Raw genomic sequence first — 62,168 nt, 5'->3', positions numbered from 1 at the left:
CTTGGAAAACGTTGTGTTTGGTTGTGGGCATAAGAATATTGGGACTTCTAATGAGAATGAGATGGGTATAATTGGGCTTGGAGAAGGGTCTGCGTCACTTGTTTCTCAACTGGGTTCTATGCTTGGAGGCAGGAAATTGACCGAAATTCTCCTACGGTTTGGTTCCATTTCATACTGATCCTAGAGTTGAAAGCAAGATGAATTTGGCAATGGTAGTGAGGTTAAGGGTGAAGGTGTGGTTTCAACTTCCTTGGTGTTCAAAGAAGGCAAGACCCCATGTTTTGTAACAATGGGAGGAATTAGTGTTGAGATAAGTTTGTGGCTTTTAGCTCTTCAGGGAAAGTTTCAAAGGGCAACATGTTTGTGAACTCAGGAACGCCGGAAATGCTTCTGCCGCAAGATTTCTATGACAGATTGGTAGCTGCAGGGAGGGAGCAGATTCCAATGGCACCCATTGAAGATGACCCAACTTTGGAAACTCAGCTTTGCTACAAAAGCAATGCTAATCTTGGAGGGCCAATATTGATAGTACATTTTAAATGTTGAGAGACTATTCAGTGCACCGACTTGTATTTGCACAACAGGAATGGACGACTGGATAACATTTTTTGTTACTTAAAAAAATATTGTCTATAATTATCAACAGCTGAAATCTGCTAGATTTGTTGATTCACTTGCACCGCCGATGTATAAAAGAATTTTCCGGTAATGTGCAGTTAACACCAATACAAACCTTCATTACACCAAAGGATGGGATTTTCTGCTTTGCAATGCACAGTGTCCTTGGGAAGGTGGTATTTATGGGAACTTTGCTCAATCAAACTTCTTGGTTGGTTATGACCTTGAAGAAATGGTCGTCTCCTTTAAGCCAGTATTGCACAAAATAAAATAAAGGTAAAATACAACAGTAATAATAATGAAAAGCTCTGTTTTGACTATTCAAATTTGGTATTTTGAAGTTATTCATTTACTCGAATGTTTTGGGTAGTATAGTGAAAGCATAGATTTCAAATTTCCATGCTCGGCGTGAAGTATGCCAGTCTAGAAGTAAGGATGCGAGATTGTGAAGTCCTTCAACAAAGGACTGGATTCCGGAGCAGATACGCACTGTAGTTGTTTCTTTGGTTCAAGTTTCCCTCTGTTGAAAATGTTGCAGAAATTATAATTTCATTCTCTTACAAGTAACCAAACTAACCATTATTTCAATTGCAGAACTTGTAGTTGTTTCTTTTTATGAATCAAGAGACTTTAAAATGAGGATTGGATGAAGATCGTCATTAGAACCTCACCCATGAATCAATTCGTTGAACTCACTTCAGTCTTTTATGAAACTTAATCCCGCCACTACAAATTGCAACAAAATGTAACTTTTCAGCAATGCAAGATGAAATGGAGATTTTCTTTCAAAGGAGGAGAGCAGTGTATGACAACACATTAATCCATCTCTTAATATAATTTGATACTTAAATACTATAACCATGTCTCATCTCATTCTCTAGCACACAGCTCTTCCTGAATGACATGCATAATGCAATGATCACTTCCAGGCAGGAAGATATATGATCCCATCCCATTTATATGCAGAACTATTAATCAATGAGCAAAAAACTGACACAGCTAACTCTTGAATGGCATTAATATAAGACTGCTAATTCTAAACCAACCTGCCAACTGTCAGCTTTTAACGAAATAAAAAGGGTAGATGATTACGAAAGAGGGTGAACTAAAATGAAAACACATATAACAAGAGAAATATGACAACACAACCATCTATGTCTCCCATGGTTTAACTTCTTCCCGACCACCTTCAAATTTGTAGTTGTTCCAAGGCTTGCACTGTCTTGGATTCCTGCAAATCGTTTGCAGATGCGCTTCCAGTTTTTTCCACTACTTGAGCTATTGATTTATTCGGAAGGGGAGAGGCAATAACAGCAGGAGAAGCTTCTTTCAGGATGATTGGAGGATCTTCTTTTCGACTGGTTGGAAGATCATCCTTTTTTGGATCATCTCTTCTCACCGGTGGAGCAGCAAATACAGGCACAGCTTGCCTCATAGTGACCGGTGGAGCCACTCGTACGGGTGGTACACACATTCCCTGGCGGTGCAATCCAGGAGGTGGTGGAAGGGGTGGTGCAGAGAACACGGGCACTGATGTCCTTATAGTCACTGGTGGTGCCATCCTATGGCAAGGAGTCCTCATCTGTCGGATGGGGACATAAGGAGCTGCTCCTGCAGCAGGGAATCTCTGTGGACGCGTCCATCGACTTTCCACTGGAGAAGAATGTGAGGTTGGTACAAGACTTTCAATTGTAGCATTCGATTGGAATCTGCTACGAGGTGCTTGCTTTTGACAAATTAGGGGGAGTATTTTTGAGGTCATAGCAGATGGAGGCTGTGGACTCGTAGGTCTGGGGTTCTGAGCTGGAAACTTCTTTGGAAACAGTATAGGAGCAGTGGGGTTCGCCATTGACATTTTCTCCTTCAACCGATAATTGAGCAAGGCCCGTGCTATTGTGATCTGTTCCAGCTCATCGTTATTCTCATGTTCAGATGAAGAACTTGCCGTTTCTTTTGCCACTGCCAAAAACAAAACAAGTTATACTCTGCCCAAGACACACAAGCAATGCAAAATATATCAACATGCTTAAAAACTTAAAAGGTTTTAAGATGCCACACAGAAGTAAAACTGCTCTTTCACAAATTTATTCGAGGAGATGAACTACTTCAAATATGCCCCAAATGTCGTACAAAAGTAAGGAAAGAAAGCCACAAACTCTTTTATGTGGCAATAAATGAAGACATTAAATCACAGCCTACAACTCCAAAACGTTGCTTAATGCAACAAAATGATTCACCTGACTTGATCGGATGGGACAAACAGTAAGGATTAACTTTCTTTTATCTCAGTTGTAATTCTGGTAGGATTACTATAAGTTGGTCATCTACACCCATATTGAGGGACTCACATTGTTTCAGAGATGACCAAGCTGCCATTGCAGCATTCTTCTCTGCTTGTTTTTTGTTCTTGGCTGGGTCGCCTGTGAATGTGATTCCAGCCAATTCAACTGTCCCGGTAAAAACAGGTAGGTGCCCAAGGCCAGACCTGAATGTTGTGTACTGCGGCAATGGAGCTCCAACTCTTTGAGCAATTTCCTGCAAGAGGTTCTTGTAAACCCCCGTCTCATCCTGTGAAGTGAGGCCACATCAGTATCGAGAATATATTATTATATAACTTTTTAAAAGTGCAACCCATTGTGTGTGAAAATATGAAAGCGCGTCATGCAAATTGGAAACGAAATGGGAAAATCAAACTGCCTGTGAGTTTGACCAATATTTTTGAGCAAACGGTGACTTTCTACTTCAATGAAGGGAACTTCTGGATATTACTCCTGGTACAATATAACCTATCAATCATTGAAAGGGGATGCAAATACTACTCAAACTTGGCAGAAACTGGAAATCATATTTTGGCGCATGCTTATGAACATTTTGTCACAGCATAAATCTTGGTACATGGAGCGCAAAAGCCATACAGATCACAACTGTCATTGACAAACGATTTTAATTTCAGCTACAAAATAACCAATGGTTCCAAACTTCTATTGGCAAGGACCACAGCTTAGGAGGTGTTCTATCAACTTATAAATTGCAACCAACCCAAAAAAGAAGCATGGAAACACAGTTTAATCGGCATTTTAATCTACCTTGAAACCCTATCAATTCTACCAAACTGCACTCCTCCTCAACTTTAACAAAAAAAAAAACAACATTTTCCAATTCCATGAGTCAAGTTATGGATTAAAAATTGCTTCGCCATTCCCGGCAACGAATCCGGCGGTCAATGAATTGGATTCCATTAAAGTTTGACTGACAGCCCACATTTTTATGACCCAAAATACCCCTCTCCTTCAACCGTCTAATTTATGGCATTTCCATTTCCCAGTCGTCAGCTTACTCAGAATTCAAAGAATCTCACTGCCTGCTACTCCCAAAGAATGAGGACACTTTCGACATTTCACCCAACTCTAGCCGGCCGGTGATCTAGAGCCTAGACCTCCGATCACTTACAATTTAAAGAAGAAGAAGAAGAAATTAATTTTAATTTCAAGAAACAAAATTTTTAATTATTTTCAGCGCCAAAGCTTATCATCATGTTCATACACTAATTGATCAGTGAGGAAAAAACCAAGCAATTAACCAAAAAGCCACTGCGGCGACTGAGGGCCACGCGCCCAAAACCCTAACGGAGCCCCTAACGGCGTGAATAGGGAGGGAGAGAGAGAGAGAGAGGGGGGGGGGGGGGGAACTGACCAGTATCCTAGCGGCGAGGGAGTGAGAGGGGCCGCGGTTGGAGAGGTAGTTGAGGGCGACCTCGGCGGCGGAGTGCTCGGCCTGACGGAGAGTGTTGCAGTAGTGAGGGCTCTCGAAGATCTCGCCGTTAAAGTTGACGGTGGCCTTGAAGCGTGGCGCGTGGTCGGGACCTTCCCGAATGCACGTGTAGGAAGGCAAATTGAAGCAGCTCCTTTGGGCCAGCTCTTGCAGCTGGTTCTTGTACATTTCGCCCTCTACTCTGGAAAATCAACTCTTCTGGGAGGCCTATAAACTCAGCTAAGCCTGAGGCGAAGCCGAGACACTCGGGACTCGCCGGACCCAGATCGGATCGGCGGCGTTTCGGCCCGGGACGAAAAGGGTCGGACCGCGGCGCTCCGGGCGGAAATGGGTCCGGCTCGGATCAGAGGTTTTTAGGGTTTTTAGGGTTTTTTTTTTTTTTTTTTCTGTTGGGGGCTGGGGATTTGAAATTGTGAATGGAGAAGAGAGAAACAGAGAGAGAGAGAGAGAGAGAGAGAGACTTTGGGGATGTGAAGCTGAGAAAAGCAGAGAGAGAGAAAAGAGGGGGGTAATTTTGTGAGAGAGAGAGAGAGAGTGGGGTTTTTGCTTTTTGTATTGTAATGATAAAAAATAAATGATAAAATAATTGGGTGAGTTTTATTTAAATAATGGGGTTTATTGATGGGAGTCAACTGAACGTTAGGCCTGCATGGTTCATGGATGTGATCCTTTTTGGCTAGATTTTCTCTCTTCTTTAATTTCATGTTCTTGTTTTTATCCTTTTTTCAAGAACCTTCATGTTCAAGCTCATATCTGAATTTGGTTTCCTTTTTTCAATTTTTCATTGATTTAACTCACATGAGTTTGAGTGCAATGCTTAGAATGGTGGCTCACATCTCGCGCAAACGTTAGTGATTTTGGGCGTTAAAATGTTTATATTTGTCGATAAATTATAGTTGATTTAATTAGAAGCATTATTCTACCTCATTCTACGATTCAATCCACCTTAAAGAAAACTCAAATAATTTCATATATATATAGCCATTTAGGGGTTCCATGCTTGATAAAAAAAATGTAATCATATTTTTGATTTACAATTCCGAGGTAATTTTGTACGTTCACAGTGGATATAATAAATATATATATATATATATATTGTAAAATAAACATGTATGTACGATTTAAAATCACACTTACGAGTCACGTATGCTCGGCAGGTTGTTTCTGTCTACATCTGATCTATTTGGAGTTTTGCAGTGCATGTAACGTTTCACTTTAAAACCAACGCACGATTACCAAGTTACGGTTAAAAATCAGCCACTCACGCATCAAAAATGTGATTTCACTGTGTCATTTCTTCATGATGTGGAGTACAACTGTGAAAAAGGAAATAAAGTGATATCTTATTAGTGTTCCAAAACATTTTTATTTATATTTGAACCAAAGTTTGAGTTAAATAAATGCAACGGGTGAGTGCTATAATGTAAGTGAGATATTGACGTTACTAACCAAAAAGAAGGATTTAGCTACCTATTGACGTCTAATCAATGTGCTCTTCTCTCTATGCCTGGCATGTGAAGATACATAAACCCATATAAATCAATCTTCAGCTGCATTGATTGGAAAAGCATAGCTACCTGCGCCCTGCCCTTCCTCATTAGTACTTAAGTTTGTGTCACATTCAAAATTCAATAATGCTACATTACTAGAGCTTTTAAGTTTTGTGTAAAATGTATGTGACATTGTGCGATCTGCACTCTCGCGTTTTTTTTTTTTTTAGAGGTTTTACATATTTCGTTGATGTTGATTGGAGTTAAATCTCAATCTATTTTTAGTGGTCAGGGGGAAAAAACATTTTGACATGACCCCCCTGCACGGATTAGTCTAAGAGGTTAAAAAGCCTTTAAAGATACCGTGCGATCTGGATTTTAAAAAAAAAATGAAGCTTCCAAAATCATTGCTTTTTTTTTTGTTTAAATGAGGCTTATTCTCTCCTACTTTAGTAGTCTTAAATTCTTTAGCCAATTTCGGTTTTATATTTTTTTTCTTGGAAATAAGCAATATCATTAGTATTGAATATGGTCAAGTATTATAGTGACAAATAAAGCAAAACGAGCCAAAAATACGTTAAATAATAGTACCAAAATGCAATTGTAGAAGAGTTTTGGTGCAATCTATGATGATGGATAGTGTAATCACTAAAATGATCTTATAGGGTAGTAAGGGCTTCAACATAATCAATCAAGAGAATTATTTATATATATATATATATATATACAAGAATCAAGAGAATTTCAATGCTGTTTATTTTGTTAATTTAGTGTGCAATTAGCATATAAGAGATTCCCCTCCAACTGTAAAAATAAAAAATAAAATTAATTTTATAGACAAATTTGGTCAAGGCTCTGTTTTATTTGCGAAAATTAATTACTCAATTTATCGTGGGGATAAAATTAGATACCCAAGGGGGTTAACTAATTTCAACTCTCTCTTTCGTAAACATATTTTTCTTATGTGGTCCCTTTTTTTCACTCTAATACTAAGTATAGGAAATGATAAGGTGTGACCTAAACGGAGATCTCTAAGGGTAAAACATTAATGAAATTGATAAGGAGCACAAGTAGATACTAAAAAGCAATTCTCTTCATTGTGGATAAGTCGTCAAGTTAAGGCACAGAGAATGACCTTCTTGGATGTGATCATGTGTGCGTGCATGAAGTAACATGAAATTCACCAAAAAAAGAAAAAACAAATTGGCTAAATTGAAAACAAAGTATAGAGCATAAACTTGACACACATAATAAAGTAAACTTTGGCTAAAGATGATAAAAAGAGGGGACCAAAAAGATAATTAATCACCTCGATCTCTTTCTAAGGGCATGGTAGATAATTGAAAAATGATAAGTCATGGCCAAAAAAGAAAAGATAAATGTTGAGGTGGCATAATTACACAGTCAATGACCTTATGGTCAAATGATATACAGGTCTTTGTGCATCAAAAGATGTATGACACCATCTTTCTTATGCTTAAAGAATAAAGAGTAGAGACTTTTAAGAGGAACAAATGCAATTTAGTGCTTTTTGAGTATATTATCACAACTTTCAATGCAATCTGAATAATCTTCAACAAGATTTGAACCCTATTATAGACGGACAATTCTTAGGTTCACTCTTATGGTGAACTAGCATATTCACATCCCATTGTCGATTAACATACTTTTACTTAATAAATTTATAATCGAACCATTCATGTTGTATAACGTAATACAAAGATTAGCTCTGTAAAAAATCAATCAAATTGAAGACCTTTTAATTATTTATTTCTATGAAATACATGGACGATTCATCATAATAGTAGTAAATGTTGTTAGAACCGTCTATTTATTTGGTTCAATTAGATAATTAAACGATTTCCGATTCGATTGATTTTTTACAGAGATAATCTTTAAATGCTAATTTAAGATATGGACCGTTGGATTATAAATTTATTATGAGACCGTCAACAATATAATGTACTAAAATCAACCCCTTAAAAAAAATCAATTATATAATGATTAAGGGATTAAGATGGGTGACCAATGCGTTGGCGTTCAAAGCTGTTAATTTTGTGTAGGATATGGACCAATCCATTTGGTCCCTATGACCAATTATTGAGTTTGGGCCATATACCCTTTAAGACATAATAAATATAGAGTGAGTATTGTCCTACTAAATAATTCACTTATCAATCCACGTAGAGTACTCTTCTCTTAAACTATTGACACGAGACACTTTACATATATGAGTAAGATGGCCGAAAAAAGGCTAAAGTGCTAATTACATGTGAATCTGGCAAATTATGTCATTTTTCGGACACAACTTATATCCTAAGTTCAAGCGTGGTATCATGGTTACTCTATTGTGGCTGTCCCATATCATTTAATGAAATTTTTTAATATCAATGACCGCTTGTTTTGTGGATTACCAAAGTTGTTGTGTTAAGGCGAATAGAAATGTTCCTCAAACCATCAGCGCCAACATTAGATGGTAACCTCCTCTCCTTAATTTAGTTAAACTAAAAATTTTGATGGATCTGTTGCACAAAACAAGTCTGCTGTTCTTGGTTTCATTATTTGAGATTGCTGTGGAAATCTGATCGTTGCGGGATGGAGAAGAGGTATTCAAGTAAGTGTACCTACTGTTGAAGCGCATTAGCAGTTGAACAAAGCCAAACAAAAGGGTGTTACGAAGATCATGATTAAAGGGGACTCGAAGCTAATCATTAATTGTGTCAAGGGAGTTCATGGAATTCCATGGAGATTAAAAGCTATCATTCAAGACATTCGTTCGATTGCACGAGATTTTAAAATTTTCTTAATCATGCATGAACTCAGTTAAGCAAACTTTGCGGCGGATGCATTAGTTAATCTTGGACATTCAAAACCAAATGAGGAAACTTGAGAGAACTATGGTCCTCCTTAATTAGAACTATTATTTTATTCGACCAATTAGGGTCAGGGTGTAGTAGACGTTTTTGTATTTAAAGTATTTTTTCTATTAAAAAAAAAAAGAGATGCAGATGATACTCAAAAGAGTGGTTCACATAACATTATTCTTTAGGGTTTTTGGTTCTTCTAGGTTGCATGCAATTGACTAAGAAACATGCTTTAATTTTGGTAATGTGAGATTTGTAGTTGTTAATGCAGCTTTTGCTCGCTCTAATTTCACTCACTCATTTACAATGACAATGAAAATGTTACGTGGGAATGACAATGGAAACAATACAACAGCCATGTCTCACAATAATTAGAGCTAATGACAATGTGTTACAATGACAATATGACATAAATGGTATTCATGAGTGAAAGGTGGCAAATTATGTGGAAAATTTACTGGGCGATCAACGTTCAAATAGATTTGAGGAAATTATGTGTACTCCTTCCCGATCATGGTTTAGCTGTAACAAATGTAGAGAGAGAGGCTAGGAGTGGTTGCCTCAAGGATACCACGGTTGCCAGCAACGAAATTGTAGAGGCCACCGAAGAATGTCGTTGGAGATTGGTGTGCACTGTGCCGTGTGGGAGGCTGGTAGATAATGCTGAAGTGGGACTGTACGAGTAATCGTGGCGAAAAGGAAGTAACAAACCCACTAGTTTCTCCTCCCGGAAACAAACGTCGTGGTCAAATCCGAATGGAAAAATGTCTCTTGGTCTTAAAAATCTATATATATGACTCTTTTTAATGAAATGACAACAGTTAAATCATAGCCCTGAACTTAATCTTTTATTTTGTATGATTCTACTGCTCTTACATTTTCTGTAATGCGTTTATTTAAAAAATACTAGCATTTCTCCACACATGCTTTGCATGTGATTTTTTTTTTTTTTTTTTCAGAAAATAAAAAAGAAAAGATATTGAAAGAATGAGAGAAGGTAGTGGGAGAGAAAATTGGGTTGTGAGACTTACTTTGTTTATTTTTGTTAATAAAAATATAATTTGTAATTGTCATAATAGCCCTTGTGATTTAATTAATTTTCAAAGTATTTTAATCTTTAGGGTTATTTCTGTCAAATTTTTTAATTTTAGCTAACAAAACTTGTTCTCTTAATAATAGTATATAGATATAAAATAATTTAAATTGTAATTCTTTGTATCACAATCAAAATGACCGTATCATCATTTATAACTTTACTTCATAATATACTTTTCTTTTTTTTTAAATATGGAAACATACCAGTAGTATGCCCCGGTTCATAGATTAAGAATAGTACAGAAAACTACTCCAATAATACATTTATGCTTAGAGTAGTCTATGCCAAATAACAATATCTCGCCTTGCAGGCAATCTATTCTACCTAACCTTAAACGCCGAGCACGCAATTGTGGTACACTAAAGCCAAACACTTCTACAAGACTCATAGAGACATTCCTACTAGCATAGACAATCAAAACTAGGATCACCTACTAAACCACTGTAGGTTCCTTCCCCTTAGACGGGTTAGAACCATGCATTAACAACCTCAACCAAAGTGATTTCCGGCAAACCATTCACCAGCTTTTCCTCCTTTCTTGAAAGCTTACTCTTCTTCAATGGAGATTTTTTCACCGGAGACTCTTTCATCGGAGAAGCTTGAACCACCTTGACCTCCTTAGGTTTATTTGTTGCACCTTTTGGCCTACCTTGCTTCTTGTAAACCTTTTTGAGTTGGTTCACGTTACACAGACCCATAGTCATAGCATCCAGGTTAGTTCTTCCAACGGCTAAACTCAACCTCATCCTCTTTGGAGATAAACCCTCTTCATCTACTCGCTTACATCACATTCCACACTTAAGAGAATTCACTGCATGGACCGATGCATGCATAGTTGACACATCTGCTCCATCTACCTCCTTTCCCGAGCCATCAGATTTTGGCTCACTGTCACCATCCAACTCCTCCACAGTTGAGTCTGTCTGCACCCCAAAACTACCTTCTCCACTTCCACCAGATGATTTCCTGCGAACTGCTCTCTTCATCTTAGGTTTAACAGTCGGCATAAACTCTCTAAACCAACCTGGGGAGTCTTCTGTTCCCTAAAGACCAACACCGGCCCTGCATGCAGTGTGACATCCACTTGATTCAAAGCACGTTTCAGGTTTCAACGCGCGGAGGGAGCATCAACTTGCAGCTCTTATGGCAACAGGGTTCCCAAACACGGTAGACCAACATGAGTTACCAGACCACAATCCCTGCATCTGCCATACAAGTTCTCAAAAAAGAAGTCCAGATCCACCACAATACCATCCTCCACGGTGAAACTTCGCTGAAAGATGATAGGTTGCATCAAATCCAAATAACCCTAATCCGAATTCTTCCTACATCAAATTATGTGGTATCCTTCTGAACAAATCGACCCATGGCGCTGCCAATCCTGCGAAGGCAGCGATCAGTGTGAAAAGCCGGCGGCAGACCCCGCACTTTGATCCAGAAATTGAGGTTGGTGAGCGGCACATCTTTAATTGCTCCAACTCCATCATATGGTGCCAACACCACCGGAGCCCTATCAAACCCCCATATACTGCCCCGGAGGATCTGGTTACGATCAGTAGGGTCCGACAAAGTAAACAGAAAGCGATCATCGTGCTCTTGGACTGTGTAGCAGCCATTCAACCTCCATGCTCGCCGAAACATCCCCATAAAATATCTCTTGTTAAAAGCTCTGGCTGTCAGAAGTTTCCCAACCAGATACGTCTGAGTTCGACGCAGTCCTTCTCCACGAGGAGGTCACAGATCCACCGGACTGCATGCATCCACCAACCCTAGAGAGGCAGCCAGGCTCACAGCCATCTCGTCGACGTCCTCCATGCAAACAGAATCAGATATTTGTGAGCTAGGGTTTTTTTCCTCTCTCTCGCATGTGTGCGGTTAGGTTTTTTATTAATAACAATAACAATAAAGCTAATTCTAAATGTACTAACGCTCCTAGCACTGTTCACAAAATGAAGTGACGGTTTTACCCCTGTCTTTTGACTCAAATTACAATTCTGTCATAATTTTTTTTTTCTTTCTTTTTTTTTATAATTTTGCCTTTTTTTTCTTTTTTCTTTTTTTTTTTAAGGGAGAACAATTCTGTTTTGTATTTTGTAGCAATCATGGAAAAAGTTTGTTGTTTTTGTTGTATCCCATTTATTGTTAATCTATTATTAATAACAAAACAAATCATATTTTAAATAGCGCCTATATTTTTTAGATTGCGAGTATTTATCAATTACATATGAAGCTTGAAAAAAAAAAAACAAACCCACAGTATCGCGCGGGTCAATTTACTAGTGTTTTGCTATATGTGCTACTTCAAAATATACTATCGTTACTACTTAAAAGTTAAATAAATAGAAAAACTGTGATATGAGATTTCAATGCCATAGTGCATGACACCACATTTATATTATAAGATTTTTTTTTTCTCAAGTATAGAATAAGATAATTTAAATATATTTCCCAAGTCAGAGGACCATGGATCTCCAACATCTAAGGCATCCAATTACCAATTTAACCCCAAGTCGATCGTGCAAGATTATGAATGTTCCAATTACAAAGGGGGTGTTGTGGTCATAAAAAATTGTAATAAACTAGCAAAGTGCTCCATTTCACAGTTGATTCACGGAGAAGATGAGTGGGGAACAAAACAAGACCAAAAAATTAATGAGTTTGTTTAATTAATCTCCGAAATTGATAATGTTTGACTGACTGAATTTACGAGAATGCCACTAATGAGTTAATAATAGCACTTTCGACGAAAATGGGTGCGACGCGGTTACCAAGTCCACAAAAGAAAAGAGAGATGGGAAAAAGAGTAAATGAACAAGTTTGAAATGCTTTCCCCCACTCGGATTAATTGCTCACTTTAATCTCTCTTGTTGTTGAGGATGATCATGATGGAAATTGATTAGCATTAAATGAACCATAACATCATGTTCGATGTGAATTGATTAAATTAGACTCTAGTTGCATCTTGTGGAGGATGAGAGACTTGGATGAGTTTGATCCCCAAAGTCAACCAAGCTTAATTTATCTTATTTTCAACAAAAAAAATGAAAAATTAAAACAAGAGAAGTAACATAAAATTAAATAAAAAATATGAATGGAACATTCAAATCTTCTGATTTATTTGGATAAAAATATTACACTTCATTAAGTTGATGATTGAAATCGTCTCACATTTTCTTGTTAAAATGTTGAATGATACTCATCAATTTTTTAGAGAAATCGCAATCATCATTGACGACGTCAGTTATTTGTGTTATTTATGTTTGAGTTTTTTTTTTTTTCCATCATGTTGAAACTTCCAACTAATTTGGTGGGAGAGTACTTTGCTATGTTACGTCAATTCCTTTTCCTAGTCAAGCTTAAGCTTTTATTGTATTTTGACGACACTTTTTGTTCAAGATCCCTGGGATCTGGTTTGGAAAAAGCTGAAAAATAAAAAAATGTGGTGGCAAAACCCTCTTTATGTTTACACGACATCCATTCTCCTAAGGTGAGTTGTGTGAGATGCTGGCGTTTCCTCTATAATGCCCGAGACAGAGCATGTTAGAGATCTCTGGCGATAACGGGTTACAATTATGTGAGATGTTGGCTTTTCTTCCATTATGCTCGAAGGTGATTTATGATACAAATGATAAGAATCGAGCTCTCTTCAAAGTCTTAAGAGGTTTAGACCTGATGGTTTTCCTTGAGAGCTATGGTCAATAACATGGAAGATCGAAATTAACTGTACTATCACTACTGAGTTACTAACTAGTAATTACTACACAGTTCATCCTAAAGCTTTAAAGATCCCAAATAAATGCTGGTTTCAGAACACATCTTCTCAACAATGGTGGTCAACTCTCCCCTGTAAAGACCTCAACCAACTTCATTACTAAGCAGTGAAAAATATAAAAGAAAGGCTACAAGGCTATAACTCCCCAGTTCACAGAGTGACCATTCCTCCATTAATACACCTTTCTATTCATCAACTTCACTGTTTCCCTGTGGGACGTTTAACTCGGTAATCACAGAAAAGAAACGAAAAGAAGAAGGCCCCTTTTCCGGCAACACCATTAATACACCCTCTACCTCGAAGGAGAAGACTGAATCCAAATGATATCCATATGATTAATGAGTCACCGCTGGACAGTCTTAATCATTCGAGAAGCAGATCGATTTAGTGAGCCCTAATGTCCAAGGCACACGCCACACAGTTGAGTGAGATTTGAAATTGCTGTACATTCAATATCCCTGCATTCCCTGTGGGCTATCTTTGTCTAGCTATGTACATCTTTCTCTTTTCTTTTCTTTTTTTTCAAATGAACACCCTCAATCAACAGGAAGGAAAAATTTAATACACATTCATAATCCACCATACAGTGTAAACAGTAAGCATGCTATGTTACCAAAGCGATCAAGATTTGGGATCAAACCAAAGTGACAGTCTAAGAACACAACATGTGCCGATTGCAGAGGCATCTGCTAGTGTTTTAGAGACGCAACAATCTGGAGAAGATGAGTAATGGTCTGCTTTGAAAGTTAACAAGTGCTTAACGGAAAAAGAATGCAGAAGAGAATACTATAATCCGGAAAACAATCCTGAGAAGTGAAAAGGGGTGATGACTATGGAGTAGTGCGTGGCTCTCTAATACCACAAACCCCACAAGGGAGCTGCAAAAGAAATGAGGCTTAACTTCTGATAGCAGTGAGCCACATGTAAGAGGGACAGGAAGATTTTAAAATGCCTCTTCAAACATTCAACAGACAAATTGCACTGTTTCTGGTAAGCAAACACTTGCGTGTAAAAACAAAGTATAATCTATAGCTCTTTTTTCTTTGATTGCTTTTACATTTGTTGACAAATGCAAACTTTTTGAAGCTCAACCAACATTGGCAAATTATAAGCAGCATCTCGTGCCAAGTCAATGTGTGAAGAAAGAAAAAAGACTGCTTGAATCTTATTAAATAAGCAAAACTATGGTACATGCTGTGTTACATAATATAAACAGGGTGTCACCATGAAAAGGGGCTTGCACCCAGCAAAAAAATCTCGTTTTCCACATCTTTTACCCACTGGCAAACACGGTTGCAAGTTTTTATCGCCAATGCCTGAAAAACGATAACAATACAAGATGAGAATGCTTTCAATAGAACAGTGCATCTAAAGATAAATACAAACCAGCTATATAACCTGTTTCTCCAGCAATTGATAATTACAGTTGAAAGAAAGTTTCGTACGAACAAAATGTACAAGTCCTGAACCTTTTTCTGCCACTAGCTTGATAAGAAGTTGATTTTCCTCAAATGCAATGTCTTAACAGAAAATGCATGCTATAACAGGTAGAATTTTGTTTGTCACTTGTTAACTAGTGGATGTTACTAGCTGAGTCCATCTAACTATACATGGTGCTTAACATGCCACAAACTATAACATGGATGTCACAATCAATCTTCTAGTGTTCTAAGGTAGCCCCATCATTAGTTTCCTCACATTCCTTAATTCTCTGATACTATCCTTTAAGCCACCTGTTGTCTCACTAATTTGATTTAAGCTAAAGGCTGCATTAGCCTGATGATATGATCACCTTTCAATAAATTTAGTTTATCTGGTAAGAGTTGGTTGGGATAGAGAAACGCTCCAGTATTCTACTCTTATCTTCAGCTTCTTAACCAAAATCAGATCTAAACCGCTAACTCCTACGAGTTGGTTGGGTTTGAGACACACTCCAGTGTTATACTTATATCTTCGGCTTCTTAACAAGAATCAGATGTCAAACCCCTAATCCCACAAAGATGAAACTGTGATTCTTCTGAATTAGACATAATTTCCACACCCATTAGTACACTTGCTCTCTCAAATCTTTGCTATATAATAGTTCCTCCCATGTTGATGATTGAATTCAACATCTCTTCTACAATGGGCACTGTAGAAAGTAGAAGCCAAGTTCATCAAAAATGGCAAACCTTGTATTGCCCCCAACGGTTCCCCAAGTGATAAGCCTCACAAGCGAAACACATTTCTCCCACACTTCTCCCCAACACATCCCTAATGCTATGCTTGGTTTGGTGAGGTGGACGAAAGGGAAATGAAATTTGGATAGAAGAGCCAGAATGTGCCCGGATTCCCCCCTCCCTGGGGGGCTGGGGCTCACATCTTGCAATTCACCTGACATGGGAGAATTGGAGGATAGATGAAGCAACAAACACTAATATGGCTATATATCACTTTAAATACACAGACCCACAAACTTACTTTTTCATTTCTTTTCCCTCCTTTTTGTTCAATAAAACCAAACAAAATCACCACAGAAGCCAAAAGCATCAAATCTGTCCATTTTATTCCTTTTGGTAGAAGTGCATGTGGAAAAGTATTGCATAGTTGAACAAGGTAAAGAAACAAGAAATCGTTAACAAACTACCTTGTCTGCAAGTGGATCAAATGCTGCATAAAGCTCAAAATCCTGGGTGACCCAGCAGAGTAGAACTGAAAAGATGAAATGATTATATATCACCAGGAAGGCATCGCTATAAAACATCAAAGTAAATAAGAAATATGTCATCCCAATCTCATATCGTAATGGGGAAAGGGTACCAAAAGACTGACACAGCTTGACTAACCTAAGAGGGGTTATCAATATGGCCATTAACTTCTTAGGTGAGGCCTCAAAAGACAAAGTGGCTAGGTTTGAAATCACTAATTTATGAAGACATTAACTGTAAAGTTTCACTAGATGCCTGTTTGCCAAACCAACATCAATATTCAGGTTTGAAATAATCATTCCTAAACCGATAATTTTGAGATTTAGCAATGAAAGTGCATCAAGTAGAACAATATTTTCAAGTATATAAACACATCCACAAATGAGCCAAAACTTACCATAATTCTCATCTCTTCTAAACTGGGTTTTGTGGGGCCCAATTCCTCTTTCATGCATGGAAGCGTAAAGCTTCTGGTAAGCTCTATATAATCTACAAGAAAACAAACTAATTACCCTAACAAGAACAATAGAGTGACATGCAACTTCATTGCGGAAGAATCAAATCTTATGTCTAAGCAATTTACTGTCAAGTTCAGCTTTGTAACCTTTTCTGCTGACGAGGACTATTTATTGGTGCTGAGAACTCAGAAGATACGTATTGATCCAAAAAGATACTACGATATACAAAATGCCAGAGTCCAGCAGGGCCACCTACGCCATCATATGGTTCCCTGAACCTGTCGGGAGAATCTGTTGGAAGTGTGTGTTGATTCAAATGAGGAGAAAAAGATCCAGATCGAGGTAAAGGATCAAGAGGCAACTCCTCAACACGCATCCCACCATCTAGCATGGATCTCTGAATCTCACTGAGGACACTCGACTTCAGAAGGACCATCTCAATACGAATCCTATAAGGTCACAAAAATTTACAGGGTGGAGGTGAGCATTAATTTGCAAGGCAAGAGGATGTATGAAAGTTTCCCATGAAGCACCCCTACAGCATTAACGTCATTTATCAACGCTAGAGTCAGCTGACCATTAGCAATTACAAGTCAACAGTTAGCATACCTGCAATCTTTGAGATGATAGAAGGCTTCTGAACTAGTAGTAAGCAACATCAAGTATGTGTCAGCCTACCACAAGAAAGTATGTCTCAGATCATAATAACTAGTATAAGAGAAATAAAAAGGAGATAAACATGAAACCAAGTAAAGCAAGACAATTTAATTTAGAGGAAAAATAATGAAAAAGTCACTCACATCGAAAAAATGGACATAAGCATACAAAAATGCCATGGCATTATATCTTGGCAAGCAAATTGGTGAGAAAGATTCAGATGTCCTGCATAAAAGACATTTCCGATTTTAAAACAAATATTTCACCTGCATATATCTCTCGATCATTATCACCCACTACTTGTAACCATCACAGCTGAAAAGAATGATACAAGTCGCTTTCTAATGTGTCCAGTACTCTAAAGTTTTTGAAAATGTACAGGAAACTAAGGAACAGCTTCATTGCCATCCCTGATCATGTATTGGCTATTGCTAAAAGCATGAGATGAGACTTCTTTATTTTTGAGGAAAAAGACATGACTTATCCAATTTAATCTACTTACCTAAATGATTCTGATGCCATAACAAAGTTGGATAACAATAGCATGTCATCAGGATGAAGAGACGCTTTCTGAGCACCAACAAGACTGATAACCTGCAATCAAGCTTCCAGTTGTTAGAGTGCTCTAATTTTTTAAATTGAACCATGCATTTCTATTAAAACCTTTCTCTTAAAGAAAAAGTGTTGTCCAAAGTATTAACAACAGAAAGAAGATGAATGGCTGGACCTTGTGTTTGCACATCAATATTGCAAAGAGAACACCTGAATCAGCAACATCTTGCAATATGGCACCTGCAGCTTGCCTTGTCGCATAAGCAAGGGGAAGACAAGTATATGCATGAAGAAATGTGGCAGGATTCCTGAATTCAGAGAAATGAGGAATAAATTAATAATATTATAAGCATCATCTGGTCGCATCTTTTTCTCCTATGAGCATGGAATTTCAGGGGCAGCTTATAACAACAAGAACAACTGGAATACAGCAGTGACACAGTTAAATAAATTGCAAAGTAACATGCATTGCATGTATAAATTCAATTCCAAAATAAAACTTTTTTTTGTTCTTATGAAAACTTCATATTAAACAGAAGGTCAAGCTAACAAATAAGTTCTCAATAATATTATATATCATTTAATTTCTGGAGTGAACAGTCATTAGAAATGATCGTTATTCAACCAGTGAAGCAGCCCCTCCCAGTAAATTGGATGATCTATTTGGCAATATATCACTATCAGTAATAGAGGCATCACTAGTTCACTTGTGAAAATCTGATCATGAGGGGCTATGACAACAATATATTAAGGTTTTCACAAAAATAAATTTCCATTTCCTAAGTTAGGGATGCCAAGGGGAGCAGAGAAACAAACCAACTGAAAGAATGGATGAGGGAAGAGAAGACAATATCTGTTCCTCCCAGCAAAGGTGTCATATCAAACTTCGGATTCTTCTCAAAACATCTATTTACTGACTTCGTAAGAATAAGTAGCATCTGCATCCATACATCATAACTTATTAATGAAGTGCAGTTACTAAAATAAGATCTTTAAGTTATTCAATAATTATCTAAACCAAACAATGGAACATGATAATCCATAAAGACTTTGGACTGGGAAGAATTCAATACTACCTGACCATATATAAGTTCCAATTGCATTCTTAAAGACTCATAAGGCTCTTCTGTGCAGCTGATGCATACCAGGTAAATTGGTCCCTTGACAAGAAAAACCACCTGAACATACAAATATTAATGCCCATTTAATACTCCAGCAAAAAACTAACAACTAAGCTTTCTGAGGCAGATAAACATCTACTTGAAATGTGTAAAACACAATTAAAGTATGACACATTCACATTCACACAAGCATTTGAAAAATGTAAAAGCCAAGTTGTCTTGCAGATATGTTCAAACAGAACACACACACACACACACACACACATATCATAATGACTTCAAACTCTGCCCAAGACAGTGTCAGCGTGGACTACTGACAGCCACGTCAATAACTGATTTTAGTTCAGTGGTAAATTAAATATTAGACTGATCTTAATTTTATATATATATATATATATAATGCAAGTAGCAAAATCAGAAAGCAGTTCTTTTTATCGACCTATGATCAAGGAGTGTTAGAAGTACTCATAACTCAAGGAATGAAAGAAAAAGAAGAAGAAGAAAAAAACAAACCTGATGCTTCCCAGCCCTAACCAATTTGACACGATCTCCACTGTAAAAAGATTAATGAGCAAAATCATTGGAAGTCCCCTCTACAGAATTTCAATTCAAATTGAGCTCTAAGACTGGACAAATAACTGAAGAAAAGAAGAAATCAGATGAAGATAATCTACTAGATTGAGAGGTATGTACCCATTCTCAACAAAGGAAATTATGGCTTGTAATGTTGCTGAAAATCCTGCTAGTTTGTGTTCATCTCCATGTCTGAAAGAAGAGGTGCAAGAGAATACATATATCACCATGTTGTACATAAATTAGACTATTATTGTAGACTTTGCACTTCTTTTTGCAACAGGTCTTGAGACAGACCTGGAATATATTGGTTTGCCAGAGTTACTTAGTATGAAAAAGTGCTTCTTCCTTTTTCTCCATGATATGGAAGCATCATCCTGCACTTCAATTGTAGATAAAATTGCAGTAATGCTTGAAAATCACTATGTCAGTCGGTATTTAATTAAAACGATTTGCATGGAACGAGCTTTTATAGAAAAGAAGACACTAGCCGCTAGGGATAATTCCAATTAAGCTCTCAAGTAATTGATGACCAAGCCACTTGCTATGTTATCTCATAACCGTGCTTACAGAACCAAAATCAGAATACCATCTTCTTCTTCTTCTTCTTGTTCATGTGACTTCTTTACATTTTAGTTGTTTAGCTCTATGAAGATAATAAATCCATATACCATATAATTTAGGACAAAAAAATTACAATAGGAAAATGTTGTCGGAAAATCTGCATGTCTACTCAAGTACAAAAATGCATGCAAATCAATGAAATGAGCATTAGACAATATATTTCAACCTATTTCTATCAGCAAGAGCACCCAGACAGCTACATAATAAAAGCATACCTCCTGAGTTCCATATTATCCTAAATTCTAGATTATGCTTTCTAATCTGGGCTTCTAATTTGTACTTCAATTTGTCTACAATTGCAGCATTTTGACTGTAAGAAGACATCAAGATCCTAGACTTTGCGCTGGCTGCTGATTTGATGAAAAACTCATCCAACTGTAATCATGGGTTGCACATTACATCTAGAAATATGAGCGTAGTAATCAAGATTTGAGGCCTAAGCATAAATTTCTAAAATGAACTTTAAAGATACACATTATTATTTACTGGTGATTACTGTGAAACACTGTTTTTTTAGATAGGCCCTGCATTTTGGTTTCACAGCTGCGGCAGTCAGTGTGATTAGGTAAAATTACAATTCGAGAAGATAGATTGGGTAAGCACCTAGTTTTTTTTTTTTTGGATAAAGGCACCTAGTCTTTCTTTGGGCATTTAAAGGCAGTTTGAGACGGCAATTCTGAGGTCAAAGACATGGTGAGTTTAGATAAAGTGTAACAGCATTGCAAAGTTAAATATTTCTCCTTGGATTGTGTAATTCAAGGTGACATGCAGGCTTCATAAAAAAGAAGTTATAAGTACATGAAATACAAACAAAACACACAAAATACATTTTGCAAGTGTCACAATTTCGACATCCCTAGTAACAGTAGTGGTAGACTCGATTTAGTTTCCAGTAGCAATTATACAGATATTTGAATTATCACTGCCATTGGCATTTGTCTGGGGGAAACAAAGTCATTATAATTGAGGCATTAAAAAGAAAACATCCACCTAAAGTAGAATCTTTTACCAATTTGAAAATAGAAAAATTAAGTATCTGTGTTAACTCAATGCCATTTCCTAGGGAATTTGGTAGATATCTTGTCCAAAGACTCTTAATCTCTCTCTCTCTCTCTCAATTACTAGTATTTCTTTTAGCCGTGCTAAAAACTCCGTGCATTGTTAAAGCCACAGTGAAACCAGTTCCTGTCACACTCTAAAATACAAATGCATTCCTCCAATTCCACATATCCTTACACTTAACGAAAAATTGAGCATCAAATCTTACTTCACACTCAATGTCCAATGCAGTCTAAAATCCTAGCAACAATTAAGCTCTAAAACTAACACCTCACTCTACTAATGCACAAAATGACAGAGAAATACATTGAAAACAATCCAATTGTCACATACATTACGCAACGAAAGTGTAAAGCAAGTACATAAGGAGTTACTAGAGCACAATACCTCATCAACATGCCGTTTTCCGGGCACCCACGGCGCTTGTGAATCCGAAACACCGTCAACAACCTCAACATCACTACCTTCCGCAATCTCATCGATCCCGGAACCATCACTACCGGCACTACTACTCCCTCTGCCGCCGGCATAGCCGCTGCTGCTAGGGCTCTCCGCCCCGTCGGCCTCCAGCTCCGAATTGCTCCTCGCCCACAGAATACCACCACCGCTCGATTCCACCACCTCAGCCGAAGCAGGCGGAGCCGAATTGGTCAGCGCCGCCACGTCCTCTTCGTTCTCGATCTCATTGTGATTGTTCCCGCGCGGCGATTCATATGCGACGCCGTTTGCTTGGCTATCGGTCTCGGATAACGCGAGGGCGGCCAATTGGTCCTCCGGGGGCTTTGTAATCGGGTTGGGCTTCGGGTCGGAGGTTTCGTCGCCGGAGCTCGACGCGGAGGTCATGGGTCAGGAGATATTTGATGGAATTGGGCGAAAGTGAGAAAATTAGGGCTTCAATCGGGGTTTCGGGAGATAGAGAGAAGCTTGTGCCTACCAGTCGTCGGCTCTGTGCTGCAAATTAGAAACGCGGCAGTGGGAGACTCTGACCAGTAGGTGGGGGTGGGGGGTGGTGGCTCCGGATTGAGACTCGTGGAAGTGGGTACCGGTCGGGTCAGTTAGTTATGATTTAACACGTTGCGAAAGGACCGTTGGAACCCGACCCTGAAATTGTTGGGTCAATTTGCTCAATGGACTCAAGTTGAGCCCAGATAACTAATGATTTGTTTGGACACCTGCATATGGACTTATTGGACACATATTCAAACTTCGGACTCAAACCTACTTTGGGGCTGCATCTCTTGGATCCAACTATTGGAAAGTTAATCCTTCAAAGTAGGCCTGGGCACGGGCCGAGCCCGTTTCGTATTTCACTGGGCCCGGGACCGAGCCCGAATAATTCGGGCCGGGCCCATATTAAGTTTTCAACATCCTGGGACCGGGAAGGCCCGGACCGTTAACAAACGGGCCGGTCCTTCAGGCTTTTCGGGCCCAACTATGAAATTCTGGAAAAATTATGAATTTCTGGAAAAAAAAGCCTGAAACTATGAATTTCTGGAAAAACTATGAATTTCTGGAATGTATAACTTGTTAAGATGTTAAATCAAATCACAAAGCAGTAAAAACTTCCAGAAAAAGCCATAAATAATCAAATATAAGCCATCATAAGACATCACCATCACAATCACATTCAACTTAACAAATCACACTGCCCAAGTGCCCATTCAAACATTCAACTTAACAAATCACACTGCCCATTCAACTTAACAAATCACACTGCCCATTCAACTTAAACTCAACTTAACAAATCACACTGCCAACCAACATCAGAACCAAACTGTCCAAACTCCAAACATAACAAATGTTCCATTGTTCCGAGTTCGAACCAACAAATGTTCCATTGTTCCGAGTTCCAACCAAACCAAACTTAACAACCAAACCAAACAAATAACAAATAACAACCTCATCTCCAAATTGCAGTTGAGCTCCATCTCCAAACAGCCACCCAAACAAATAACAAACAAATAACAAATAACAACCTCATCTCCAAATTGCAGTTGAGCTCCATCTCCAAACAGCCACCCCAACTTGAAAACCAGCATGGCAATAGGCAGCAACTAGTATCACACATAAGCTAATTTCTGATTTTCTGAACTGCAAGTTGCACACCAAAACAGCAGATTAACAGTAGCGCGCGCACACCAAATCAGTAACAAAATCACACCACCAAATCAGTAACAAAATCACACCACATTTACACATTAGTTATCACCATCAGTAACCAAATCAATTTGAATAGATTAACAGTAGCACAGTCACACCAAATCAGTAACAAAATCACACCACATTTACACTATAACCATCAGTAACCAAATGTCCAAATGCCCCCAAACAAAAGAACACGAATTATCACCATCAGTAACCAAATGTCCAAATCAGTAACCAAAGAACACGAATACCAAATCATACCTTTAGAAGTAGACTTTGCAGATTTTGGAGGCTTCGCAGCAGTACTTGTAGACGGTGCCTGAGTTGAGGTTTTGTCTTCATATTCTGCGAGTTAAAAGAAAAAAAAAAGGTTACCAACTGAATAAGTTGTGTAGATAATGAACATCAGTAGTTGAATAATTAAAAACTTACCTTTCTCAATGTCTTCATAGAGTAGCACCTCCTCGATGGTTGGAACATACTCTAGACCCATTATTCCTGGACTCTTAAACCAATTTTGTAAGCATATAAGGGCTTCAACACTCCTAGGAGTTAAGGAACTCCTGTGTGGATCGATTACTCGCTTGCCTGTGCTAAAGCACGACTCGGAAGCTACTGTGGAGACTTGAATGGCTAGCACATCTTTTGCCACAGCTTGCAAGTTTGGATATTTCGATCCACTGTGCTTCCACCAAGTTAAAATTTCAAAGGTTTCCCCCACTTTAGGCCTCTCGAAGGGATCAATAATGTATCGATCAACTTCACACTCCACCACAATTTCATCGCTGTTCTCAAGTTCTTTTGCCCAATTATCCATCATTGCGGCCATCTTGCCACTAGCACCTCTCATACCAGAATGCCTCGATCCATTGGTGACCTTCTCCTTTTGATTTGAGGCTGAATTCATTGAAGCTGCATATGTATCAGTCAAGGCTACTAGCAGATCTTTGACCTTTGCTTCCCTCTCTTTAGCTTCACCATCATCCATGCCCAACTCCGTCTTGCAAATTTGAGTGAAATTTCGAAGTTTATACCTAGGATCAAGAACTAAGGCAACCAAAAGAAGCTGATTGACATCATCGATGTTGCCAAAATATTTTTGAAACTTATTCTTCATCCTCACTGCCATCCGACCCATCAACGCTGCTGTTTCATTCTCATAAGCCATTCCAGGCTACCACAGTCCATCAATCTCACCCTCTATTGCCACAATGTCATGGAAAGCTGATTGGGCAGTAGGCTTCAAAGTTGCACTTATCCTCAATGTAACGTCGTAGAAAACTCGTAAAAACTGGCAGAAAATGGCAGCCTTTTCCCAATCGTCATCATTAGGTGGTCCGACCCTCTTCCTACGAGTTTTGGACTTCACTTCCTCCACCACTTCTAAATCTTCATCTATCACATCTTCTTCATCGAAATATCCATTATATTGATGCACATTCTCTTCACCTAACCGAACAAAGGCCTTTTTCAATGCAATTGCTGTGTCCAACATTAGAAATGTGGAGTTCCACCTAGTCGAAACATCAAGAATGCAAACTCTGGTGGTATCCAAAATTTCCTTCTCAACACACAACTTGAATTCATCGAGCCTAGAAGAAGAAGACCTCACATACCTCACTGCATTTCTAATTGAATCAACCGACTTGTCCATAATAGACAAGTTGGATCTAACTACGAGGTTCAAAATGTGAGCCAAGCACCTCACATGTAGATGCTTCCCTCCCAAAACCGGGGGACTTGTCCAATTCAACATCTTCTTCCGAACATACTCCACTGCATGTTTGTTGGCAGCAGCATTATCAACCGAAATGGTCAATACTTTATCTATCTTCCACTGCACCAAGCACGTTTCTAAAATCTTCCCAATGCAGCGGAAGTTCAGTATCCTTTTATGCAAATTCCAACCTCTATCGATAAAATGCGCTGTCACCACCATGTAATTGACATTCTGTATTGATGTCCATGTATCGGTGGTCAGACACACTCTGTGTTTGCACAACTCAGCCCTAAGCTCCTCTTTTTTGGCATCATACATCGCTAAGAATTTCTTCACAATGACCCTTCTGCTAGGGATTTCCCATCGAGGAATGGAAACCGAACAAAAGTACTTAAATCCCTCCTTTTCTACCTGACTAAAAGGTAATTCGTCCATAACGATCATCACCACACAGGCCTCTGTACAAGCTTCTGGACTCCACTGTCTCATCACTACAGAATTGGCACTCCCATCACTAGTCAACACCTTCTGTCCTTCCTCCAAATCTAATCTACCAGGATATTTTTTGCACACATTCTCTATATGACGTCTAAGAGTTGAAGTACCATTAAAAGATGAATTAGCTTTGAACACAGTATCACAATACTTACATCTCGCTTTGCTGCAATGTCCGACTACATCCTCCTTCCCATCCTGTTCCGAATTCGCCGAACTCGTAAGTGGTTCGTTAAACTTCTCAAAATGCTCCCAAACATTAGACCGGCAACTGCTGTTTCGAGTCCGACCGGAATCCTCCCTCTTTCTCTTCGCTGTCTCCGCCTGGCTGGAAGCCGTCTCACCGCCACCAATCGCCGCACCGCCCTCAGTGGATGGATTCGCCGGCACCAACTGATTCCCAGAAGTGGCCATTTCGAACAAGAACGAACCTTGAGAACTCAACACAGAACGAAGCAACCTTGTCCTATTATTGATCACCTCCACATTCCACCCACTCCAAACTTCTCAATGCAACCAACCCAATGAGCTTAGCTTCCCCGGACCTCAGACGATGCTACAAGATGTCGGATAACTAACCCAATGAGCTGAGCTTCCCCGGACCTCAGACGATGCTCCAAGATGTCGGATAAGAGCCCAGAAGCATAGAACGACCAGCTGAGCTTCCCCGGACCTCAAACGATGCTCCAAGATGTCGGATAAGAGCCCAGAAGCATAGAACGACCAAAGAGCCCAGAAGCATAGAACGACCAGAAGCTTCAGTAGGATTGGAAATCTGAAATTGAAATTGGGATTGGAAATCTGAAATTAGGGTTCGAAGAAAAGAGAGGCAGAGAGTGAGAGAGATGAGGGTTCTTCGAAGAAAAGAATTTCCAGAGAGTGAGAGAGATGAGGTCGTTTAGCTAAGTGGGGGGTTTTTCTCGTTTTAGGGTTCGAAGAAAATAGAGGCAGAGAGTGAGAGAGATGAGGGTTCGAGGCGGAGAGTACGAGAGATGATGAGTGGGGGTTATGATCACCTGTGGTCAATTTCACGGTATACTCAAATAAATGACCTATCACAGAAGGACATATGGCAGTAATGGGACTAGGGGCTTATACGGGCTATAATCCGGGCTTTTACGCATTAGAGATACCAGGCCCGGGACCCGCCCGTTTTATTCGTAAACGGTCCGGGCCTCAAATTTTCATCTTTTTTTTTCTCAAAGCCCGGCCAGAACCCGGCGGTCCTGACCGGTCCGGTCCGGTTTTTCGGGTCAAAACGCCCAGCCCTACTTCAAAGTGTTCTCCCAAGATTTCTAAATACTTTCATATAAAATGACATCCTCCTGGTAATGATCGTATTAAGCTGAATTTTGATGGTGTTGTTAAGGAATGTAAGGCTTCTATTAGGTTTGTTCTAAGAAACAATGATGGCTAATCTTTATTTGCGGTCTCAAAGAAAATTGGAGAACCTAGTGTTTTGGTTGCTCAAGCTACTACTCTAAGAGATGGTCTGCTGCAAAGTTTTATAATTACTCAAAGCTTTTGGTAGAAGGAGACTCTCAAGTTCTCATTGACTGTATTCTAGGCAAGCATGACACACCTTGGCAGATCTTGTCTTTGTCTTCCCCTTAGGCCTCGTTTGGTTCACGGACTATAAATCAATTCCCTTGTCTTTCCTATGGGGATGAGAAATTAAAATTCCTGTCCGTTTTCTTTTCCGATGTTTGGTAAAATTGTTCAAGAAAAACTATTTGATTTTCCTTCCAGTGTTTGGCTGGTTCAGGAAATGAAAGAGAAAATATATCAATGTTCCAATAATACCCTTGTATTTTAAAATTTATCATCATGAATTAAATTGGCAATAACACATTTGAGTATGGATATTGTAGTCCTAAATTTTCATAATAAATGCTGGGAAAGAAGAAAGGAAAATCAATCCCATGAATTTTGAAAGGAACCATCTTCCACCATATTTTCCCCTTTGTCAGGAAAATAGTTCCCAAGTTTGTGTCTACCAAATAAAGGAAATGAACAATTTTCCTTTCCTGATTCCTCAAATCTGTGAACCAAACATGGCCTTACTATATTCCCAGTGTTCCATTTAGATTAGCTGGAAGGGGGGTTCTTAGAGGATTCCAGTTGTAGTTTGTGTTCTGTTGTGTTTTTTTTTCAATGAATAATAAAAAAAAAACTATGGAGCTACGAAATTCATTTAGCGATGGCATGGTTAGGTGGCATTCCCAAATTGCAAAACCGGTGAGATCATCCGACTACAATCGTTTCGGTTAACGGTTTAACCGAAGATTCGATTTAAATGAACCAACAATAAGCAAAATAAAAAACATATAAGGATTTGTTATATCTTCTCTCCACTTGTTTTTCGTCAAGTCGAGTAGTCAAAACTGACATCTATTCTTCTCGTTTCTATTGGAGTACTTGCAAGATGTTTGTTATATGCTCCAGTTTACAAACATCGCTTAACATATATAAATTTTTTTACCATAATGTTTTGTAAAATGATACTAAATTTTCAATATCATTCCATCTGAATGTTATGGCCAAACTTTGGCATTTTTTTCAAGAAAATTTTAGGAACAGTACACCAACTAAGGCCCACTATGCATTTGTGTACATGAACTTACAAATTATGAACTTCGGTACACCAAATGTAAAGTCCAACTCACTATATATACACGACGTCATTAACACCGCTTACTCTTATGTCATTTACTCATTTGTTAAATGGTAATTTAATACTCTTGCACTATGACTCTTTTTTTTGTCCAAAAAAAAACGGATCTCCTCTCTCTCTCTCTCTCTCTTTCCCCCCACATACCCAAACCCAGAAAGCTCTCTATGAGCCCTGCGACCACCGCATCTCCTCCACCTCGCAGTTCCGAAATTCGAAGAGATCTTGCTTCAGCGGCGAGAGATTGGGAAGGTCGTCTTTTGGACGAATGACCTTCTCGGCCTCAGAAATGTATATGGTTATTGGTTCTTCTCGGCCGAGGAGAAAGAGGGCAAACCCAATGGCCCAGAACTCAGGGGAGGTGTAGCAGGTCTTCAAGATGGTGGCGATGCGGCAGATGAGGGTGTACTAGGACTTGCGAAGCGAAGGAGAGAGATGATGGAGGCGACGGCAGGCTCGAACTTTCGCTTCTTGGAGACGTGTTCATCTAGCCTTTGCTTCAGGTATTGTTCATCTTTGAAATCCATCATATTTGGGTTAGACTGGTTTCTGTGTGTGAATGACTAGTTTTGATGATGAAGAAGAAAGATTCAATTGGAATTGGAATTGGAATTGGGGTTTTGGATGATGAGCTGCGAGGTGGATTACAATATGGAAGTCGATTACGGCGCAGAGATGCCGGGGAGCAGTGGCTAGGCGGTTGGCGAGGTGGCGGTCAAGGTCTTGGGCGGCTTGGTGGTGGAGCAAGTAGGGTTCGGGTGGGTTTTGGGAAAAAAAGGAGGGGATGGCGGAGGATGGAGTGGAGGGAATGACGATGGTGGTGTGGTAGTGGCGGGAAAGGAGGTGGTTGCAGGTGAGAAAGAGAGAGAGAGAGAGATGGGTGGCTAGAGTAAGGGAGAGATAGAGAGTGGGGTGACCAATTTACCCCTCAAATTATGTCAGGTGGCAGAGGTTCTCACGGTGTCATTGACGTCATGTCTATATAATGGGTCGAGCTTTAGATTTCGTGTACCAAAGTTCATAATTTGTAAGTTCATGTACATAAATGCATAGTGGGCCTTAGTTGGTGTACTGCTCCTAAAATTTTCATTTTTTTTTTCAATAAACATTCATGTTTTCTAGATACAAGTAAATATTATGATGGCTTTCTCTATAAATCAATTGGCTTTGCTTACAAAATGGTTAAAATGATATTATATAAAAATTTGCGTAAGTTTATAAAAAGGGCTAATTACTGTTTAGTACCCTGTGCTTTTGGTCCAACATCAATTCAGTCCCCCGACTTCCAATTTCATCAAAAACACCCCCACACTATTATTTCTCCACCCAATAGGTCCATCCGTGATAAATCAGTCAATTTCAGTCGTTTAGGTGCTGACGTGGCGATCCAACTCAGCCCAGGTGGGGCCCACACGGAAGTGAAATTCCCAAACTGACCCTGGCCAACCAAATATGAAAAAATCCAAAATAAATTCCAATATTTGAGGTTGGGGAGAATCGAACCCACACCAACACCTTTCATTTGCAAAGGCCCAACCACCAGACCACTTGCATGGTATTGCAATATTACAAACAAAAATAATATATGTATAATAGTTTAAAAAACTCTCCTTCTCCACTCATCTCTCTCCTCCTCTCCTCTTCTTCTTCCTCTGTGCATTCCCAGTTTGCCGGGCTTGCTTTGGTTCCTTCTTTCATGTCGTCGTTGCTTCTGCGTCTGGTGTGCAGTGTTGGGCAGAGGCTGGAGGTTGCCGGAATTCGATTTGGAGCAGATCGGGTCTAGTGCTGCAGGCGGGTCGAGTCTGCAGGCGGTCTGGGCTGTAGGCGGAGGCGGAGGTGAGCAGCAGCGCGCTGGGATTGCTTCCTTAGGCAGTGAGGCCGGTTTGGGCTGTAGTCCGGCAAACTGGGAAGGCACAGAGGAAGAAGAAAAGGAGAGGAGGAGAGAGGTGGGTGGAGAAGGAGAGTTTTTTAAACTATTATACATATATTATTTTCGTTTGTAATATTGCAATGCCATGCAAGTGGTCTGGTGGTTGGGCCTTTGCAAATGAAAGGTGTTGGTGTAGGTTCGAGTCTCCCCAACCTCGAAGATTGTAATTTATTTTGGATTTTTTCATATTTGGTTGGCCAGGGTCAGTTTGGGAATTTCACTTCCGTGTGGGCCCCACCTGGGCTGAGTTGGATCACCACGTCAGCACCTAAACGGCTGAAATTGACTGATTTATCACGGATGGACCTATGGGATGGAGAAATAATAGTGTGGGGGTGTTTTTGATGAAATTGGAAGTCGAGGGACTGAATTGATATTGGACCAAAAGCACAGGGTACTAATCAGTAATTAGCCCTTATAAAAAATAATGTTATGTAATGCTCAAGAGTATAGAAATTCTGAACAAAATCAGCTCATTATATGATAATAAACGATTTTACAATTCACGTTTTTGGTGTCTCAATATCTCTAACACTCTATAAAACTTTGATCTCAAAATGATAATTAAATATAGATTTCATTAATGCTTGATTACCTTTATTAGGGCTGGGATTGAGCCTGGCCCGTGTAAAATTTTTAGAGCCCGGACACGGACCAGAATTTTCAGGCCGAGTTTTCAAGCCCAAAAGGCTAAAATGAAAAAATAAATAAACAACAAATCTGAGAACAGATCTTGCTCCAACCCTATTCCTCCGCTCTCCAAAGCCACCTAACCACCACCATTGAAAATCTGGGTTTATGGAATCAAGCTCAGACTTCGATCCTCTTGCTCAAACTCGGACTTCATTATCGAATCAAGCTCAAACTTCGTTATCCAATCAAACTTCCAGACCTTGTACAACTCAGATCCGTCTCCGATCGGCATAGCTACAGAAAAACTAGAGAGAGAGATTTTGGGGTTGAGTAAAGACAAAGTGATGTAGGACGAGATTTCAGCCAATTTCAACAAAGAATCTCGAAAAGAAAGAAGCGTCTCTACATTAAGAAGAATGATTTGAATATTGGAAATTGGTATTCAAATAGGCTTCTTAATGATAAAATTAATCATAAATTACTCTTTTGGATATATCGGGATTTTCGAGCAAAATCTTGGTTGGGATTCCAATTACATATTTGAGTAATATTCTTTAGTATCTAGGATTCTATTTCCGATTTTTATTTAATGAGGTGTAATTAGGTTTCCTAGTTTTAGTCTATAATAAATTGTTCTTTTTGTTTTCTAGTTGCATTAGGTTTATGCTATGTGCCCTATATAAGGCACCTCTTAGATTGTAATTTTGATTCAAGTTATCAATAAAAAACCAAATATTAGATAAGTTTCTCTGTGTTTCTTAAGGTTGTGCCCGTAATTGCTAGTGGATTTTAGCTCATCTCATATGGCTTTCGACGCTTGACGGAGCCTCTTACTATCGTGTTCACGCTTCCCGTATCATTTGGTATCAGAGCGGGTATCGCCCGCTCCTTAGCAGACGACGATCCAAGGGAGAAGTTCACTACCGCCAACCTCAACGACGCTGGTCGTAGAGTATCTATCAAAGAAAATTTCGTTGAAGAGGAACATGCCAAGGGATTCACCCTAGGACAACCTCATCAATCCAAAACAAAAAAAAAAAAAAAAAAGAAGAAACATGGAGCGCTGGATATTCACAATGCCGAATTACAACGACTTCCGAACTACATGTGTCATCAAAGACACGGTATGCTCTATAATAATTGACAGTGGTCGAGCTCACCGGCGAGTTGCACAGAATTTGGGCGTTGCAGCGGTTGGACGCGGTCGTTGTCAGAGCGACAGCGGTTAGACACGGTCGAGCTCACCTGCGAGTTGCAGTGAAACCTGGGCGAGAGGTCGAACCTCGCCGGAGTTGGAGATCGGGGAGCGATGAGAGAGAGAGAGAGAGAGAGAGAGAGAGAGAGAGAGAGAGAGAGAGAGAGAGAGAGAGAGAGAGAGAGAGAGAGAGAGAGACATAGAGGCAGATGTAATTAATTAATTAAGTGAAGGACAAAACTGTCATTTTGCTTTAAACAGGGTAAGTGGGAATAAAAATCTGTTGCTAGAGTAAATGGGATAACTTTGCTTCATTTTAGTGCTTTTGGTCAAGAACCTTTTTTTTAAAGAACCCGGACCATTCGGGTCAGAACTAGCACGGGTTTCGAGTTTTTGGGCTAAATGCCCAGCCCTTAGCCGACTCCTTTATTGTGAAAGAGACGAGCGGAGTGTACGACGGGTGACCAGAAATAGTAAAATAGAACGCCAAGAAAGACCGATGGACAATCAAAAATTCAAAATGAACAAGCACACGCGGTGACTCACCAATCCGTGGTCCAACCAAGGCCAACCCAATGGTCTCTATTCTTCCGTTCTTTTCCTTTGAAGAAGCGAAACTCTTTTCATTCAACACCTTCGTCCGGACGGTGTCTCACTGTCTCGTTGTTAACGTTCACATTGACAAAATGGTCCTTCTTCTTTGGTCGCAAGCTAGTTAATGCTTTATCTCCTTGTTTGTCTAATAGTCGTTTTCATGAAAAAGAATATTTTTGATATGCCAAAACTACCCAATTGAATGAGGGGATGAAATCTGCTGTCCCAAAAACCCTCTCCCAACACTATCCCCATGTTTTGATTGGCTTAGAATGATTAAAAAAATCATTATCTTAATCTTTCTTTCATTTTCTAATCTTAATGGACCAATCAGAATATGGAGACAGGCTTGGCACATGGTTTTTGGGGACAGCAGATTTCATCCCATTGAATGAGTGGTTATTAATCAGAAGGCAAAGCTAAAATAAAGTTAAAAGTCATAATTACCGAAAAAAAAAAACGAAAGTAAAAGAGTCCTAAAGTAAAAGGTTAATCTTCTTTCTTGCAAAGCATTTTACATTCCCAATTCCCAACACAACATGAATTATGAATTATGAGACCAATATACAAACTACACAACGTAAGCACAAATTAGCAAATAAGTCAACGATGTACACGAAGTCAATATAACTGACTTTACGTACGAATCACCAAAAAAAATATATATATTAGTGAGAGCAACGTGCCCTACTAGCCACCTACTACATTCTACTATACACAATACACTTACGCACTTCGCCTACACTGTTCACCTTTATCTGATTAGTTCATATCAGTACCACGTCTTGATATACTCAAAAATTTGAGTCCACCATTGCGTCCAATTAATATGTGGAGAAACAGACATATGCATACTATATAATTTTTACCTTTTCGGACAATAAAATAAATATATCATGAAAATTTGAAATTTGTTAGAAGAAAAACACATTATGTGCCTTCGTCAAAGTGATTGACGGAGAGAGAATCAAGTAATTAGCAATCACCATCAATCAGCATGGATCAAGGACCAATCAGTAGTTAATGTCATCATTGTAATTGATATTTCCGTTGTAATTCTCTCCCTATATAAAGGGGCTATGAAATGAAATGAGTAGACCAATTTCAATTGTCATTTTAGTTTTACACGTTATCAGCACGCTCAGAGCAAATAACCAAGAGAAAAAAAATTAGTTTCGAAAGAAAAAACCCAAACCCTAGAAGAAAAAAAACTTTTCTTCTGCCGCCACCAGCAAAAAAAAAATCTTCTCTCCCCGGCCGCGCATCAGCTCACCCTCCTCCCTGCCAACCCCGCCTGCGCAACCTCTAGCCCAGCGCCTACAACAGAGCGGCTCCTCGCACACAGCCCAGCCCCGCCCAGCACGCTGCCAGCCTCCGAGCGGCTCCTTGCACATAGCCCAGCCTCCGCGCGCGCACACCACTGCCCTCCCTTGCTAGCACAGCAGGCCACCACCCGCCTACGCCGCCCCTCGCAGGCCCAGCCTAACCCAACCCCGCGACCACTTGATTCCAGCCCACCAGGCCGCGCACTGCAGACCTCCGCTCCCGCTGCCAGCCATCTGCAAACCAGTAGTAGATGCGAAGAAGACGAGAAAAAAGAAAAAAAAGAGAGAAGGGACCCAGCCCACAAAAAAAATATATATATATATAAAAAAAAGGCCCCAAGAACAGAAGGCCCAGAGAGAAAAAAAAAAACAAAAACAGAAGAAAAAAAAAAAAAAGAGAAAAAAACAAGGCTCAAAAGAGAGAGGAAGCGGCCCAGTTTTTCTCAAGCTTAAAAACATCGCTACGCAAGCCTGCATTAGCACGCGCGTGCGCTAGGATTGTTTTATTTTCTCGAAATCAAGTATGTTTTCTTTATTTTATTTTATTTTTTTAACCAAGCATGTGAATTTTATTTATCTTTTCTATTTTTATGCATGCTTTATACTTTATTGTTTATGCTTTTATTATATTTTGTTATTGAGCATGTTTAATTAGATAATTTTGATCATTTGAAGCATGCCTTATTATTTATGTTTTATATGATTATATTTAAGCATGATTTATAATTATGTTTAAGCATGCTTTATATTTTATTGCTTATGTTTTTATTATGAAATTTTAAGCATATTTTGTGACTTTATTTTACGCATGATATATTATTGCTATTATTTTTTTGTAGCATATATATATTTTGTTGTATATTTGTGAATTTTGAGCATGCATGTCATGTAATTTATTTTTATATGCTATGTTTTATTTATTATTAAATGTGCTATTGTTATTTCTAGAATGCAACATATACAATCTGCTTTGCCATGATAATGAAAATTCATGCGCATTATACACACACACACTTACCGTGATAAAGTATTTTCACATAGCATCGAAAAAAAAAATGTGACCATTACGAATCTTGGTCTTGAAATCTAATTCATATGTTTGGAAAATAATTCACGTGGATGTCTTTATGACTGCGTAATTTATATCTGCCCTCTTGTTTATGTAGATGGTTGATCCAACTCGACCTGAATTTGACATCTTGGACTCAGAAGGACTTAAGTACCATCGTTAGGTTTCCGATGTAGAAACTGCTTTTGTGGCAAAAGACTACACTGCCACCATTACCGACCCCAAACATAATGAACTATCTAATAAGGTGAAAGCAAATGCCTTAATGTTTCTGAGGCGACATATTGATCCTAGCCTACGCTGGGAGGTACCTTCAGTTGAAGACACCCAAAGAACTGTGGGATGCCCTTAAGGGATGTTTTGGGAACATTCATGACACTTTGCTCCCAGAACTGGCCGTTCAGTGGAATGGAATTCGCTTGCTTGACTACAAAAGGGTCAATGACTTCAACAAAGACATGTTGCGCTTAAAGGCATATCTCAATTTCTGTGGAAGGGAAATCACAGAAGATGATATGATCTACAAGACTCTTACCACCTTTCCTACTTCAGCGTTTATACTAGCGAACCAGTATAAGTTGGAGTATGACAACAAAATAATCACAACCTTCAATAAGTTGATAAGCCTACTGCAAGTGGCTGAGAGACATAATGAGGTTCTCTTGAACAACAATGCTAGGCCTGAGGCTAATTATGGAAAAATGAAAGGTGGAAAGAACTCCAATGCAAAGGGGTTTGGACGTGCTAATCCCTACCCACGTGGCAACAATGCACCATGTGGAAAGGGAGGTGGAGGTGGTGGAAACAAGGTGCAAAAAGGCACCTAAGAACCCTTCAGTCAAATAGGATAGAGTTGGCAATGAACCATGCTATAGGTGTGGAGTCATTGGGCATTGGTACAAGAACTGCCAAGCAAGCAACATAGTTGCAGCCACTTACAAGAGATATAGGGAGTCTAAAGAACAAGAAACTCACTATATGGAAGAAGGAGGCCATGACCCAGATGTCAACCTCACAATTGCAGACCTCAATGGCAACAAGGAACTTGCTCAGTCAATGGATGCACTAGTTTTTGACTGACCTGCTTTATCTATTTTCCAAAGACAGTTGTGAAGGCATAATGCCTCATTTTTAATTAGACTATTATTTGGTCTTAAAGAATAGTTTGATGAATTAGATTTCTGAACAAAGACCTTGATTTGATTATCGTTAGCTTATTAATAAATTTTGAATTTTATTCTGAAGCACTGAATTTATTCAAATTTATTTACTACACATATTTACATGGTTCAAAATTGCACTATAAAGATGTAAAGCAATACATCTAGGGAAACAAATTATTAGAATGAAAAGATTATCATTCTACTAAAATAGAAATACTCTAAAGAATATGAGATATATTTAAAGTCACAGACGCTCTATATGCACCAAGAGCTAATCGAACCTTGTTAAAGTTTCAAAGATATTCGTGCCAACGGTTATCTTGTAAAAACATACTGTGAGAATGGACTTGAATACATTTATATTACCTCTAATAAATGTGGAAGGAAACGCATTTTAGAGAAACTTATGAGTCGATCTAGTGGACTATACTTCACTACGATTCGGATGATTGAATCCTATGTTGTCACCAACAATGAAATGTGGGACACTGACTCATACAGGCTTTGGCATGACCGCCTAGGGCACCCCGGTCGTGACATGATGATCCGTATTTTAAAGAACTCATATGGACATCCCTTTTTTCGAGTGAAAAATAAAATGGGACAAAAATCCGTCGCACTGCAAGGTGTCGGTCCTAGTACTGCTCAAATGCAGTCATTGCCTTATGAAGTACCAGAAGCACTACCTCCCTCCCATTATGCCTCATTAACTATTTCAAAGGCAAATCACTCGTTTTGTAAAGCCTGTTCTTTAGCAAAAACAGGATCGAGACATTCCTATGCTAAAGATACAAAACAAAACATTCCATTCTTACAAAGGATATAAAGAGATATCTGTGGACCTATCCATCTAGAATGCGGACCATTCAAGTACTTTATGGTTCTGGTGGATGCTTCGACACACTGGTCACACGTCGCTTTATTGTCCACAAGAAATGCTGCAAAACTCCTAGCACAGATTATACGTTTAAGGGCTCACCACCCTAATCACCGTATCAAGTCTATAAGGCTTGATAACGCTAGAGTTTACATCAAAAGCATTTGATGATTATTGCATGTCTATTGGGATCGATGTAGAGCATCCTGTACCCCATGTGCATACACAAAATGGTCTCGCAGAAGCCACCATCAAAAGGCTACAAATGGTGGCTAGGGCATTGGTTATGCGCACCAACCTGCCTATATCTGCATGGGGTTATGCAATATTGCACGCAGCTTTACTTATTCGTTTCAGACCCACAGCTAGCCAACCATTTTCTGCGTACCAGTTGGTAACTGGATATGAGCCTGACATTTCACACTTACGCATATTTGGTTGAGCAGTATATGTGCCTATTGCGCCCCCACAGCGCACCAAAATGGGTCCTCAGAGACGATTAAGTATTTATGTTGGATACGAATCCCCAACAACTATCCGCTATTTGGAACCCTTGACAGGCGATCTCTTTACCGCTAGATTTGCAGACTATCACTTTGATGAGACAGTCTTCCTGTCGTTAGGGGGAGATAGGAAAAAGGATTTTCCAAGGGAACAACAGGAATTGTCGTGGTTTGTCCCCACTCTGTCTCATTTTGATCCCCGCACTTCACAATGTGAAAGTGAAGTGAAAAGGAATAATTGATCTTCAGAACGTAGCAGATTCGATGCCTGATGCGTTCACTGATATCGCAAAAGTGACGAGATCACATATACCAGCTGCAAATGTGCCTGCAAGGTTAGAAGTCTCCAACAAGGGGCACGGTGCTGTAGATAGAGGCACTGCAACCAAACTTAGTGGAGGTGTGGTTGAGGCCGTGGCTCCCCAAAGGAAGAGGGGGAGGCCACTTGGTTCGATTGACACTCACCCAAGGAAGAAGAGGGCGAGTAAGGCACAAACCAATCATCAATGTATAGAATCCCTCTTATGAGATTGTCTCTGATTATAGTTATGTCCATGAATCAATACTGGAGGACGCTCCGATGTTTAAAATGATTCCAAAGAACAAAGAAATCTCAAATGATTATGAGAGTGCGTATGAGTTGATAGAAATATCTTCCACACACATTGATGATATATACTGTTGCTCAAGGAATCATAGAGCACGATGATATCAAACCACGCTCTGTTGCAAAATGTCAACAAAGAGCAGATTGGCCTAAATGGAAAGAAACAATCCAGGCAGAATTAGATTCTCTAACAAAGAGACAGGTATTTGGTCCGGTAGTTCTAACCCCACCAAGTGTAAAGCCTGTAGGACATAAATGGGTCTTTGTCAGAAAGCGTAATGAGAAGAATGAAGTCCTGAGGTACAAGACTCTCCTTGTGGCTCAAGGTTTCTCACAACGCTCTGGAATTGACTACGAGGAGACATACTCTCCCGTAATGGACGTTATAACGTTCCGCTACTTAGTTAGCTTAGTAATTTCCGAAGGACTGGAAATGCAGCTCATGGATGTGGTTACTACATATCTCTATGGGGATCTAAATTCAGAGATATATATGAAAGTGCCTGATGACCTTACATTACCCAAGTCAAGTGACTCTAAACCACGGAGTGCGTTTGCAATTAAGTTGAAACGTTCACTTTACGGAATGAAGCAATCCGAGCGGATGTGGTATACCCGTCTAAGTGACTACTTGATTGGGAAGGGATATAAGAACGATGAAGTATGCCCCTGCGTATTCATAAAGAAAACAAGTTCCGGATTTGCAATTGTAGCTGTATATGTCGATGATATGAACATAATAGGTACTCTTGATGAAATAAGAGAAACCGCGAGCTACTTGAAATCCGAATTTGAGATGAAGGATCTTGGGAAAACTCGATTCTATCTAGGCCTTGAACTAGAACACCGAGTTTGTGGAATACTAATCCACCAGTCTGCGTATGTCCAAAAGTCAGGCGATATAACATGGACAAAGCGCATCCTGTTAGCACTCCCATGATCGGTCGAAGCTTGGATGCAAGGAAAGATTCATTTCGTCCAAAGGAAGATGACGAAGAGGTGTTGGGAGCTGAAATTCTCTATTTAAGTGCAATAGGCGCATTATTGTACCTAGCCTAATGTACTCGACCAGACATTGCATTCTCAGTGAACTTGTTAGCTAGATTTAGCTCAGCGCCAACACAGCGTCACTGGAATGGTATCAAGAACATTTTCGATACCTAAAAGGAACCATTGACTTAGGACTGTTCTTTCCCTACAAAGAGACAAGAGGGACCGCAGATGGAACTGCAATCCCAAAAGGAAATGTTGATGGCGAAAGCGCCACTCACTACACCGAAACGCCAAATGACGTTTTGGTTGGTTTTGCTGATACTGGGTATCTCTCTGACCCACATAAAGGTCGTTCCCAAACTGGTTATGTATTTACCAGTGGGAACACGACGATATCTTAGAGATCAACCAAGCAAACCCTTGTGGTTACCTCCTCGAACCACTCAGAGATCATTACTCTACATGAGGCAGTTCGTGAGTGTGTATGGTTAAGAGCTATCATCACACATACTCGAGGGACTAGTGGTTTAAGTTCTACCACTGAAGAGCCTACTTGCATTAATAAAGATAATGCAGCTTTGCATCGAACAGATGAAGCTAAGGCATATCAAGGGTGATAATACAAAACACATATCACCAAAGTTTTTCTAAAATCACCAACAACAGGCCCTCCTCAAGATTCAAGTAAATCAAGTAAGGTCTAAGGAGAATGTGGTAGATTTGTTCACCAAATCATTGCCTAAGGCCATATTTGAGAAACATGTGAAAAGCATAGGAATGTGAAGACTTTCCAAGCTCCCTTGATTAATGTAAGGATCAGGGGAAGGTGTAGACGTTAAGGGGAGTCTAACACACACATGTCATCCTCAAATGTAAAAGGTGCGTTGTGCTCTTTTCCTTCGACCAATGTGTATTTTTTGTCCCACATGGTTTTTATTGTTACTTGGCAAGGTTTTTAGTGAGGCAACAACTCATGCACCATTTCATCTTTGACTTGGCACAAGGGGGAGTGTTAAAGGAAAAACACATTATGTGCCTTCGTCAAAGTGATTGACGGAGAGGGAATCAAGTAATTAGCAATCACCATCAATCAGCATGGATCAAGGACCAATCAGTAGTTAATGTCATCATTGTAATTGATATTTCCGTTGTAATTCTCTCCCTATATAAAGGGGCTATGAAATGAAATGAGTAGACCAATTTCAATTGTCATTTTACTTTTACAAAATTTCGTATATCATAGAAATTTACCAGATTAAGAAAAGGATGACATAAGTAATTACAAGTTAAATAAATTACTTGAAACAAATATATTTGAATTGATTAGAACCAACGTCCCCCCACCTGTCCAAGCTGGCATTTCTGATTCCTAGTAATTTAGTTTTGGGGTCTACACCATAATGTCGTAAACAACTAGCATTCTTTTGTGCACTAAATCTCATTGGACCTTAAAAAAAGAAAACATAGTTGTAAGATTCACGTGAAGGGGATTTAGGGACAAAGTTCCATTTCACGTATAAGATTTCAGATGGGATCATTCTTGATTTTACTAGATTAGATCATACTAAATATTGTTATCCTCATTGTCCAATTGGTTATTTGGCTCATTAAAAAACCTAATTAACTAATGTTTTTTTTTTTGAGAGATAATTAACTAATGTATTGAACATGGATAACGGTATCCCTTGCAACTATCCACAACAAAACTTACTGAAAAAGCAACTAGATAGTCTTAAGAAAGAATTGAAATTGCCGGATTTTATTTGCATAAGTTGTATATCTAATGTGCTAATTTTATAAAATAAAGAACATTTATCATACATTTATCATACTCTAGAGCGTGATAATTATAATTTCATAGTTTGAATAGAGAAAATAGAACATTAAAACTCTTTGCAAATTGATTGAATTCACAGTTCTATTCATGTAATTTTCTTTTTTATTTGATTCTTAGAGCAACTCCAACAGATTCCCTATATTTTGATTTTTCTCTACTTTAGGGAAAAATAAGTCTCTTTTGCTCCAACAGATTCCCTATAACTATCCCTATTTTAGGGAAAGTGAGGAAAGAGAAAACCAAATTCCCTATATTTACAGCAAACTCTAAAATTTTAAGGAAGAATATGGAGATTTTAGAGATTGTTGTAAAATAGGGAATCTGTTGGAATTGGAGAAAAAAAAAAAGGCTAAAGCTTTGACTTTTGCTTCCCTATAATACAGAAATTATAGGGAAGCTGTTGGAGTTGCTCTTAGCTCTTCCGCGTGAAACATTTAAAAAAAAAAAGGATGGATGGTTCAGTCTCATCGGAAAATTTATATCCACGGCCCCAATTATACACGAGGGACCATACTCACTCATGAAGTCATGATGGTCCTCATATGCTCTTTTTTTTTTTTTGACAAGTAGACAAGTACAAATTTGGACCATTTCTCGATTTATGCATGTCATCCTTGCGCAGGAGCATTGCGCAGGGGCCATACTCTGCCCATTCAACATTCACCATCTCTAGCTCTGCTCATCCGGATGCCATTTGAATTAAATTCAGACTTGAAACGAAATTGGTACACCCAAAAATCAACTTCTTTTTTTTTTTTTTTTGATACGACCCAAAAATCAACTTCAAAGTCTACGAACCACCCAAAGAATTTCAAAAAAGAAACGACGAGACTTGTAAAAGCCAATGGGAAAGGGTAGTAGATTTGACACAGCTGTATTCTTATGTGCATTATTTTTCTTACGGGTCCTTCTCAGCATTTTCGTACCAACCCTACCAATCATTTAATATTCATTTTTAATTTACACCAAAAATTAAACCAACTTACTAACCCACCACCACCAAGAACTTAAACAAGTAAATAGAATTCAAACAGAAAAATTAAATTAAACCTTGAGAAATTTCAAGGAAATCGTCCCTGTTAGAATTACATTACATATATCAAAATAAAGATAATCTCGATCGCATCCGTCACCTAAATACGTGAACAAATTTAGAAACAAGATACAAGAAATTCATAATTTCAACCAAAAAAAAATTCTACCCAATAATTTCCGTAAATTACCCCCCTCCTGGAACTCTTCATTTTTCTTTAAAATTGAGAAAGGAAAAAAATTGTTCTTGTTTCCGCTAATTAATCTTCGAACCCGGTTTTTTCCCAAATTGCATTTCTGACCCGGCTGAGATCCCTCCCCTTCAGCGTCCTCCCCACGCCTTCGTGAACCGAGAACGACGCGATTCTCGTCCTCGCCATCTGCCTCGCCAAAAACTCGTGCGGCGGGACCCGCACGCTCCCGTCGTCCAAGTCGTCGTCGTCGTCGCCGCTCCGCCGGTTTTCTCGGTACTCGTCCCTCAGGATCTTGGACCAGTCCGGAATGCCCACCGGCAGCGACGCCGCGGTCCCGCCGTTCCGGTCGCCGGCGTCGGAGCGCTTGGACGAGGCGGACTTCTTGGACGCCGCCGAGGAGACGACGCGGGAGCTCATCGCCGGCTTGCGGTACTCCGGCGAGCTGGACCGGGCGAAGTTGTAGATGTCGGACTCGTCGAGTTCGAATGCCGAGTCGGCGCCCAGTGTCTGGTGGTGGTGATCGGTCGGGAGGTACCGGTAGTTCGGCCTAGCGTAGTAGGTTTTACTAGTCGCCATTGAAGAAGAAGAACAAGAAAGGTTCAAAACGCGGCGTTTTGGGGAAGGTTTTGGTTTTTTTTCTTTTTCTTCTCTCCGTAGAAAATGAGTTTTGGCTTGGCTTGGTTTCTTCGTAATGAGAATTGTGAACTTTCCTCTGCTTTTATAAAGCTCGGGCTGGCCGCTTGCCTAATGGATAAGGCTTCCCCCTGCGGAATTACTCAACTACCCCTCAGCTTTCACGGAAAACGACACGTCAGAATTTCCTTTTATCCATTTAAGCAGTTCAGTTCAGTTCAATATCTCGGGTGGCGGGGCCGGGATCCCATGCCTCGCGGGGTTCAATGGCGGAGGTTTTCATTGGACCCACTCAATTCCACCGAGTGGAGCTCCGTACGTGGCGGTATTTCAGAGGTGGAGACAGAACAGTGGTGTAGAATCGTCTGCGGAGGGATTTATCCTTCTGGTAGTTGTAAGCACGAAAAAGGAAAGAGAGAAAAAAACTGACTGTTGTAATTGGTTTATCTACTTTTTGGGGGAAAATAATATCTTTCCCAAAAACTTCGGCGCCTTTGGTTTTGAAGCGGTGGATAGTCGCCACGTATGGTTGGGAAATTGAAAGCGTAACGTAAAGATTGGGTATAGCGGACAAAAGGAGGGGCAGTTTCGGGAATGCAAAAATCTTCGCACTGGTAGTCACGACTCACGAGTTTTGTCGCGACGTAGATGAAGGGAGGAAGAAGAGAGCAGAGGGGGGTTCACCTGACCGTAGTTCTAGAAATACTGAGGGCACAGTGGTCCTGTTTCGACGTTCGAGGATACGCGACACGTGTTAGGAGTACACATGTCTTCGCCACGTGGCGGGGTTTGGTATCACAAACGGGCGAGGGCATGTTGGCACGTGAAGTGGGGCCCTCTAGAGGGAGTGTTGCCAGCTGGGCCTTGGCCTGCGCAGACGCGACAGTCGAAAATATCTCGAATTTATCGCGACATATTGAGGAGTTGAATGGGAGAGAGTAAGCGGGTCTTCAGTCTTCACGCTTTAGCTGACCAAAAAAAACAAACAAAGAGGGTCTTCACGCTTTGCTTATGAAAGGGATGTGATTCGCTGTTCAAAAATAGTAAGAAGAAAAAACGGGAATACTCAAGTCGGGTCCAGTCCACCAGTCCTTTTCTATTAATTTTTTATGATATGCTGTATTCGAGTTGCAGATCGAGTTATCTTTCCGTTGTGTCACCGCTGCGAAGCAAATAGAGCCGTCTGGAGCGCGTTCTTTGCTAGTATGTGCCTGTTTGAATACAAGTGTTTAGTAGAGTTTCATGATATTATTCCAGGATGTACTCTAAGTGCTTATTGTAATCAGGGGTTTAGGCTCAATGTCCCCCCCTTGTATTCGACTGTTTCATTAATCAAGGCTTGAGGGCAGCCGCACCAGCCCTTTATTAAAAAAAAAAAAAAAAAAAAAAAAACTTACAATAAAAAGCCTAGTAAACAGAGATTGGTTGTGACTGGTTGATGTACTTATTAGGCTGACCTGAAGAAGTACATGACCCAATCTCAATAAATCTTGATTTAGTAGGCATTCTAAAATAAACGATACAAAACCTAATAAAAGGCCGAAAAGATAAAAAAATACACAAAAGTCGGAGCCCAAACAAACAATAGGAGGCCCAATAGAAAACAATAAACAAAAGAAAACCCTAATTCTAAACTGCTCCTTGTCTTCAGCCGCCACAGATCCAGCACCACCAACGTCCACCATGGCCTTCGTAGCTGAATCCATACATGGGACTCCAAAATTGCAGCTTGAAGAGAGACCCCTACACCAAAGCCCGATCAAAATAACCCTGAAAATGGAAAAAAAGAAGAAAATAGAAGATCTAAACACAAATTCATCATCATCCCCACAGTAGAAATCTGCACCATAACATGAGATTTGCAGCCACAACTCAGAGAACAAATCTGGGCAAACGAAGCCCAGAACACATGGAGCCAATAGACCCCGATAATAGAACATAGAAGGAGGTGGTGCATGCACCCGAGCCAAAGCTCTACCTATCTTCCGAGTGAGACGCGAGAAATCGCGTTTGAGAGGAGTCACTGCAAGAACCAAACCATGGTACCGATTTGAAAAGGAAAAGAAAAAATCTGGGCAACAAGATCTGGAGATGAGAGAAGGTGGGTACAAGAAGGTGATGGGTGGTGAGGAATGAGTTAGAGAAAATTTGGGGCTAAGATACAGACAGAAAAATGGGGCAAGATGGAAGGAGAAGGGAAGGAGACCGGAGGAGAAAAAAAGAGATGAAGCAAAAGGCAAAAGCCTCAGATCTGAGACATAGCTTGTAATACCCCGAAAAATCCAAATTAAATTCTATGGTTTTTTAGAAATGATTTCACGATAGTAGGAGCGAGTACGAAGCTTGGAAAAGTTGTGGAATTAGTTCGAACGATTTTATTTTCGAAAACGAACGTTTTTAGGGGGTCAACAAAGTTGACTTTTTATACGTTCAAAATTTGGGAAAACTTCCTTCATGAAAGTTGTAGAGCTCGTCGATACGAGTTCGTGGACATGTGGAACGCATTATTTGGAGTTCGTATGAATAAGTTATGAATATTTGAAAATTGAGAATTTTCTATAAATACAAAAAAATCAGATTTCTCAATAAGGAAACCCGAAAATTTCCAGATTTTTCTCCTCCTCGCTGCCTTGGCTTCACGGCGTCGCCACGACTTCATCCGGCCACCTATGGCCATGAAATTGATATCAATCTCTTCGCCTTGAAACCAGCTTTCCATTCATATATGTCTTGCATCCTATCATTCACCATAGACAACGAATCGAAGCAAAGAAGGTCAGACCATTTTTCATGCATTTCTTCAAATTCCAGCCAACTCCGGCAAAGGTAGGAGGGGAGACCAACTGGGCTTTGTTCGCCTTGCCATGCTCTATAAACTCACCAAGTTTCACATCTCGATTCAACCCGAGGAAGACGAATTTCAGATTTGAGCGATTTTGGGCGATTTCGGCCTCTTTCTTCTTGAGGTAATTTTCGACCACTTCCGGTCATTTTTAGACTTCATGCTAGTTAGGAAAGTGGTTGGGCTTGATGAGATGAAGAGGAGCAGCCCGGCCCCGACACCATTGGTGGTGGTCGGCGGCGGCTCTGCCACTAACTCCGGCGGCCCTTTCCGGCCAACTCCGGGGGTCAAAAATATAGTTTCTGTGCATTTTTAGATTCTATATTTCAATACGATCATTTCGATATATTATACGCAATTTTCGGATATCGTATGATTTAGTTATGAATTTTACGATTTCGAACGATTTCGATTGTTCGATTAATGATCTGTGAAGATCGGACCGTCTGATGGACTTGTAGTTTTGATATGTTGATCGTATGACTGTCCCAATGACCTTGTGTGGTCATGGGCGAAGATCCGACCGTTGGATCTTCGTATAATTGCAAAACAGTGATTCGGGAGGCGATTCGTGAGAATCCGTCCGTCGGATTTTTATATAAGTTAGAATCCGACCGTTGGATTGTCGTTTAAGTATGTTTTGGAATTGTTAGCTAAATTCAAGTCACATTTGATTAGGTGATTGGCGGATTGATTTGGCGGACGATTCGTAAAATCGTTGTTGAGCTGTTTAGAAGACGCAACGGGAATTAGAGGTGAGTAAACCTCACGTGGTTCATATTACGAACCCAATATATTTAATTGCTTTATTTTGCAATCATATGAACTATTGTTGGTGTATTAGACATTCCTGTGTGAATGTCTGTATATATATTATTACGTGAAATAATATGTATTGTTGGAGTTGTGTTGAGTTATTGTTGAGAAACAATATATTGTGAGAGGTGTTGAGTTTTATTGTTGAGGAACAATAAATTGTTGTGATCTGTGGAGATCACTAGGTCACGAGGTGACCATGGCATCTATTAGTGAATCACGCTCTCGTACCGGGCTGGTGGTTATTAATAGTATTAAATCGTAATCACGTCTGTGGCCGGACGAGTGGTTACGTTCAGTTAGAGCTCTAGTCTGTCTGCCAAATGTGGAGTGACCTTATGAGTGAAATTGAGAGTAACTCATAAGTGTCTATATATATGTGGTAACCTTATGAGGGAAATTGAGAGTAACTCATAAGGGTCTATATATATATAATGAGTCTGTCTGCCAATTGTTGAGTAGTGATGTGAGGGTAATGTTGAGGTTACTTGAGACTGTGAGGGGTCTTATGTGAGAAGTGTTGAGGATACTTGAGTCTTTTAAGAATGAGTTCTTAAAAGAGAGCCTCAAGAGTATCCTTCCTTTTATGGTGATCGTGTTGAGTTATAATAATTGTAAGGAAATAAATCAACAATTCTTTCTTGTTTACTCATACTGGCTGTAAAAAGCTTACCGGGTTTTGTGTTGTTGCAACTCCCGGTACACTATTCAAATTGTGTAGCGGGTATTCCTACAGGACAGGAGAACCAGGACGGTGATCGTGCGGTTAGAGCAATTGTTAGAGTTTTACAGCAATTGTAAGTTGTGAGGTGTGTTATGCTCATTTGAGCTTTACAATATTGCTTGTGAGAGTGAATTGTAATAATGAACTCGAAGTTTCGAGATTTGGATTTTGTAATTGTAATTATTCATGTTTCGGATTTGAATTTACTATTCAAAATTCGGGGCGTGACAGTTTGGTATCAGAGCGTAAGGTGCATATTTGGTGATGTGTCAATACCTTCCGAGTGATGGCCCGTCTGCAGCGGATCCCCATCGTGTGCTCTTTGGTATTGGCTAAGTCATTGGGTATGCGTGAGTGTTGGGAGTTGTTTAGGCCGCTAGGTCGTTTAGGGAACGTGAATACATTCCCTATAGTATTGACTTGGTTAATATGAATTTGTATTTGACTTATACTGTGTTTTAAGTGTTATACAAGTATTAGCCAAGCATACTATACTCCTTAGGTGATGGATATTCGAAGGGGTTGTACTTAGAACCTTACAGTTGTCTTGTAGGTTCGTATGAGAATAAGTTCAGTGGCCGCGAGTTACAATCCTTGAGGAATAGGAACCTCTTGATTCAACTCTGTTAAGTCAACGAGGATTGTTTTATGGAAATGAGGTTCTTTTGATTGTTGAAGTGTTTGGTTGAAGGCATGGTCTGGACCTATGCTCGTCTGTAATGTGGATACGAGTATTAATCGATGGTAATTTTGCCTTTTTAAGTTGGATATACTAATGTTCTTGAATAGATTCTTGACTCATGTGGAGTTGTGAGTAGTGTTGCGGTTAGGGAAGGAATTATTGCGGTTACTTCTTCCTTGTGCTTGTAAGTTGTTAAGCAGGGTTTAAGGTGCGAGACAAGAATTTTATTTTGTGCTCGATGGTTAGAGAGGAGAGACCATTGTTTTGGGTTGTCGTTGAGTACTATAATTCCTTCAGAATCAAGATTGTTGGTAGAATTAGAATTAGTAGTAGTTTTGGTGATTCTGAATTTGAATTGAGTTCGCGAGATGTGTCTTATATACGTGGTTGATGTTGCTTGCATCATTTTGGAACGATACGTTACGATTCACAAGGAAAACTGGATTTGAAATTTATTCATTTGAACACCATGGGTTGATGACCTGACCGTGACTTGTGAATATAGTTTTGTTCAAGTGAATGAAATTGAATTTTGTGGCCTTTGTGTGGTGAACTAGTTTTCTTAAGTTTTGGATCGTAGTATGGAGATGGGCTGCAGTGAATTTGAAGTTGTTGTGTGTTTTAAGTTTAAGTAGGCGGGACACTTAAAGTTTTGCAATGGAGTTGATTTTGGTGTAATTAATTGGGAGAGTTAGAATCAGTTCTTGTGAATGATGTTGGATGAGAGTGTGGTGATTGATTTTAGGTGTTATAGTTAAACGCAATTTCGGATATTGATTTTAGTGATTTTGTTAGGTATCCATAGTGGTTCAAGTGAATTACTATGTGATATGGAGTTTGATTTGATTTCTGAATCGCTAAATGTTAGGGATTGAATTGTGGTGAGTTTTTGTTGAAGCAATTGATAGATGGAATTATCGAGATTCTATAAGAGTTGTAAGAGTAACTCTAAAAACGTGGGTTTTTCCTAGCTAACTCAGGATGTGTTTAGCTTTATAAATCCCTAATCCTATCGATGAAATTGTTGTGTTTGGTTTGACTCAGAGGATACTAGCTAGACCTCGATGCGACTTAATTGATTGTTGGATTCTTTTTGAGTGATTGTTTTTATTGCATCATTATGAAAGATGTGTGCAGTAGAGTTGTTTATGGTTTTGAAAATAGTATTGGGTGACCAAGGTTCGATCCTTGGTGTTGTTGTTGGTTAAACAAACAGGAAAGAAAACATGCACACCATCTTATTGAGTTTATATTACAAAAAAAAAAAAAAAAAAGCGAGGACTATGCTATACTAAGCCTAGTCAGCAGCTCCGGATGGGTTGAGGCTGAGCTCAAGAGAAACGTTTGAGCCACTGTGGTAACCGCCTGAGCCACCAGAATAGTAACCAAAAGCGCTACCTTCCTCGGAAGTAGCCTTCAGGTTACCAAAGACGTCCTCGCCGTGCACGGGGAACAGAGGAAGAGTTTGAACCTCCTGGTGATCTCCTCCTCGTTGTTGCAGGGATGTTTGTCCTCCTGTTGTGCCAAAAGAGTTGGACTGGTATTAGTGTTGAAGTGTGAGGAAGAATATGAAACAAAATTTAAATCAAGAAATCCTTCATTACCAGTAGAATAGGTGGAACCAAAGTTGAGATCAATGGATCTACCATCATCAGTAGAACTAGTGGACCCAAAATTGATGTCAATGGATCCACCAGCTGGCCCAAAATTGATGTCGATGGATCCACCAGCACCAGTAGAACCAGTGGACCCAAAATTGAGATCAATGGATCCACCAGTACCAAGAGAACTAGTTCCCATGGGCACTGGAGCAGCCTGATTACACCTATTCATCTGCTTCTCTCGAGCCCTGACGTTCTGGAACCAAAAGTAAATGTTCTTACCCTCAACATGTCCATACTGGTTCAGCTGGAGACAGATCTCGTGAATGTGCTCTGTAGTTGGGCACTTAAATCCCTTGACGTAGTAAAGATCCTTGAGGATTCTTATTTGTTCTGGAGTAGGAATCCACCTGGTACGGCTTCGCCAGAAATCCATGTTGGCACTACTTCCAGCTGCTTGGGTGTTTCCTCCCTCCTCTGTTGGTTGCTGTTGTTGTGGTTCCATTTGTTGCGGGGTTTGGAGCTCCATTAGTTGCAGAGTTCGTGGCTCTTGGGTCATGGGGTGAGAGGATGTGGAAATCGAGGAATACATGGTTTAGTGTTTGAGGGAGATTTTGTTAGAAGGATTGGAGTTGTTGAACTGGTGATTGGAGATCTGAGATTCTCAGAGGAAAGATGAGATCGAATCTTCAAATGGAAGAAAAGATCTGAGAAAGAAGGATTGAAGATTTGGAGGAAAAGATTGAAGATCTGAAAGTTCAGAGGAAAGATGGGATTGAATCAACTAGATGGGAGAGAAGATCAGAAGAGAAGGATTGAAATTGATGAAGAAAGGATTTGAGAAGAGAAAGGCTGAAGAGTTGAGAGAGAAAGGCTTGAGCTCGGAAGAAAATTTCTTTTCTTTTGGAGTGAACAGTTTTTCCCCAGAATGCACCTATTTATAGAACAAGGTGAGCAGATCTCCACCGTTGGATGAACGATCTCAGAATTTGAATCCACGCGTTGGATTAAAGTCATCCGAAAACCCGGAAAAGTTGTTGGCGCGTGGAGAGCGTGTAAGGGGACAGGCCGAACCTCGAGATGCTGTGGCAGACAGCTTTAGCCGAAAGCAGATTTGACTGCCGTAAATCACGGAAGGGATAAGCCGTGACACAAGTGGGCCGTACTTGGGCCTGTCTCGGATCAAGGCATCACTGTAGCTGTGGGTGGAGGCCTGATGGGCCGAGTTTCAGAAACAGTTTTGGACATGATGGGCCGAGTTTCTGAAACAGTTTTGGATGAGTTGGGCCGGATTTCTGTAACAGTTTTGGATACGTTGGGCTGGGTTTCTGCAACAGTCTTGGATGTTTTGGGCCGAATTGTTGAAACAGTTGAAACAGTTGGTTTAAATAAAAGGATTGGTATGGATAATAACGTGAGCAGCCGTGCTCGAGTGGTTGAGTGTACAGTTCGTGTACAAGAGGTCTGAGGTTCGAACCTCGCCTCTTGTTTATTTTTATTATGTTCGTTTATGACATAATAAGTATAAAATTTGTACACATTATATTAAGCACAGCTTGTGCTCCAGTGGTTGGGGGACAAAGGTTTCGTGCGGCAGGTTGAGGTTTCGAACCTTGCCTCCCCCGTTATTTTATTTATGTCGCTTATGACATAATAAATATAACACGTGAGCATATATTAATGAAGGCAGCTCTTGCTTCAGTGGTTGGGAGCAAAACCTTCGTGTTTGAGGTCGGGAGTTCGAACCCTACCTCTTACAAATATTTTTGGGTCTCGTATATGCTTGATATACGGACGTATATACGGTATGTACGGTATACATACGTATATACGGTCTGTACAGTATGCATACGTATATACAGTTGTACGGTATGCATACGTATACACGATCTGTACGGTATGTATACGTATATACGGTATGTACAATTTCATACCGTAGCCGAGCTGGAAGTTGGTGGGCCGATTGGTAGGCCCAAATAGTAAGCCCAATTGTTCGGCCCGAATAGTAGGCCCAAATGTTAAACCCAAAGTGGTTTGGGCCGGTTCGAAATTTGGATGGTTCGGTTTCTTCGGCCCAATTGACCAGCCCTAATGCTTAGCCCAAGGATTGAACAAGCCCAAGTCATCGTCACTGGGTGACATATTTTATTGGCGTGCTTTTGGGGATGATTTGTTTTGAGTGATGCATCTCTATTGTTGTGAAGAATGGTGCATGCTTGAGTTTTACTATAGAGATTTACCGTGATGCTAATTGAGTAGCGAAACACTTTGTGGGAGTGTTTACTGTGCTTGTATGCCAGTACAGAGTGATGATCTATGTGAAGATCTATGTGATGATCTATGTAAGGATCTATGAGATGATCCACGTGATGATTTTGTGTAATTGATGTGGAGTGATGTTGAGCAGTTGTTTTGTGAATTTACATTGTGATGAAAGGATTTAGTGGCCCTAGGAATGTATTTTTATACAAAGGATTGTGGCTTTGTAGATTACTACAGATTTGGAAAAGATGGAGATTCTATGATTAGGTCAACCTTAATCGAGAGGAATTGACTTACGCTCAAATTTCGGGACGAAATTTCTTTAAGGAGGGTAGATTGTAATACCCCGAAAAATCCAAATTAAATTCTATGGTTTTTTAGAAATGATTTCACGATAGTAGGAGCGAGTACGAAGCTTGGAAAAGTTGTGGAATTAGTTCGAACGATTTTATTTTCGAAAACGAACGTTTTTAGGGGGTCAACAAAGTTGACTTTTTATACGTTCAAAATTTGGGAAAACTTCCTTCATGAAAGTTGTAGAGCTCGTCGATACGAGTTCGTGGACATGTGGAACGCATTATTTGGAGTTCGTATGAATAAGTTATGAATATTTGAAAATTGAGAATTTTCTATAAATACAAAAAAATCAGATTTCTCAATAAGGAAACCCGAAAATTTCCAGATTTTTCTCCTCCTCGCTGCCTTGGCTTCACGGCGTCGCCACGACTTCATCCGGCCACCTATGGCCATGAAATTGATATCAATCTCTTCGCCTTGAAACCAGCTTTCCATTCATATATGTCTTGCATCCTATCATTCACCATAGACAACGAATCGAAGCAAAGAAGGTCAGACCATTTTTCATGCATTTCTTCAAATTCCAGCCAACTCCGGCAAAGGTAGGAGGGGAGACCAACTGGGCTTTGTTCGCCTTGCCATGCTCTATAAACTCACCAAGTTTCACATCTCGATTCAACCCGAGGAAGACGAATTTCAGATTTGAGCGATTTTGGGCGATTTCGGCCTCTTTCTTCTTGAGGTAATTTTCGACCACTTCCGGTCATTTTTAGACTTCATGCTAGTTAGGAAAGTGGTTGGGCTTGATGAGATGAAGAGGAGCAGCCCGGCCCCGACACCATTGGTGGTGGTCGGCGGCGGCTCTGCCACTAACTCCGGCGGCCCTTTCCGGCCAACTCCGGGGGTCAAAAATATAGTTTCTGTGCATTTTTAGATTCTATATTTCAATACGATCATTTCGATATATTATACGCAATTTTCGGATATCGTATGATTTAGTTATGAATTTTACGATTTCGAACGATTTCGATTGTTCGATTAATGATCTGTGAAGATCGGACCGTCTGATGGACTTGTAGTTTTGATATGTTGATCGTATGACTGTCCCAATGACCTTGTGTGGTCATGGGCGAAGATCCGACCGTTGGATCTTCGTATAATTGCAAAACAGTGATTCGGGAGGCGATTCGTGAGAATCCGTCCGTCGGATTTTTATATAAGTTAGAATCCGACCGTTGGATTGTCGTTTAAGTATGTTTTGGAATTGTTAGCTAAATTCAAGTCACATTTGATTAGGTGATTGGCGGATTGATTTGGCGGACGATTCGTAAAATCGTTGTTGAGCTGTTTAGAAGACGCAACGGGAATTAGAGGTGAGTAAACCTCACGTGGTTCATATTACGAACCCAATATATTTAATTGCTTTATTTTGCAATCATATGAACTATTGTTGGTGTATTAGACATTCCTGTGTGAATGTCTGTATATATATTATTACGTGAAATAATATGTATTGTTGGAGTTGTGTTGAGTTATTGTTGAGAAACAATATATTGTGAGAGGTGTTGAGTTTTATTGTTGAGGAACAATAAATTGTTGTGATCTGTGGAGATCACTAGGTCACGAGGTGACCATGGCATCTATTAGTGAATCACGCTCTCGTACCGGGCTGGTGGTTATTAATAGTATTAAATCGTAATCACGTCTGTGGCCGGACGAGTGGTTACGTTCAGTTAGAGCTCTAGTCTGTCTGCCAAATGTGGAGTGACCTTATGAGTGAAATTGAGAGTAACTCATAAGTGTCTATATATATGTGGTAACCTTATGAGGGAAATTGAGAGTAACTCATAAGGGTCTATATATATATAATGAGTCTGTCTGCCAATTGTTGAGTAGTGATGTGAGGGTAATGTTGAGGTTACTTGAGACTGTGAGGGGTCTTATGTGAGAAGTGTTGAGGATACTTGAGTCTTTTAAGAATGAGTTCTTAAAAGAGAGCCTCAAGAGTATCCTTCCTTTTATGGTGATCGTGTTGAGTTATAATAATTGTAAGGAAATAAATCAACAATTCTTTCTTGTTTACTCATACTGGCTGTAAAAAGCTTACCGGGTTTTGTGTTGTTGCAACTCCCGGTACACTATTCAAATTGTGTAGCGGGTATTCCTACAGGACAGGAGAACCAGGACGGTGATCGTGCGGTTAGAGCAATTGTTAGAGTTTTACAGCAATTGTAAGTTGTGAGGTGTGTTATGCTCATTTGAGCTTTACAATATTGCTTGTGAGAGTGAATTGTAATAATGAACTCGAAGTTTCGAGATTTGGATTTTGTAATTGTAATTATTCATGTTTCGGATTTGAATTTACTATTCAAAATTCGGGGCGTGACATAGCTCAGGCAAGCACCCATAAAGGGTGGGTAGTGCCACTGACTCTCAAGGGCATGGAGGGGTTTCAGAGAGAGAAAAATCTCTCTCCCCGAGTAATAGCTCTTCTCGGTTTATGGTAGTGAGAGAAAAATTAGGAAGTTGGTGTTAAATGTGGTCAATTTTTTGTGAACGAGGAGCATAAATTTGATTCGAGAAAACTAGTTCACCCAATGGCAGCATTATGATTTCTCAAAAAAAAAAAAAAAAAAAGGCAGCATTATGGTTTTCTGATTGGCTTCCATGAGAATATTATTGATGCCTAATGTGGTATAAGTATAACTGAACAAATTAACAATGAAGTTTCTCCACCTTTTTGATTGGGTAGGACAATACTTTGATTTTTTTCTGCTTTTCATTGGACTACGATATGGATAGGTATTTTGAATTTTGGTTATTTATGTCAAAATTTACTATGTATTGCATTAGACCTTATGAATTTCTGGAATGTAAGGTGCTATGTGAAAAATAGTAGCAATTGTGAGGTACTTTTGTGCAATTATCCTCATAATATTATAAATAAATATCTTAACATAGAGTCGAGCTTTTGGTAGAGGAGAAGACGATTTGTTATTGATTATCTGATCAAAAGAGCTAATAATAACTAGTCGGAAGAATGCATCAATATATAAAGTTGTGATTGTGAAATTGAGATATAACATATAAGATGTCATCTCATTTTCTCTCTACAAGCATGACTATTAGGGTTAAATACCCTCGATCTTGAGTCTTGATCTACCTCTTGTCATACATATTGTGCATCTTGAAGGTACATATTTCCTGCCTCAAGGCACCATAATTGGTCAGTGCAAGTGAAGTTATTGAGATAATAATAATTCTTCTTATTTTGCCCTAAAATAATAGACCCAGTTACTATTTACTAATACACAACCCTATTAGAAACAAAAACTTTAACGCCAGTACGCCACCATCATACACTGAATCTTAAAAAATAATATTATCGTAAATAAACAAATATATTTCCATTAAATTTATTTTTATATAACAAAACTCGAAAGCCTGGTTTGCATGGAAGAAGATAAACAATTACGTACCATCCCTCCACAATTGCTACGTTATGTATATAATCCAATAAAAGTACGAGAGTCACTCTTTGCTACAGCAACTGCTTATGTCATTTCGAGATGATCGATCAAGGAGAAAAAGAAGAAGAATAAGAACTTGATATATATCGTGATTAATTCTTTAGGCGATGACGTCTTGGTTTTTTAATGCCATGTTTCCGATTGATAATGACTGATATTATATACAAACCTCAATATTATAATTACGATTATGCTCCCCTTCATTAAAAACAATTATTTATACTCCAATAATGATGTTCTTAAGCACTATTTTATAAGGCTACAATCATGGTAATAATGTAATCAAGTCCTTCATATAATACTAATTAATCACCAGCTAGCTATCACTATCCTAACTCTGTTTTATAAAGTTGAAACATTTCCCTACATTGGTTAAAATACTAATTGGGGCAATTAACAAATAATGCAAAGCATCTTAGGCCACTTGCTTAATTGGAACCCCAAAAGTAAATGCAATTTCAAAAAACTAGTACTTTGTTCAAGTACTTGTGCTATGCCTTTTTTTTTTTAGTTGGAATAGAACTCATTGAATTAAACCCACAGGTGTTGTTGCCTTTCTTGTTCAATTATCTATCTTTTTGTGTTTTTATAGAAAATATCTAATTGGCTAGTTGCTCTCACTTCGACATTGATATTTTGGTTGAAAGGAGTTGTACAATCAACAATAAGAGATTGGCTATGGTTTTGTCATTTTTGTGTAAGCCAGTAAGAAATATGGATGTGACATGTTGCACTGATTAAAAAAATTGATCTAGAAAATTCATAACAATTTATTGAGTACTTTATTCTTGCTTAATAGGTAGCAACTTAGTATGAAAGGACAAGCTGTACTGCTGAAAAGATTTTGCTACGTGAAGAATATAAACCTTACTTGGTTTTACGTAGGTTCATTGGTGATTGTAATGATATTACATGTACTTGATCAATGGCTCAGATTATGGAACATTTTAATTTCAAACTTATCATAGTTTAAGTAAAAAGATGCACTAATTAGTTGAACCATTACTTAAAGTTTTCCACATTTATGTAAAGAATTGTAACCCACTTAGATGTACAAATCATGAGATCGCCAATAACAATCTGGCTTTTTGGGTAGTGGGTATTGGATTACCTTATCGAGGACCAAAATGGCATCAAAATTGGATCTTGGAAAAAATATAATTCTCTAAACACTACTAAGAGGCATTAGTTCAACTTTCTGTGATTTAAAATTCCAGTCCATAGTCTTTATCTATTCACCCTCCAACTCACATTGATCTTGATATTTAAAAAGACTACCCAGTTAGTCATTGCTCCCAAATCCATGTCTATAAAGGCATGGAATCATTGATATTGATTAAAGGTGTACTCTTACTTTATGCTAGGGCATATTAGGGCATATTGGGATAATGAACCCATTCCACATTAGACTCGCACATCTTTAAAGAGCATATCCATGACTAGGTTAGTAAACACCATCTCCATCCTACCATTTTTAAGTGATTTCGTAATAATCGGTTTTTAATAAGATGAGAGCAAAATATTTGATGAAATGTATGTAAAAACACCATGAGTAATTTGATTGATAAAAAAGGAGACACTATTGCATAGATTTCTTCATCTCACATGAGAAATTTCTTAGATTCATTTAACACTTTTATGTTTTTCTTCGTGACGATATGAACAATTTTTCAACGAATTAGTTCGAGATTTGTAACATTTATTATGATAGTAAACAAAACAAACTGTTGTATGAAGTTAATTATTTGTTTTTTATGGTGAGAATTATATCAACTAAAAGATAATTGGTGAGAATTATATCAACTAAAAGATAACTAGGGAAATAATATTCATCTTCCAAAAGACTATGGTCTATAAAGCATGGTGGAGATGAGTAGGTTTATGGTGTTTCACTTTCATAGCATAAGGGGTGATTATGAGTTGTGGGTCTTTTTGATTGATGCATAAAGCAAATGTTAGTGAACGCAATTGTCTCCACTCTGCCATTATGCTCAATGAAACGTCACAAATTGTTTATGGCCGAGACAATCTTGTCGAAGAAAGCAATTGGGTGTGCAATTTTCTTCATCTTGCCCCATAAAGAAAAATTATTGAAGCTGTCACTTAATGCCATTATTCACCTGTGATGAGAGCAAGACGTTAGATAAACTGCTTAACAAATATTCTTCAGCTAATAAGCAAAAGAAGTTAACCCGCAAGCTTCTTCGATCTTTTATTCTGTTCTCATAATGAAAAGTTATTAAATCCATACCCGGATAAAATGACCCTAATTAAAAGTCTACATCTATAGAAAAAGCATGGAGGGGAGTAGGTTTATATTTAGTTTTGTTTCACTTTCGTGGCATAAAGCTTCGATTAAGAGTTGTGGGCCTTTTGGAACGAGGCATAATGCCATTGCTATTCTGCTAGCTAGCTTTTGCTCGAATGGTCTTGAGATTACGACAATGGCTGAGGGTGAAAGGAGCCGTATTTCGTTGTCCAAAAGTGGGGTTCTAGCTTGCAACTTTGAAGTTCGTCCACTACCATTATTTTTCCCTTGGGAGCTAGCTACCTTGACAAGACCCCAATATCACACTGATTAATTCCAAAACCAAACAGCTGTAGAGCTTGATCTGATCCATTATTTACACTCCCAGAACGTAAATAAGGTGTTCTGGGATTCTAGTCTGGTGCTGATTATTGGAATATTGGAGGCCATTGGCTTTTACTGCAGGCGGTGATATGATTTGTTGGGCATGCGTTTGGGATTGGTCTAGTGCTGGCCTACGCGATCAAATCAGGGACGAAAATTTGAACTTTTGTCCAGCATTGTTTTGATGAGGATTGATGTGCATTTTTGCATATATATATAGCTCAGAGTTTTCTGTAAAGCTACACAGAAGATTGATATGCCTGGCATCTAAACGAACTGGGTTTTACTTTGATGTTACTTGTTAGTGGCATTTGAAGTTCGCAACCGCCACCTGTTGGACTATTATTGTGGTTACTTTTGGAGGGGAAATTAACTTTTTTCTTTTTCTTTTTCTTTTGATGACAAGAGGGGAAATTAACTTAGCAACCACTATTGTAGGAAAAACACTATTCAAGCAGTAACCATTTTTTCTTTTTTCCCTAATCTAAAATGAAATTCATTAAACGGAAAAAGATGCTACAAGTAGTTTGAAAAATATAATTGGGTTATCCGCTTCTCATAATACAAGTTTGACTATAGTATGAACATTTATTCTTGTTCTAAGGTGATAGCCAACAGATTAAAGCTAATCTTACCTGAGGTGATTTCTCCATATCAAAGTGCTTTTGTTCCCGGCAGATTGATTACTGACAATATCCTTGTGGCCAATGAAACTGCTCACTTTGTTCATAATAAGAGGGAGGGTAATGAAGGTTTTATGGCCTTGAAGTTGGATCTAAGCAAGGCTTATGATTGCATGGAATTGAGCTTTTTGAGAAAAGTTCTAGATAGGTTTGGCTTTGCTCATTCATGGATTGATTTGGTGATGCAATGTATTAGTACTGTCCGGTATTCATTCTTAGTCCGTGGAAAGCCTCGGGGGCTTGTGATTCCTAGCAGGGGATTGAGACAAGGGGATCCTTTGTCTCCATATTTATTCTTAATTGGAGCAGAAGGTTTCTCTGCTTTATTGCGCCAGAAACAAGAGTTAGGATTGCTCCAAGGTATTAAGGTTTGTGATGGAGCCCCTTCTGTAAATCATCTTTTATTCGCCGATGATAGTATGTTATATGCTCATGCTTCTTTGGAAGATTGTTACCAGATTCAAGAAGTGCTTGAAACTTACGGGAGAGCCTCAGGACAATTGGTTAACTTTGACAAAAGTTCAGTGGTATTCAGTAAAAATGTGGACTCTGCTATACAAGAAGAAATATCCAGTTTGTTGGGAGTAGAAGTAGTTGCCTCCCATGAAAAATACTTGGGATTACCTACTTATGTAGGGAGAAAGAAAACTGCAACCTTTCAGTACATTAAGGAAAATTTGGCTAAGAAGCTATCTAATTGGCAAGGGAAGCTGCTTAGTGGTGCAGGAAAGGACATTTTGATCAGGGTAGTAGCTCAAGCGTTACCTACCTATGCTATGAGTGTCTTCCAATTGACAAAAAATTTATGTGAAGATTTGGAACAACTTTGTGCTCGGTTTTGGTGGGGATCTACAATGGATAAAAGAAAGATTCATTGGAAAACATGGAATGCTTTGTGTAATCCGAAAGAAGAAGGGGGACTAGGGTTTCGCATTTTGGCTAGCTTTAATTCGGCGATGATTGCTAAACAAGCTTGGAGGGTAATTTCTAACCCTACTTCTCTAGTTGCTCGAATTTTTAAGGCAAAATATTATCCTACAAGCTCATTTTGGTTGGCAGACAATCATTCTTTTCCTTCATATTCTTGGAGGAGTATTTTCTCTACCAGGGATCTATTGAAGCAAAGCACATATTGGCAGATTGGTTCTGGGACAGAGGTCAATATTTGGAATGATAATTGGTTGCCAAGCTTGCCTAGTGGTAGGCCTCATGAGACTGCAGCAGGTCTTGCTGAAGTGTCTCAGGTTTCTGATTTGCGTACTACTAATGGTGATTGGAATTATGATATGATTGTTAGATTGTTTTCTTCAGAATAAGTGGAGGCCATTTTAAGTGTGCCTCTAAGTTTGAGAAGGGTGGATGATAGACTGGTCTGGAAATTGGAAAGAGATGGAAAATATTCAGTTAAAACGGCTTATAGGTTCTCCTTCTCTCATTCTCCTTCTTGTGTACCTTTTGAGCTATCAGTTAACACTGATTTTTGGAAAAAATTGTGGAAAGTGAAGATTCCTAATTCGTCGAAGATTTACATGTGGAAAGTGTGCCATAACATTCTCCCATCCATGGAAAGACTCATTTCTAAAAGGGTGGTGTTGGAGTCACAGGTATGTGTTTTGTGTGATAGTGCAATTGAGACTACACTACATATTACTCGTGATTGCTCTTTTACAAGGCAGGCTCTCCAAAGTAAAGGGGTGTTGGCCCAAGTATGTTTAAGTTCTTATGCAATATCTTGTGATTTGTTGCATTTGTTAAGTTTATGTGTCCATGACCTTTTGTTACTGCATTTGGGGGAATTTATCTATCTATTGTGGGGAATTTGGAAGGAGAGAAATAGCAGAGTTTGGGACAATAAAAGGTGCCATGCTATTGATGTGCTTCTTAAGTCTACTGCAAGATTGCATGAGTTTCAATTTCATAATACCAGACCGATTACTCAAGCGAGTGGTCGTTCTAGAATTGCTCGATGGAAAGCTCCCTCATCTGGCTTGTTGAAAATAAATGTGGATGGTTCTTTTCACCATGTCTCATGAATGGGAAGTGCTGGGTTTGTGGTTCGTGATGAATATGGTAGTATGGTTGCTGGTGATGGGCGTCCTTTGTCTGGATTAATTTTGCCAGAACATGCAGAGGGTTTTGGCATGTAAGATGGCAATTGAGTTTGCTTTAGATCAGAATTTGTTACCTGCTGTAATAGAGACTGATTCTGAGATGGTGCAACGACAACTATGTAACTCCGAAGGGCCTAATACTTCCTTGCTGGGCCGTATCTATGAGGATTTGAACTCCATATTGGCTTCAAATCCCAATTTGCAGATTACTCACACTAGAAGAGATGACAACAAGGTTGCACACCTAATGGCTGCGCATGCTAGTTCTCTAGTACATGAATGTTTTTATTTTTCTCCTCCTTCCTTCTTATTAGCTGCTATTGAACGTTATCATATGTAATTTTCTAAATTCTCAATAAAGGCTGACCTCTTTTACCTCAAAAAAAAAAAAAAAAAGAACATTTATTCTTAAGGGAGTTACACAATTTCTTCTTAAGGGACCCCAAAATTAACTACGTACAACCCAGATAAACGGTAGTGGAAATGTTGACATATCAACTGGGTAAATGGCTTCGAACCAGTAAATGATGTGTTTGTGCTTGGGTCAACTCCACATCTACAGTAGTGAATAGATAAGATACTTTTGGTTGAAATCCGACATCACTCATCAACGGTGTGTTGTGAATGAAGCAACATAAGACCACGAAGAGGCTAGTTCATCATGTTGATTGAGTACTATATAGTTATGGATAATTCGTCGGTACACCAGTAGCTGAACAAGCATATCCCCTTTCCCAACTAGCTAATATATCCCCTTTCCCAACTAGCTAATCTTCATTGACCCGCGTATTATTTAAAATAAAAAATAAAAAGTAAAAAGTCAACTTTATCTGGTCTTATTAAAAATAAAATCTTTCATTTAGTATAGTGAGATAATTCTCTCCTACATAAGTGGGAGTTCGTGAGTAATTGAGTATTAGTGTAAGTGTATAATATAGAAGATTAATTATTGTAATTTTCAATTATAAAAAAATAAAATAAACCCGTGAAACAGCTCGGTGGTCAAGCCTGCTATCATATTGGGTTGATG

At 39.2% G+C, this 62,168-nt stretch overlaps 3 protein-coding genes and 2 long non-coding RNA genes across 7 annotated transcripts; 2 read left to right on the top strand and 3 right to left on the bottom strand.

Annotated features, from left to right (window-relative positions):
- Positions 1-1,422: 1,422 nt before the first annotated feature.
- LOC133732309 (double-stranded RNA-binding protein 2) lies at positions 1,423-4,882 on the bottom strand. Its single transcript, XM_062159836.1, has 3 exons — positions 4,312-4,882; positions 2,967-3,186; positions 1,423-2,577 (listed from the first exon to the last, which is right to left on the bottom strand). Exons 1-3 carry the CDS (start codon positions 4,555-4,557, stop codon positions 1,808-1,810), a joined length of 1,236 nt encoding a protein of 411 aa, XP_062015820.1. The 5' UTR covers positions 4,558-4,882; the 3' UTR covers positions 1,423-1,807.
- A 9,738-nt stretch (positions 4,883-14,620) lies between these two features.
- On the bottom strand, positions 14,621-22,350 carry LOC133730010 (vacuolar fusion protein MON1 homolog). Of its 3 annotated transcripts, XR_009856571.1 has the most exons (15): positions 21,730-22,349; positions 19,957-20,036; positions 19,780-19,851; positions 19,600-19,639; positions 19,042-19,143; positions 18,782-18,903; positions 18,141-18,273; positions 17,916-18,007; positions 17,557-17,638; positions 17,366-17,430; positions 16,903-17,205; positions 16,696-16,787; positions 16,238-16,302; positions 15,783-15,984; positions 14,749-14,927 (listed from the first exon to the last, which is right to left on the bottom strand). XR_009856571.1 is itself a non-coding variant. In XM_062157652.1 (14 exons), exons 1-14 carry the CDS (start codon positions 22,183-22,185, stop codon positions 14,832-14,834), a joined length of 1,800 nt encoding a protein of 599 aa, XP_062013636.1. In that variant the 5' UTR covers positions 22,186-22,348; the 3' UTR covers positions 14,621-14,831. The 3 variants fall into 3 exon arrangements, 2 of the variants coding, with proteins under 2 accessions (XP_062013636.1, XP_062013637.1); XM_062157652.1 differs by lacking the exon at positions 15,783-15,984 and having other exon boundaries at positions 14,621-14,927; positions 21,730-22,348; XM_062157653.1 differs by lacking the exons at positions 15,783-15,984; positions 16,238-16,302 and having other exon boundaries at positions 14,621-14,927; positions 21,730-22,350.
- A 19,769-nt stretch (positions 22,351-42,119) lies between these two features.
- LOC133731649 (protein S40-4-like) lies at positions 42,120-43,030 on the bottom strand. Its single transcript, XM_062159039.1, has one exon. The coding sequence runs from the start codon at positions 42,899-42,901 to the stop codon at positions 42,392-42,394; it is 510 nt and encodes a 169-aa protein (XP_062015023.1). The 5' UTR covers positions 42,902-43,030; the 3' UTR covers positions 42,120-42,391.
- A 2,488-nt stretch (positions 43,031-45,518) lies between these two features.
- LOC133733767 (uncharacterized) lies at positions 45,519-48,656 on the top strand. Its single transcript, XR_009857887.1, has 3 exons — positions 45,519-45,924; positions 46,479-46,555; positions 47,338-48,656. It is a non-coding gene; the product is annotated as an uncharacterized LOC133733767 (long non-coding RNA).
- A 3,861-nt stretch (positions 48,657-52,517) lies between these two features.
- On the top strand, positions 52,518-54,819 carry LOC133733411 (uncharacterized). The gene is made up of 3 exons (XR_009857691.1): positions 52,518-52,924; positions 53,479-53,555; positions 54,338-54,819. It is a non-coding gene; the product is annotated as an uncharacterized LOC133733411 (long non-coding RNA).
- Positions 54,820-62,168: the final 7,349 nt, after the last annotated feature.

This window comes from Rosa rugosa, chromosome 2 (assembly GCF_958449725.1).
Source record: "Rosa rugosa chromosome 2, drRosRugo1.1, whole genome shotgun sequence".
Lineage (NCBI taxonomy): Eukaryota > Viridiplantae > Streptophyta > Magnoliopsida > Rosales > Rosaceae > Rosa > Rosa rugosa.
Note: the sequence above shows the minus strand (reverse complement) of the source record. Positions and strands in the feature narration are given on the sequence as shown.

What these genes read in the sequence shown, in the direction of transcription:
- LOC133731649 (XM_062159039.1), bottom strand. Translation starts at nt 42,901, where the DNA reads ATGGCGACTAGTAAAACCTACTACGCTAGGCCGAACTACCGGTACCTC.
- LOC133730010 (XM_062157652.1), bottom strand. Translation starts at nt 22,185, where the DNA reads ATGACCTCCGCGTCGAGCTCCGGCGACGAAACCTCCGACCCGAAGCCC. An exon ending in AGTCCTCGTCAGCAGAAAAG is followed by an intron (nt 16,788 to 16,902) that starts GTTACAAAGCTG and finishes GTTTTCTTGTAG; the next exon opens with ATTATATAGAGCTTACCAGA. An exon ending in TAGAAGAGATGAGAATTATG is followed by an intron (nt 16,303 to 16,695) that starts GTAAGTTTTGGC and finishes TCATCTTTTCAG; the next exon opens with TTCTACTCTGCTGGGTCACC.
- LOC133732309 (XM_062159836.1), bottom strand. Translation starts at nt 4,557, where the DNA reads ATGTACAAGAACCAGCTGCAAGAGCTGGCCCAAAGGAGCTGCTTCAAT. An exon ending in CCCTCGCCGCTAGGATACTG is followed by an intron (nt 3,187 to 4,311) that starts GTCAGTTCCCCC and finishes CTCACTTCACAG; the next exon opens with GATGAGACGGGGGTTTACAA. An exon ending in TTGGTCATCTCTGAAACAAT is followed by an intron (nt 2,578 to 2,966) that starts GTGAGTCCCTCA and finishes TGTTTTTGGCAG; the next exon opens with TGGCAAAAGAAACGGCAAGT.